This window comes from Phyllostomus hastatus, unplaced genomic scaffold (assembly GCF_019186645.2).
Source record: "Phyllostomus hastatus isolate PE091 unplaced genomic scaffold, TTU_PhHast_1.1 phas_scaffold_755, whole genome shotgun sequence".
NCBI lineage: Eukaryota > Metazoa > Chordata > Mammalia > Chiroptera > Phyllostomidae > Phyllostomus > Phyllostomus hastatus.
The window spans coordinates 3,550,879-3,616,900 of record NW_025334039.1 but is presented as its reverse complement, the minus strand read 5'-3'; the positions used below and the strand labels follow the sequence as shown (position 1 = coordinate 3,616,900).

The 66,022-nt window shown below is 46.9% G+C and overlaps 1 protein-coding gene across 2 annotated transcripts; it reads left to right on the top strand.

The window, feature by feature from the left end:
• The first annotated feature begins 21,073 nt into the window (after window positions 1-21,073).
• Window positions 21,074-61,159, top strand: TCP11L2 (t-complex 11 like 2). 2 transcript variants are annotated; one of them, XM_045826372.1, is made up of 10 exons: window positions 21,074-21,214; window positions 29,664-29,855; window positions 32,439-32,571; window positions 36,043-36,163; window positions 37,209-37,432; window positions 39,520-39,656; window positions 49,589-49,776; window positions 49,989-50,170; window positions 54,087-54,259; window positions 58,722-61,159. In XM_045826372.1, the coding sequence occupies exons 2-10, from the start codon at window positions 29,699-29,701 to the stop codon at window positions 58,967-58,969; spliced, it is 1,563 nt and encodes a 520-aa protein (XP_045682328.1). In that variant the 5' UTR covers window positions 21,074-21,214; window positions 29,664-29,698; the 3' UTR covers window positions 58,970-61,159. The 2 variants fall into 2 exon arrangements, with proteins under 2 accessions (XP_045682328.1, XP_045682327.1); XM_045826371.1 differs by lacking the exon at window positions 21,074-21,214 and adding an exon at window positions 21,377-21,518.
• Window positions 61,160-66,022: the final 4,863 nt, after the last annotated feature.

Here is a 66,022-nt window from a genome sequence, read left to right as displayed (position 1 = left end):
AAAGGTTTTATTAAAAGTGAAAAGTCTATCAGATTTAACTACATGAAAATATAAAGCAACTGTTTTGAGGGATAAGGAAAGAACATAGAAAAATACGTGTTGTAATAGGAGAAGCAAATATTAGTGTATTATTATCTGAATAGACCGTACGAAGGAGAGGAGCACTCTGAACCCCGACAGCGACACCGTATCTCGTTTGCTATTATGAGTCCTGTGTCCACAGTCACTTGACCTGCAACAACAGGTCAGTAACTATTCGTTGAATGGAGAGATATTTTTTTAAACTTTAAAACCCCAGGAGATAAGAGAGCAAAAGGCATGAAAACAATTCACGAAAGAGGAAATACAGTTATTCGATACACAGAAACTTTTTGCCAACTTTACATGTGGTAGAAGAAGTAGAAACAATTAAAATGCTGGTCAGTTATTCTTTTGATCTGTGAAATTAGCTCAGATTAAAAAAAAATCTGTAAAACACCATGCTAAGTGGGTAGGATAAAATAGCTCCTTCATTCTGTCACCTATTCGGCTGCTTTGGGGACAAGAAGAAACGGGAACCAGGTTCTGATGGTATTGGGGTTGGTCACTGCAATGGGAACTACTGGGTTTGTCTCCCCAGCAGCTCTCCCTCCCCGTGTCTGACAGCCCCCATGATCCTCCGCAGGCCGCGAGTGCGCCGGCCCTCTGATCCAAGGAAAGCATGCAAGCAAAGGCTGGTCCGCCCTTCACTGGGATTTCTCAAACCAGCACTGCCTGGAGGAGAAGTCCTTCTCCTTTTTTATGAATCCATAAGGATGTGACTCTGGAAACTGCTAGCAGTCAGTCGTCTCTCTTGAAATCTGGAGAGAGTGTATCTGTGGTGGGGGAAAAATAGGTTAGTTTGCAGAGAGAGTCCTGTTGACATCAGATTCTTTGCTTCCTGTCCTTCCTGAGGTCATGTTGTGTGTCCCTGCTCTTCCCACATGCGGGTGACGTGAGTCACTCACCCCCTTCTCTGGGTGTACCCCAGAGTGGGCTCCTCCTGGGTGGCAAGAGTCTACCGTTAAGTTTTCAGGAGCTTTGCGAACTGGTTGTTAAGCAGTTGAAGCTTGCTACCAGCCCAGGTAGAAGTATTGATTCTACAGCCAGGGGGAGTTTCCAGCCAGGGAAACTACAAACAGTGCAAATCAGAGCTTTTCGCCCCCTGTGGTGAAGCATTTACTAGCACACCACTTTCCTTAAGGTACCTGGCCTGGGTTTCTGTCACCAGCCAGCCCAAGAATGTTGGGCAATGCGGCCAGAGATGCTGAGAGCACCCAAATCCCACCTAAGATTTTATTACCCCTGAGTTTACCAATACATCTCCCCAGGTAGTCCCCCCAGGGAAGCAAAACCCTAAGTGGGGGTGGGCATCATTTCTAGGTGGGCTTTAGGCTGCTGCTCCTCAAAACGGAGCTCTGAGGCGTGAAACTCTTCAACAAGGTCACAGCTACACACCTAAGGGGGTAGCCTTCTCTGACCTAAAATAAACATTGGGTCACCCATTTTGCAGGGGAACCTGTCCATGCAGATCCATCCATGCTGGATGAGATGGAACCACAGAAAGATCACAAGAGAAAGATCTCAAGAGATCTTGCATCGTCCTAGCAAGCAGCCCTGGCAGGGGCCAGGGAGGGTCCCAGGGCTGCTCACCTCATGGGAGAAAAGAGAGCAAAGCGGGTATTGGGGGTCCTCCAGAAGTTCCCACTCTGGGTCGGCTCCTCTCTCACCCTGCACTCAACAGAGTGGATGAGAAAAGAGAATCCATACCCATCTCCAGCCCGCTTTCTGCCTGTCGACTCTGCCCACCGGCCAAGGTGACCCACTGAATCCCTGGGTCTCTGGCTCATCGCTTTCCTCCTCTTCCCCCTAATCTTGGGTAAGAAGCAAAAAAAAAGAGGGTGCGAGGGAAGGGGGTGGGAATAGCAGCCCTCCCTCCAGCTGCCTTCAGAATTCTTTTGACAATGAATAGGAACATTAAAACTGTTGGTACTTGCTACATCAGTGATTTCATTTCTGGGAATGGTTTCTGAAGGCACGCTACGAAATAAAGGAAGAGGTTTACGTACAGACTTGTTTAGTGCTGAGTTATGTAGAACAGGAAAAAGAAAACCCTGGAGCCCACACAAACGTCTAACAATAGGAGAATGATTAAGTAAATCACTATATATGGATTCAATTTAATGTATCCCAGGCATTAAAGAATGTTTTGAAGAGATTAGACTGAGATGGGGGAAAAAATCCTATGTTGACTAGGTATTAATTAGGATTTAAGATTTGTCTTCAGAATGACTGGCAATGCAAAAAGAAAAAAAAGGCAAACTAAATTACGCCTTGACGGGAAACTGGAAAGGTATATTCCAAAGTGTTAACTGTGGTTTTCTCCTCGGAGTGATGAAACTACTGGTGGTTTTTAGTTTTACTTTTCTCTGTATTTTCCAAATTGCATTCAATAAACTTACATAAAAAATGGACACCCCTCTATGATCACTCGGTATTTATCTTGTGCCAGGCCCTATGCTAAGCACTTTTCATAGATTATATTATTTAAACCTCCCAGCAATCCTGTGGGGTGGGTCCTTTTATTATCGCCAGTCTACAGATGAAGACATCGAGGCTCCGATTGCTCATACATATAGCATGCCCACAGCCAGGATTTGGAGCCTGGTCTGTTTCATTTCAAAGCCAAAAACACATTAGCCCACTCACCCTCCCCAATAAAAGAAGAAAATAGACAAGTAATTAACATATAGCTATATATATACCTATATACCTACATGTGTAGATAATAAACTTATAAACAGTAGATCCATTCTTCAAGGCTAGTTCCAGGCTCACCTCTTTCATGGCCAACTTCTGCTTTCTGTCCCTGAACTCTTGACACTGACATTTGCTCCTTCATTGAGGGCTGTCTTTTTATATATATACAGGACTTACCCTCTCAAACAGACCGGGAAGCCTGGGGGTAGGAAGGCCATCTTCTCCTCACTCTGTTTCTTTCCTCCCTCGCTCCCTCTCCTTCCCTTTGCACCCTAGAAGTCAGCTCCCGCCTCTCTGCACCATAAGATAAAATGAGCTAGAAACTCCCCAAGTTATGTCCTAAGGGAAGTTTAAAAAGCCTTATCCCTGACTTCTGCTTACTTTCTTAGGTTTGCTTTCTTGTGGCTGCTTCTGCCTCCAAGTCCTGTTCCGCTGAATTCGTTTGGTCTGGAAACGGTCTCACATTTCTGTCCCTGACCCAGATGGAAGCTCGCCTCTTCCTCGGTTTCCACAGCAAACCCACACTACGAGGAGGCGATCGAAGGCACAGACTTTATCAAAGATGCCGGAGGGCAAGGAGAGGTTTGCCCTCTTGAAACTCAAAACAACTCTAACGTGAATGTTAAACAACCCTGTGAAAACAAAACAAAGCCCTTTGGCTACCAGAACCTGGGTTATGTATTATTTATATTTATAGGCTGCTTTGCTCTATGAGCTTCTCACTAGGTCCTCTCCCTCTCTCCCTCCCTCCCCTTGGCCTTCCTACCCCACCCTCGCCCCACCCTCACCCCAGACTCCCCTCTGTTCTGCACAGCTATTCAGCTCACTCAAGCTCCAACCTGCAGACTCCCTGGCCCTCGCAGGTGCCCAGCTGAGCTAAAGGAACTTGCACTGAAGCGGAATCCACTCTTGTGCTGGTGGATGGCAGATATTTTACCCTCCTCTATTACACTTACATCTACGAATTGAATTGAGAACTTGCTTTGTGCCAGATGATGAAGACATACACAATTTGAAAAATAAGCAACAACCCTTAAGACTTTAATCATTAAGTTCCTTAAGAACTCACAGCTTGTGGAACAACGAACCCCCACACCCAGTCATTGGAGCTGTAACACAGGTGCGGGGCCGAGGGCCATGGGGCTGGAGGGGATGAAGCAGCCTGTACATTTGGGCCCCTTCAAAGTTCAAGGTTCCGGCACACAGCAGTCTTGAGTTCTGAGCTCCTTTCTCCAGCCATGGGTTCAGCCGCTGTTCCTTCCATCTCCCTCCCCTCCAGAAGCTTCTCTTTGGCTGTGGCTGCCAGATTTGTCCATCGCCTTACACTATGCAGAGCATTTCTGACTGGCGCTAGCCCCAGTACCCCTGGCCTGACAATAACCCCGAGATGAACTTCGCAGAAGGTGAGCTCTGCACCACCCCGCAGGGCGACCGCAGCATCTGCAAGACCAGGTGGTGGGTTGAGCAACAGAGGATATTGAGTGTTCCCCAAAGGAAGCCCACACGTGCTACTGTGCTCGATAAAGTCCCTTTTCAACAACCAGTTTCCTGTTTCCTGTTTTGGTCACCTGCCCCTTCCCCTTCCCCTAATGTCCCCACCTCTTTCAAAACCAAAGGCAAACCAGAGCTCTTCATTGAAGAGTCTTTAAAAAAAGGGGCGGGGACGACTGGGGATCTCTGTTATCACAACGGATGTTGCCCGTCTTGACCTCGGTTTCGGCAGTTCCTTTACAGCACATGGCCACCGCGCTTTAGTGAGGCCCAGCTTGGACTGTGAGTCCGGGACGATTGGTTATCAGGACACTCAGACAAGTTCTAACATTGGCGGGACCCGTGCTACCTGCCGCTTATTGTGCTCAATATAATGTCAAGTTTTGTCCTCAAGGTGAACCTGTGAGGTAAATGATCCGTCAGATTTAAAAAAAAAGAAAAAGAAAATTAAAGCTCTGAGACGTTGCCCCAGATCCTCCAGCTGATAAGCGGAAGAGCTGGAGGTTGCTGTCAGGTTCCTTTGAGTTTAAACTCGTAGCATCTCCCAAAAGCAATAATCTCGGGAAATACCAATCGTAATGGTTTGAGGTTTTGGCCTAGTAATTTGAGGCTGGAAACCAGATATTTTATCTTTTAAGGATATAACCAGGATCTGCCTTCACCCTAGCACAATACACTACTATTACGTTTAAAGTTCAAATTGGAAACGTTGTTGTGTTCTGGGCCGAGATGTTTTAAATTATTTTTTTATTATAACAAAAGAGATACAGGGTCATCCTAACATTTAAAACTCAATGAAGTATACAGTGAAATGAAATGTGAATAGCCCACAAAAAGTTGAACAGACACTTCAGCATAGGAGATCTGCAGATGGTAAATAAGTATATGAAAAACCTACATCCTTAGTCATTAAAGCAATGAACATTTAAGCCACCCGTCTGAGGAGCTAAAATTAGAAAGTCCGATCATGCCAGATGCTGGCAAGGATTGAGAGACACTGGGACGCCCATATAGGGTTGGCAGGATGCGAGTGATACAATCGGTTTGGAAACCGATGTTGCAGTTTCTCAGAAGTTAAAACACACACCTCCCAGAGGACGCAGATGTTCGCTCCTGGGTATTTACACAGGAGACTGGCACACGAATGCGCCCGGCAGCTTTACCTGTCGTAGCCAAAAACCGTTAACAAATCCAAATGCCCGTCTGCAGATGAACGATAAGCAAATCATGATACATCCGCACAATGCAATGCTGTTAAGCAGTTACAAGGAATTGATAATGGATACACTTAACAACATGGATGAATCTCAGACTAATTTTGCTCAAGGAAGCAAGGCCAAAAATAAGATGTATTGTGTGATTCCAGTTATGTAAAGTTCTGGAAAATGCGAACTTTTAGTGACAGGAAGCAGATCAGCGGCTGCTGGGGGGACAGGACAGGGAAGGAGGGTGGACGAGATGACAGAGGATCGTGAGGAAACTGGTGAGGGCGATGGTACAGTCCCTGTTGTGACCGGACAACGTATTGAACCGTACAGTTTAAATCCGTGCAGCTCACTGTAGGCCAGTTACGCCTCAGAAAAGCTGTCACACACGCACACAAAGGCAGTAGCCCCCAATCCCTTTCTGCCCGCTCACGTCAATGTCATGACCATTTTTTCTAGACATTTGCAGAAGGGGGGTCAAATTGTACACTCTTCTACACCTTGCTTTTTTCACTTGAATTTTTTTTTTTCAGGTGGGTACACACAAAGCTACCTCATTCCCTTAACTGTCTTCCTGGGAATCCAGGATGCGCATGCTTCGTGGTATTTAATGCGTACTCTGTGGACATTTTGGTGACTTCTAGTTTTTACTGGAGAATTTTTTTTTTATAGCAATTACAGTTATTTCCAGAGTTGTGAGCGCTGGGCCTAGAAACGTCCTGCTCATGAACAGTCCCCTGCTGGTGCTTTTTCCTATTTTATCCTTTCTCTATGGCCTACCCCTCCTGCACAGCCCACCGCCCCCAGCCAGCAACCAAGCTGTTCTGGCCTACTTGCTCCACCTGCTGGGCAGTCTAGGAAACTGCCAAGCTTTATTATTTTTCCTATGGGAGTGGGGGGCCTTCTTGACTCCACTTTGCCCTTCTCAAACCCAATTTTGCCCCTGGATGCCAGAGTGACCTTTCTACATGCAAATACAATCTTCTCTCTCTCCTTATGAAAACCCATCACCTAAAATAAGCCCTGGCCCCCTTATGGAAGCACGCAAAGTATTAATACTCTGGCCTTTGCCCAGCTCTCCAGTCTCAATTTCAGTAATTCCCCTATGGGTACACGTACTCCAGAAATACGTAACTGATTATAGCTCTCTGAAAAGATAGCGCTGCTTCATACATCCATATATTTGTATCTTCCATTTGGTGTGTCACTCTGCCCTTTCCTCTTCCATGTTTGCCTGGTCAACTCCTATTCAGCCTTCAAAACCCTATGTAAGAGCTGCCTCCTTTGCAGTCTTATCTGTTCCCCCCACTCAGAGTTAACCATTCCTTTCTACCATGCCTGGCATGAACATCCAATACCACACCTACGACAGTTCATTATAATTACCCGTTTATATGTTAGTCTCTTGTACTACACCAGCTGCCTCACTAAACTAACCCTAACCCCCTCCCTGACTGACCTGGAGAGCTGTGGTCATCCTTACACTGGAGACCAGCACCTTCCATAGTGCCCAGAATGTGGAGAGGGAGGCTTCATAAACAGACCTGAAATAAAATCAGCCGGCCACATCTGCGGCCTCGATGGAAACAGTGCCAGCCGCTTCTAATTTTTCTCATGTGTGCGAGGCCTGCCAGAGTTAGGGTGCAGTCGGTCCAGACACAGAGTCCAGAGGAGGCTGGGAGCGGTCAGAGGGACCATGCATTTTTAAATCTTTACCAAGTACGTTGTCAAGGGTAGCCACCCCTCAGCCGAGTGTGAAGATCGTTTGAGCTATCTTGAACGTGGCATCCCTCATTCAGCGGTTGGGAAGCAAAGAAAGATGTGTTTGATGGATGAGTTTCAGGGTTGGCTTGTAGGTTACGGCCTGGTCCCTTTGGGGCCACACAGGGAATGTTCTGGCAAATGGAGAGTCTCCTGACTTTTCCTTACTCCCCCAGGAGAGAAAGTATGGGGTCATCACAGCCTCCCTTTTGCTTCATTGGGGATCCAAAGGAAAATATTTCACCCTTTTACCCAATCATTTAACAAATACGTATTCGGTGCCTACAGTGTTTCAGACACTGTTTTAGGCACTCAGGTCCGTAAGTGAATAAAATAATAATCCCTGCCTGCAGACAGCTTAATTCTAATGGAGGAAAGAAGACAGGACTAAGTATAAGTAAGTACATTTTGTTTTTATTTATTTTTAGAGAGAGGGGAAGTGAGGCAGAAAGAGAAGGAGAGAAACATCGACTCGTGGGCGCCCTGACTGGAGAATGAACCTGCAGCCTTCCACTTCACAGGACGATGCCCAGCTCACTGAGCCACACTGGTCAGGGCAGTAAGTACCTTTTGTAGCATCCTAGAAGGGACAAAAGAAAGTCGAGCAGGCCATAGACACCTGTAAAGACATACGTATCAGATGTGGGAGCAGAGAGAGGACCCCTGAACTCTCTATTGCGGGAGACAATTTCCTCGCTGTTTAAACCAGTCTGAACTGGTCTTTGTCCCTCAAAGCTAGAAGCATCCAGACTAAACTGAGGCAGTCTTCTTGGCTTGCCCTTCCCTCAGAGCAGCGTTTATCATCCTCTAGTTCCATCTGTTCCCTGGCAAGGAAAATTAATTATGAGGAGCTAGCGGAGTCTCAGGTTCCACTTGAGGATTTTCCTGAGGGCCTTTATGACACTGTGTTCCCACTCGTGTACCAGGCCACCCCATCCATGCCAGGTCAGCCCCTCCTTGCCGTCAGACTGGCGGTCTGAAGGCTGCACCTGGCCGCATAGCCCCAGGCCCAGATTTAAGAGGGACACGCCCAACCGCTGGGCCCAGGCCTGCTCTATCCACCGGGAGCAGCCCCCAGCACAACCCCAGGACACGCAGCACCGTCTCTAGCCTGGCTCCTGCCACAGCCTCCCAACTGGTCTCCGGCTTTCTTCTGCCCCTACTCTGTTATCCTCGCAGCAGCCAGGGTCATTGTTTTAAAACATCTGTCACATCCTGTCCCTTCGTTCCAATTGCTTCTCACCCCTTTCAGGGCCTGGGCCATCTGGCCCCGGGTTAGCTCCGACCTCACATCTACCCCCAAGTCCCTAATTCCCCAGGGCCTCCCCCATCCAGCCCCACTCCCCCATCACCTCCACCACCACACTTCAGCCACACCTGCTCCCTGACTAGCCCTTAAGTGTGCCGGTGTGCGTCTACCCGAGGCCTTTGCACTTACCATTCCCACTACCTAGAACTTCCTTTCCCCAGACACCTGCAGCTCATACCCTCACTTCCTCCAGACTCCTGCTCAGATATAACTTTCGGAAGAATCTAAAGGATTTCTTGCCTGACCAAACTGCCTAAAATAACACCCCAAGCCTGTCTATCTCCTTATCCTGCTTTGTTAGTCAGCATAGCACTTGCCATATATGAAATTATGTGGATCCGTTTATTTATTTCTGTGCTGCCTGCCTTCCATGACTAATGTGTGAGCTCCTTGAGGGCAAGGACTTTGCCTACTTTGTTCACAGCTTGGCCCTCCAGATACAGAGAGTCCCTGGCACATAGTAGCTGCTCAACAAATCTTTGCTGAATGAATGAATGGATGAATGAATGGTACCTTGCCTGACTTTACCTCACTCCACCACCAAGATAGGACATTCACACCAAGACATACATTCTTTTAAAGCCTCTTCTTCCTCTCCACTGTTCTTCTGACACTTACCGCATTTGTAGGTACGCATAAGATGTGCCTAAATTTTAAAGGAGAAAAACAGGGAAAAATTTGAAGCAAAAAATGTGGTAAAATATTTAATAACATAAATAACATAATATTTTACCAATGTAAATGTAAACAGAACTCAACATCAGCATTAACAACCATTATTCCTCCCAAATTGGGGGGGGGGTGTGAGTGTATCTTATAGTCCAAAAAATATGGTATATCTTTAGAAAAGCTTGGCTTCCATTTTCTCTTTACAGTCCATTAAAGAAAAAATATATAGTTCTTTTTTTTAAGTCATGCCTGATTAGTAATCTGATTAGTGCCAAAGTTCTTGGGCTGTGCACTGAAAGAACTGTCTGCAGGAAGCCACACTGTGTCAGAACTGGGGGAAGACCTTGGAGCTGGGGCTTCAGGCATGAGCACCCAAGGGTGTGAGCAGGGTCAGGGAGGGGGCTCAGCTCCCACCTCTGCATGGAACCCAGCACAGAGTTTGGAGGATCTGGAAGCATACAGAGGTTGTCTGTTTGTCATGGACCTGCGCTGTCCCATGGCTGACGGTGGCAGAGTTGTCCACGCATCTCCGTGAGCAGTAGACCCGGGCACAGGGGAACCCGAGGAGGAGGGGACAAGCAGGGCTGATGCCGTGCAGTGTTTACAGGCTCCGAGGCACACGTGACCGCTCGGGAGTAACTGGGAGATGCTTTAAAGGAGGCTCATTTCCAGCAACACAGCTGGTAGGCAGCCATGCTGTCGTAATTTGAGTGCAAAATGGAAATGCGACCTCTTTTTGGACGCATCCGCTTGTGAGGACAGGGACTATTGGGTTATACCTGGGGCGGGGGGAACCCGAGTTGGGAATCAGAGTTAGACATAAAAATGAACCAGGTAAATCAATCTTCAAAGTCACGGAGGGAGTCAGGATGTCCTTAGTAAACGCACCCCCAATTTTGTAACTTCTCTCTCATTTTCCTTTCCTCAGGTTAGCTCTACCCTCAAACACCAGCACGTGGGAGTTGTTCCAAAAACTATATTCACTTTTTTACAGTTGTGTTTCATTACTAGAATCGTGTCCTTTTTTTTTTTTTTCATTGCAACCAATGGGCATTGTGAAGATATTATTGCTGGAATCGCGTTCTGTGAGTCACCTGAGGAACTTCCAGTCCTTCGTATGCAGTCAGGTGTTCTTGCAAAGCATCCCCCGAACATTGCTGGAGCATCACCTGTTTATAAAGCAGAAACTTCTCAGCAGTGAGTTGCCTATTTTTTTTTTTAATTTGCTTTAGCACTAGTGTTTACGAGGAGCGGAATGATCTCGGTTCATCTGTTTGCTGTGACCTAGAAAATTCTGCCTTTGGAGAAGAGAAGGTTGGGGAAGGAAGGGGCTCGAAAGGATGGGCTGAAGGCTGACCCCGGTGTGCTTGGGACGACAGCATCCATCCATCTGCTGCAGGCAAGTGGGTGCTGGACGTGAGCCACGATAAAGACCATTAATTCTAACCCACGGTGCCCAGTGGATTAAGAGCATGTCCCGCCCTTTCAACATTTGATTCTCTCTTCCAACTGCTCCAGACTGGCTCACAACAACTTAATGGAAAAATAGCAAATTAGCAAACTATGCACACCAGTGTGTGTGTGTGTGTGTGTGTGTGTGTGTGTGTGTGTTGGGGGAGGCAGGCTTGATCATTTAACTAACACTGTTTTGAAAGCTTACTGTGGCCAAAGCTCTGCCGAAAGAGCTAGAAATAAAAGTGTGTGTGTGTTGGGGGGGGGGTAGTTAGAAAGGTAAGGTGAGTCAAACTTGGCCCCTACCTTCAAGACACTAAACATCCAGAGGGGAAAATGAATATCAACAGCAACTAATTCCAATCGGGTGTTCTTAGTAGCACCTGAGGTCACTTTCACACCTGAGGTTTTATTATTCTGTTTATCCATTCAACAAATATGCATTCGGGTCACCTAAGGGAAATTGAAAGAGGGCCACGAGCAGAACAGAGAAGGTTAATTACTTCCAAATGTGGGGCTGCCGAAGGTTACATTGCAGATGGCATCCAAGCTGAATCTTAAATGATGAGTAGAACTTTGGGAGGCAAGTCTGCGGGAACAATAGCAATGCAAAAAAGGGGTAGGGTGTAAGTAAAAGCATGACCACAAACTCAAGGACCAATGGGTGGTTTAGTGTCCCTAAAGCCCCTGTGTGGTTTGCGGGAGTTTTAAAACATGTCCAAAAACTCTCTGAAGCCCCTGCCACAAAGGGTGAGATCTGATTCCCCTCCCCTTGCATATAGTGGGGTTTTAACTAAAAGAATGTGGTGGAGGTGACGCTGTATGACTTCCAAAGCCAGGCTGGAAAAGGTGATACCATGGTGCAGTATCCACCTGGCTCTCTCAGGCCATGTGCTTGGGATACCCATATGTGAGAAGTGCAGCTACCCTAAAGCCACCAGTCTGAAGAGACCACGTGGAGAGGGCACACAGCGAGACTAAGAGATGGCCCAGAAGCCCCAGCTGTTTGAGTCTTCCCAGCATCCACCCCCAGAAACGCAAGTGTGCAGGTGTGCAAACTGGCCAGTGGTGCTTACCCTCCTCCTTCAAGTCTTCTAGCGGAGGGGCTGCTTGTTGTGGAGACAGATGAGCCTGCCCTACTGGGTCCTATTCAAATTCTGACACCCTAGAGTTGGCAAGTATAATGAAAGGCTGTTTTATGCCACTAAGTTTGGGGGTTAATTTGTTACACAGCCATGGTAACTGGAGAAAATGTGCTGAGAGAAAAGGCAGAAAGAGTCGGTTGCTGTCCAGTCAGCAAAGTCCTTAAAATCCACGTTAATTAGGAAGTTTGGATTTTACTTGGGGAGGGGGTACCGGGGAGCCACTAATAGGAGCTGAGCAGGGATGGGGCATAATGACATCTTATGACGTGCTTCCCCAACATTTCTTGTGCAGATAACTTCACATTTCCTTGAAGGCTTGTTGGCAGTGGAGAGGGAGGAGGAAGAAGAGTACAAGGCCTCAGGTCCCTGAGGAAGGTGGTGTGGAGGGAGGCAGAGGCACCACCTCTGTGGAGCTCTCTCGCCTCCTTGGGAAATGCCAGAAAACATGGAAAACAAACATGGCAGGCGGGACTAGCTGAGATCTGCCACTAGGTACAAAGCCATTGTTTCAGGACCTGAATGTAAGACCAAGGGCTAGTCCTCCCTCCTTCCTCCTTTTCCACAGGATTGAGAAAGTGTAGGTTGGTGAGCCTTAGGCAAAGGGAAAGCAACTAAATAAAATGTGGAATGCAGCCATTAGCTCTTGCTCTTTAAGTCTGGCTTTTCTCCACTAGGTATGCACTACTGTTTCTCACCTCTGCCTTTTGTCAGGCTAAGCCCTTACCTAGAACACTGAACTCCTTTTCTTCTTCTAGCCAACTCCTCCCTCAAGACTGAGCTTTAGGAGAGCTCATTCATTCATTCATTCATTCACACACACACTATTTATGAGGAACCAAGTCATGCAGCAGACACAACACCAGGCACTGAGGAGACAGATGGAAAAGACTGAAGCAGCCCCCACCTGTGTAGAGGCCAGTGGAAGGAACAGATGTGATAAGATACAGGCACCCCTCAGAGATATTGCAGGTTCGGTTCCAGGCCACCACCATAAACTACTGCAGTAAAGCATGTTGTAATCTTTTTTCTAGTGGAGGGTCTTGCCTTCAATTTGTAAAATTACACCACCTATGAAGCACAATAAATGAAATACAACAGAACAAGGTGTGCCTGCATATAAATGATGAGGCGGTGGTATCGCTTCCATCTGCAGCCCCAAGAAAATGGATGACAACTACCCCCAGGTTCTCGAGAAAGACAGATGTCAGACTCCTCAGGCAGGGCTTGCAAATGGGATGGTCAAAAGGAGCTGTGTGGCTCTTGGCTCCTCATCCACTCAAAGGTGGAAAGTGCTAGATTTAGAGAAGCTGGAAGGGACACAGCACATAAAGGGTTATGGAAGTCACGGAAGGGGGCGAGGGTATCTGCGGAGGAGATGTGGGCGGGGTGAGGACAAAAGAGTGACAAGTGCACCCTTCAGGGACACCATCACCCAAAGGGCTCATGGGGGAAGGACATCCTGCAAAGACCGAGATGGAATGGACAGAGAAGTGAGAGAGTGTGACACACAGGGACAGAGCAAAGAATGTGTTGGAAGATGGGCAGAGAGTTCAAACGATGCATACCATACAGAGATCTAGTAGGTCGAGGCCTCAGAATTCACTGTTGGATTTGGCAACATGGAGATTTTTCAGGAAGCTCCCTTCTAGTTCTCAAATTAGCCTAAATGCACCCCTTCTGTGTTCCCTTGGCATTCTGGGTGTTTTTAAACTAATAGTCTCTTGAAATGATCTCTCTCTGTGTTATTCTTTCCCATCAGACCATGGCTCTTTAAATGTAAATCAATTAAAATGAAATAAAACTCAACATTGTATTCCTAAATTGCAGGAACCACATTTTTAATGCTTTTTTAAAGATTATATTTATTTATTTTTAGAGAGGGGGAAGGGAGGGAGAGAGAGAGGGAGAGAAACATCGATGGTTGCCACTGGTACATGCCCCAAAAGGGTACTGAACTCACAACCCAGGCACATGCTCTGACTGGGAATCGAACCAGCAAACTTTTGCTTTGTGGGATGACACCCAACCCACTGAGCTACCCATTTCAGGGCACATTTTACATTCTTTTTTTTTTTAAAGATTTTATTTATTTATTTTTAGAGAGGGAAGGGAGGGAGATAGAGATAGAGAGAGAGAGGGAGAGAGGGAGAGAGAGAAACATCAATGTGAGGTTGCTGGGGGTTCTGGCCTGCAACCCAGGAATGTACCCTGGCTGGGAATCGAACCTGGGACACTTTGGTTCACAGCCTGCGCTCAATCCACTGAGCTACGCCAGCCAGGGCTTACATTTTACATTCTTAATAGCCACATGTGGCTTGAGTATATTGAGATGCTAGAATGCCTCTGAGGCAGGATAGTAAGACGCTAAGAAAAGTCCTTAGCAAGTGGAATGGGGAAACTGAGACAGATAGCTAAACAAACTGGTCGAGCAATTTACTGCCGCATACCGATCACCTCCCCAGCAATAACATCTAGGCCTCAGTTGTATTTCAGCTCTAGGCCCAGAAAAGCAGCAAAACAAAGCGGGCAACGCCAGGACCAGCTGCAATGACTAATGATCCTCCGCTCTGTCACTGACCAATCAGTGGAGACCACGACCCTGAAAGGCACACCTGGAAAACTAATGACTAGTCTGCTGAAATCCTCCCCTAAAACCTCCCCTAAGATTCCCGCCTGCAAGAGAGAGAAAAGGCCTGTAAGACAAAGGACCCAGCTCTTGCTCTCCCTGCCGGGAGCATGCCCATGCCTTTCCCTCCCCCATCTCCTTCCCCTACAGAGGGACCCCACCAGACTTGCAACCAGGGGAGCAATGGGCAGCAGCAGCTGGTCCTGGGCCAACCCCCTGAACCTGTCCCCCAGGCCCACTTCCTCTGAATTCCCAGTGAGCTGACAGCAGCCTGCCCTTGGCTCACTTCTTTCCCATAACATTTCTAGAGAGTCAAAGCAGCCCCACCTCGGTCTCTCCTGTCGCTTCTTCTATGCTAAGCCCTTTCTTGTTTCCCTGCCCCCAGCTTTAATAAATGCACCCTTAAAGTCACCTGGACTTGTGACATCTTTCCTGCATGATGTCAGGAACCCACACGCTACCAGCTGGCTTGAGGCAGACCCACTCAGGGCCCAGGCCCTGTCTGGCGACATCTCTGTCATTGCTGAACATTGTATCCGATGGCGCTGCTTGCATAGTAAACAGTAATAAAGGGACTACTAGTTGGGAAGCTGGATCACCAAAATGACAAATGCCCCCCCAACACCCCCATTTTACTCCTGTAAAGATAAAGGTGTATGTATATCGAGTGGTGGAACTTGGCTACGGGCCCTCTGGCTGGTTTGAATGGAGAGAACAGCATCTTCCCGCTGTACTGCATTTGCAGTTAGTTTGTACTGTGATGGATTTGCTCTTTGAAAACTTTGATCTGCATATACTTGTAAATTTAAAAAGAACTTTTTAAATGTGTAAGTATAATCAAGGTAGCCTTCCCTTAAATAAAGAACTCGGCTTAAGCGTTGACATTCACTTGCACACAAACACGTTGTGCCCAGCGTCTCGGGACTTGCCGATTAGGTGCGAGCAGTTGTCCTGTGACACGAACAAGGTCACGGCCGAGATCTCTCTTAGGAAACCTCCCAGAAATGCCTTCCCGTTGCTCTTCACTGCAAGCTTTCTTGTCGTCGGATTTACTTCTTTTTTTTTTTTTCCTTTGCTTTGTACGTACATGAGACACGCACACACAGAGGTTCATATTTTCACAGAGTTGGCAGCATCTCATTGTTCTCGCTCTCTGAAAGGCACAGCCACGCCAGTTCCGGGTCCAAGCACCCTTCCAGGGGAATGGAATGTGGAATGGGATTATAAATACTTCGGGCACTTAGTTGATAGCGTGCCTGTTGACATGTTGTTATGGAAATTAGATAGTTATGCCAATAGGTAATGCTTTGCCTGTGACACTGCGTGTGTGCGTGTGCAGAAGCCGTGAAATAAGTTCCGGTTTCTATTCCTGACCTGCCCATTCAGTGAGTCACTGAGTAGCCCTTTGGTTACCCAGACTCTCAGGGCCCTCATAAACCGTGGGGGCTAAAAAAAAAGGAAGCTTTTCCTCCCACCTTCTATGTTCTTTTAGATAGGCTAATGATCAAATGAACAGAGACAGGTTAACAGAAAAAAAACTCAAAATTTTAATACACGAGCATGGAAAATTCGCCTAAGCATGAAAATTCCCCAGACAGTGGGGCAACGTCGAGTATATAAGACTCTTTTGATAAAGGGGAAAAGGAGAGGAAGGGGCATTAGATCTCAGAAGTGAGAAAGGGAGGCTCACGGGTAGTATGGGGAGAGCAGCACACAGGTGGCAGGAGACTCCTGGCTGGACAGCTCAGAGACAGTGGGGCGCACAGGGCAGCGGGCTGACAGGCTCCTGCCCAAAGCCCTCCTATCTACCACATTTAATTCACGTTAGGCTAAGGTGAACATTCTAAGATGTCCTTCCTGAAGCAGGTTTTTCTGTCTGAATCTCTTGGATAGGAAAGGGGGGTGGTTTGAAGTTTCTTTCTGAGTCTTATTTCTTAAGAAACAGCTTAAAATCAATATCCCCAAAAAGGCAACTTCAGGGTGGAAAAACCTTTGTTCCCTCCTACTAGAGGGAACCTCCCCTAGACCTCCTCCTACCTCCTACTAGAACCCTCAGGAACTCAGCTAAATGCTACTGTGCCGCTAAAAACCCCAAATGTTCAGGGCTCTCAGTTTTTCACCCTCACAAGTTGTTCTAACTAAAGACACACACCACTTCGGGAGAGAATGCCTGTTCAGTGTGTCATCAAAGGAAGGAAACCCTCAGAAATAACAGGTAGGGGCAAAACCGTGTCTGAAAAATACAAGTAAATGCCATAGACTTTGACTTTCTAAGAATTGGGTTTGAAGGGAACTCCTTAAAAAAGTAAAGGTTTGTATTTTCCCACCCAGCATAAATAATGTTGACATGGCGTAGAATTTTAAATTAAATTATCTTTTGAAAATAATAAGGGCCTTTTGCAAATCTATCCCTTTCTGTAATTTATATGGAAAGCTTCATTTGTTTTCATGACTTTGAAAATATGAATAAAAGGGAGATGGGAGAGTTACGTATTGTGCAGTGTAATAGCCTACTGCCACTAAGGTGTATTTAGGGGGAAATGCAATGGTAAGAGTGGTATCATCGTACGGTACTGTGAAATTGTATTAGTGATGCCTGAATGAATACATTCTCACGGTAAAAGAAATAAGCCATTTGCATGTACATAGACTAAATCAGAAACATCTCCCAACTTGCCTCTTAAACAGTTTGGAGAGTAACTTTTTAGTCCGCTTCTATGCATTTCATTCATAAAGAATACATATATGTACTCTCAAGTGCAAGTTCTCTATCAGGCATAAGTGGTATCACCACATAATCATTGTTTTAACTCATGGTTTGTTTTTTTATGTTGAACCTGCTCTCTGAAGACGCATTTTTACATCTTTTCCTTTATGCCTCCTAAGTTTTGTCTCTTATTTCAGAAGCTCTTCCCTCACTGGTTTTCTAATGTACGTTTAAATTGGAGATCAAGCTATTCAAACACAATTGAGCTGTGAAGGCATTCAGGAAAGGGTTGCCTGATGGTCAGCGATGGGGTCAAGAGCTGACCCCTGTCTTGGCCAGGGCTCTGAATCATCACCTTTTTGGCTTCCTCTGGGTGCTTCTCCAAGCATCAGGTCTCCTGGGCCCCTCCCACTTCCTGCCCAGAGCTGCCTTCACAGCTGGCTCACTCGTTTTTTTTTTTTTTTGCTTTGTAGGGTACAGCAGTGGTTTCCAGGTAAGTGGAGGGGGCCCAGGAAGGGTGAAGGGAGGGTGTTAAGGATGTTAACTCTTTTAGTGTGTAAGGGTTCAGGGTCTGGGGCTATATTCAAGGTGTGAGGGTACAAACAATTGGAATGAGAGATAACCTCCAATTTTATGCTTAATTCAGTTCAGTGGAGTCAGAGGAAAAACTGGTTTTGGTGCTTTGGAAACTTGATCAAGCATTAACAGTTTGATTAACTGTCAAAAGTGGTCAATGATCTAAACCCACTTTCTATTCAAGATAGAAAGAAAAAAAATGACAAAATCTGCCAAGAAGTTGTGGTTGAATTTTGAACATACAGTGACCAATTTTCTAGTTTGTGTATCAGCAAAATTATTTTTATTCCTTTCACTTTATGTTGCCCTCCCCCACATTACTGAATTTTAGCCTTTTCTAGCAGCTTAAGATGAATGGGGGGGGGAGGAGAAAAAGAGAGATGAGGTTCCATTCAATCAACTTTTCTACTTACAATGCAGTCCTATCTTGTGTGAGAGGTTAGGTTCCAAAGGGCCACCTTAAGGTCATAGTTATGTACAGTCAAAGTTATCACTGAAAGTTCCTTCGATGGCTCCCAAGAACTGGGATACACCCACTTCTTTTTCTTTATATTTGGGGGCAGGTTAAGGGAAAATAAGTACCTTTAAACATTAGACTCAAAATCTGTGCGGTGAGATCAGGGCCAGCTAGGTAATTTTTGAGGTCCAGTGCAAAACGAAAATGTGGGGCTCCTTGTTAAAAAAATTATTACAAATGTCAAGATCGCAGCAGCAGAGCATTAAACCAACTGTGCGGCTCTTCCAGGTGGAGGGTCTTATGCAACAGGATGGGCTGTACATCCATAAAGCCAGGCTGGGTAAGAAGCTTGGAACAAAAGGAGAGGCTTGGAAACAGAGATCAACTCAGGAAGAGAAGCCTTAAAACTCCCATAGAGAGAATAGGGGCAAAATCACTGTCCATGTTTAAATTATTCTCTTGTGTCCCCTACACCTTTGTCCCATCTGAGTAGTATAGTTGAACTTGCATTATGCTAAATCAGCGCAAAATGCAGTTCCATTATGCAAGTTCAATGGTTGAAGAATTGCAAATCATATTAAAACAAAACTTTTGGATTTTCTGATTTTTTTCCCTCAAGGATTCATTGTAATTTAAAATTCAGGTGTGTAAAAAGAAAATTAGTATCTACATTTCTTTACTGAGCAGAATTTTTGACTTGCCCTTACTTACCAAAAGCAAAATAGCAAATTTAGTCTATTGTGTAGTTGGTAGGAAAAAAAACAAACTGCATTACCACAGTTCCCCAGTTAGTTCCCCAGGTGGGCTCCCCAAAAAGCTAGAAAAATTAGGTGTGATAACATCTTACTCAAATGAAAGCTTCTTCTTCATGTTTACTTCCTAAAGAGGTTGCCTTTTCAGACATTTTTCCCCCCAGCAGGTCTTGAACATAATATGAGCAAGGAGGATTTTATTCTAAGACTGCCTAAGCAATCTGAGCAAGAAATGAGACGCAAGGCTCATTTTGAAAAGGGACTGCATAATATTTTACAGCACTGTATTTTTTTTCAAAGTGTTTTTAATATCCAAGTTAGGCTAAGGGCAGTTGGTCAGATAATTGACCAAAAAGTTTTCAGATAGCAAGTTATTTAATGTCAAAGTAACAGAAGATTGTGTTTCCAGGCTATTTTCTCTCCCGGGCTTGAGTCTCTGATGCTACCCCACCTCTTCCACCTCAAGGTTCTCAACTCAGCACGTTGAAACTTGATTTACCTGCTTTGGTGAAAATTGTTTCCTTATGGTCTTGAGAGTTACCTAGTGGAGCTTTATGCCCGGGGTCAAGCAGTTGGTCACCCAGGTAGACTGGTCAACTCTTTTGACTCATGCTCATCTGCTCCAAGTTATGCAATAAAGCAAAACAATACTTAAGCTCCCACAAAGCTAAACAAAGGAAGCAAAGCTGCAATGTGTCATTGTCACAGTGTTCAGAAGTTTGAGGGGTAGTTTTGGTTAATCTTTCTATTGTGGAGACTTTAGGGTGTTGATGGCAGTTGTTGTGTGGTGGTTGTTATTTCACAAGAGTCGAAATTGGAGACATCTGTTATTCTGACTGCTGATTCCAACAAACTGTATAAACAAGGGCATGAAAGAATCTGGAAAGGAACTTGGGTGGCAACAGTATTTTGTCATCAATCTCTTGATTTGTATCAAGTTGTATATTTTTAGAGAAGGGAGGAGAGAATGGTATCAGGAGACACAAACACAAATTTATACTGATCGTCAGATGATTTGGCTCAGAGTGGTTTGCCAAAGAGTTTCAGTAACTAACACTAATTGACTGCCTAGTGTTTACAGCTCTAACCATTCACAGTCTATCTCATTTCATCCTCACCATAACCCAATGAGACAGTCGTCACCGCTATCCCCATTGACCAAGACCTCATGGGTAGTAAATGCCAGAGCCAGGGTTTGAACTCAAGATGAATCCCTATTATAACACTGAATTATTCCACTTAGGATAACTGCCTTTCTCCCCTCCTTTAAAATGTTGCCTATCTGGTTTTTTCCTAGAACCAATTTTGCCTCCGCAAGCCAGATTGATTTCAACACTAAATAAAAATACTCCAGTCTATATAAAATTTACTTACATTCCTTCATGAAACTATCTCCTAACACCAATTTACACCTGGCTGAGGATGGAGTGGTTTTCATGTGCGAGGTTGGGGGAAGGGTGTTTCTGTACACCCTGAAGCACGCCCACAAGAACGAAGCATTAGGCCCGACAGCACAGAGCCCATCCTGGCACTGTCTATTTACATTAACAAATGTCGCAACTTCTCCCGGGCAGAGAGTTAGGTGCTGCCAAGAACGCTTAGGGGAAGTGAGATGCTTTATCTTTTGCATGCACACAAGTTTACTCTTCAGAGAGCCTGAGTGGGTGTGACGCCCAGGAGTTAATCGTCTAGTCCAGCCGTATGCAAATCTGGACCCGTGTTTATGTGGAGGTGCAGACACAGACGTGGGCGACACGGCTGGTTGCTGACGTGCTTGGAAACGCACTTGCCACACTGTTGTTTGGGCTGTTTCTGTGTCAACGGTGTGACAGTGAATACCCAATTCGGATCGCCCCGTCTAGATGGGGGGGTTACTCGGGTAGTAGAAGTTCCACCTGCGGCCGGGGAGCTTGCAGCAATGGCCACACGCTAGGGCATCCACGGGGATCCCAAGAGGGTCAATCCAGTGCTTCCAGAAGCCGAGCATCCGGCTCCGCCACGCCGCCAGCGACCAGCTCAGCTCCCCTGCCTTGCCCCCAGTTTAGCTCCGCCCCCCAGCGCGGCCTGGCCCCGCCTCCAACGCCTGGCGCTCGCGGCTGCTCGGGTGCCCTAGTTCCGTAAACACTTCTCTCCCCGCCCCCAGGAGTCTCCGGACTGCACTACTCCCGGGCCGCGGGGGGAGCATTCCCGTTGGCACCCCGAACACCTTCAGCTGGCACCCCGAACACCTTCAGTCGGAGCTCCCTTCAGCTCCTGTCATCCTAACGTGCGGACACACATTCTGTAGTGAGTGAATCCCATCCGAGCTCCGCCAGCGGAGCCTGAAACGCCCTGGCTTCCCCGCGGCCCTGTGCTGTCTTCCCCCCACTCGCCCGCCACGTGATGGTCGCGCCGTGGCTGTCTCCGCAGAGTCCCTGTCGGCCCTTTAAATTCAGCGTGGGGCGGGGGTGGGGGGACAGGGAGGCTGGAGGTGGTGGGACGGGGTAGTGCTCCAGGTGCTTGTGCCGGCCTGGGTGAGGGACACGCGGAGACCCTTGCCCCGGCTGCACGCAGTCGCTTTCCTCCGCCGCCTGTCTCCGCGCGGGGCCCGGTGCGTATGCGTCCCGGGAGAGGGGTCGCCGGCTCCGGGGTGAAGGGCCCGGGTGGACGGAGGGGGACACGTTGGCTTGGGGCAGCCGGAGCCTCCCCGCTCCGCCGTAGAACGCAGTCCTGAGACGCCAGGCCAGGGGCGTTAAAGCCCGGCCCCTCGCTCCCGCCAGTCCTCTGGTTTGACCTCGCACTGCCGTCCCGCGTGGCCGCGGGGCGCGCGAGCAGCCGCGGCTGGGGTCGGGGTGGCCGCGGGGCTCGGGTCCCGGAGGCCGCCGGGTCGCTGCCGCTGGGCGGCTGTGTAACATCTCGCTGGGCCCGTGCCAGCGACCGCTCTGCGAGCGGCGGCGCACCATCTCTCCGGGAAGGGACACACTCTCGCCCGCGACCCCCGGCCTCGCAGGAGGGGGCGAACCGAGCGGTCGTGAGGGCCGGGCCGGGCCCGAAGCCTGTGTTTGGGGTTTGTTGCCGGGGTTTCCCCGGCGCTATGCTCTGCCTCCGCCGTCCCCTCCCCCAAGGGTTTGTTTTGACAGGAAACTGCTGCTGGAGTGGAGAGGCTAGGGGAGGACGTGGGTATGCGTGTCTGTGTTTGGGGGCGGGGGGCGTTAGTCTGAGCGGACTCCGGCGCGTCCCCTCGAGGGTGCCCTCGCTGGGGGAGTCAGCCAGGCCCGGGGTCCAACCCCCGGCCTCTCGGGGACTGCTGGTGCTTCCCAAAGCCTCTCCTCTTGGTGGCACCCCTGGGGTTAACAGGGATGATTTGAGGTGGCACGTGGACAAACGAACGTGGTTATGTGTTCTGTGTTTCGTGGGTATTACGAAAAACTGTTCCATTAACCGAGCGATTTCACAATGATACAAAGTTTCCTTTTCACTGCAGTGTATTTAAACGCATAATTCAGGTGAAGAGAAAGAGAAGTGATTGATAAATTAGTGTACCGGTGAGGAGGGCAACATGGAAACGGGCATGAGGAATGGTACTCAAATGACTAAAGCTTGGGAGATACTGCCTTGGGTGGCTGTCCTGTTACTTTTACCTTGAAGAAGCTAGACAAATTGTCCTTGTCCCCAGTACCCCACCGGTCCCCAAGATCCCCATGGTCTCATGATCTCCAGGGTAGAGGACCTGCTCTTTGCTACCAGCCACTGATGGTAAAGAGGTTACAGCAGTGTTTCCCACTTTAGGGGGCTCCCTGCCTGACTTTTCCCCTGGCCTGCAGGGTTCATACATCACCTTGGCAGCCCACAGAGGTGGCCTGACTTGAAGTGGCCCCGGGGCTGCAGATACCCGGTCATGTGTGGGAGCAGCTTCAGTGCCATTTTGGGCAGGGGGCGAGGGCTCCAGAGGGCACAGGTACTAAAGCAGGGCATCCGGGGTGGGAGGAGAAGTGTTTCCAAGAATGAGAAGTGCCTAGAAACCCTCCTCCCTGATGCTGTCATGTTAGATGTGCTGTGAACATCTGCTGTTTTAGACAATCACTGGCTTGTTGGCTTTATCTAGCTCTTTGTTGGCTCTCGTATGATGAAGACCACTGTTCTCTAGCTGAATGGAGCAAGCACCTATCTCTCTGCTCTGTGGTTTTTGCTTTGCTGGGAATGAATAACTTTTTAGCCCTGCTGTTTGGGCCTGGTTCTAAAGCAGCATTTTGCAGAAGACGGAGATGTTCCTCACCATCTGCAGTTTTTCTTCCAAGCCCAAACTTACTCCACTGACTCCTTGCCCTCTACTACACATATGTAAACGGTTGTCCTGGCGCCTGACACAGACTGGGTCTTCAAAGATGATCCCCACTACATGTTTCTTGAAATTTCTCTTTTCTGTGACAACCTTAACTGGATGGGTTCCATTCCTCGGGGCACTTCTGGGTAATCTGAGCAATTCACTTTGAAATCTTTTTGACTTAACACTAGTTGTGAGCAGTTAACCCTTTTGATATTTGAGTTTTAACTTGGGCTTTTGCAGTGCTTAAAGAATGGCTCCCTGATGGAGGATTTTCAGTCCCTCCAGTGGGGTAAGGTTGAGAGTTATTTTGGACAATAGACTCTTTCAGCGATGCCCTTCACGGTATAGCACTTGAGCAGCCACCCGGGGGTAAGGTCAGCTTGCTGACACATGTGCATATGTTCCCGCGGTGATAGGTAGATCGATTTGGCAGAGTGAGAATGGAAAGAATGAGCAGCATGCCAGATTTTCTCCAGCCATCCTGGAGTGACAGAAAGCCTGGGCTTTAGGGATCCACTGCCTGGATCCGAGTTGTGCTGCTGCTGCTGCTGCTGCTGCTGCAAGTTCTTGGGCAAGTAATTTAACCTCCCTCCCTGAGCCTCAGGTCCTTACCTATAAAATGGGGGTAATAGCGATACCTTAGGTAGCAAGGCTGTAATGAAGATTCAAGGAGAGAAAACTTTTAAAGCACTTTTCATGGGGGCTGAGTCATAATAAACACCTAATAACTATTAGCTTTACTTGCTATCATTTGCTCTCAGTGAGCATTGAGAGGGTGAAGGGACACAGTGTAACTGTGAGTCTTTGCTAGTTTGAACTACTGGTGCCTTAGAAATGTGTAGATTTTCTAAGGTACTGGGCATAGCTCCTTCCTTCAGGCTGCTTCAAATGTAGTGGGAGACAGATATGCAGAAACAACTATAGTACTTCAAGTGGCTGCATAGTGAGAATATGAGTAATATGAGCGAGGCAGACGGGAAGGGAAACCCAAGTTGTCTTATTCAGTAAGCGTGTGGCTTAATTTGTTCATCAGTGATACTCAGAGAGTCCCGCTCTGTCCCAGGAAGGGCTGTAAGCTCCTGGTGGCTAATTTATTTTTTTTTAAGATTTTATTTATTTATTTTTAGAGAGGGAAGGGAGGGAGAAAAAGAGAGAGAGAGAAACATCAATGTGCGGTTGCTGGGGGCCGTGGCCTGCAACCCAGGCATGTGCCCTGACTGGGAATCGAACCTGCGATGCTGTGGTTTGCAGCCCGCACTCAATCCACTGAGCTACGCCAGCCAGGGCTCAGGTGGCTAATTTAGATGGAATGAGTGGGGATGTCAGGGAAAGTGACTTTGAAGTTGTAAAATTCCATTTCAAGTCTCAATGACAACGAGGAGCCCGTCTTGTGTTCAGGGAGAAGAACATTCCAGGAGGAGAGAACAGCAGGTGCAAGTGCTCTAGAGTGGGAAGTAGGGCTTGTCTGAGGAGCTCAAAGAAGGCCGTGGTGTCTGGAGCAGGGGAGGGTGGCGGGAGAGGGGTACGGGATGAGGCCGGCAAGGCAGGTCATAGAAGGATTGCAAACCACCACCAGGAGACTTCTTAGGAAAAGGGAAACCTCCTGGAGGAGAACTCTTAAAAGGGATGATTTATTTTTCCTCTTTGGAAGGGCTCCAGCCTATTTCCTGTTTTATTCTGTAGGCAAACAGGACTTTGGGACAAGTCCGACTGTACAGAACTTTTGTAATAGAGTGGCATCTGAGCCGTCAGCAATGGGAACAAGCAAAGTCTGAAAACTGCAGGGGACGGAACTGTTTTGAATGAGACCTGACGTTTCAGTTTAATATTTTTCTTCTCTTTTAAGCTTTAGCTCAGAAATAATTTCAAGCTTACAGACAAAATTGCAAGAACGGTACAAAGAACTTCCTATTGTCTACCTTTTACTTATATTCACCTATTAACATTTTGCTCCGGATGCTTTATCATTTTCTCTTTTTACCCCTCACTTGAGTAATTTGAGAGAAAGTTGCATACATCATACTTTATTCCTGAATACATAATTGCAGTGCATTTATCAACTTGAGTAAGTTTAATGTTGCAATACAGAAGTAGATTCAAGTGTTGTAACAATGTTCTCAATTGACCCAATAATGTCCCTTTCCTCCCTCCGGTACAGGGCCCAGTCTAGAACCCTCTATTGCACTCACTGTCAAGTATCTTTTAATCTGGGACATATCCTAGCCTTTCTTTGTTTTTATGACATTGGTATTTTGGGAATTCATAACTTCTTTCAGTAAGAATAAAATAATAGTTGATAATCGATGACCAGGAGCTTAAATACTTGACACAGACTATTTAAATTAATCTTCATAACAGTTACAACCAATCTTCCTTCCATCTGTTATTAAACACAGGACTGGCCCCCTCAGGTCCCTGCACCCATTACCCCCTCTCTGAAGTATCCGTGGTCATTCTGCCATTCATTCACCCATTTATTCACTCAACAAGAACTATTTAAGTGTCTGCCTCAGCCCAATCTTTGACCTTGGAAGGAATGGTATAATAATTGCATTTATTATTATTAAACATGGAACACTGTGATGAAAAATGTGATTCTCTTTGAATTGTGACTTACTGTAGTATTGGAGGCTTTGCTTGGAGTTATCTTCTGTCTTCACCTTTGACTTTACCTTTGACCTGTGAGTGAATCCTCCAGGTTTGAGATGCTGTGTTCCTGAAAAGTTGAGTGGTTTTGCTTGTGAGTTACAGTGAAGATTAAGTAGATCTAAGTTTGTTGGTATGAGAAGCATGACTTTTCTTAAAGAACCAGCCGGGTTCCATTATCACTTTTTCTAAGAGAGAATCCAAAATCGTTTTAAAAGCAGCCTAATTACCCTCAATGTTTTTTGAGTCAAGTGGCATTGTCCCCAGATGACTTACACAGAAACCCGAGAACAAGAACAGAACAGATGGAAGGAACTTTCAGAAGACCATTTGTACTGGGATGGGCCACTTGCTTTTGGCTTTTGTATTTCAGACAAATGCAAGAATCCTGTCCTAGCCGACTACCAGTCTTGTTTATCTGTAGGGGAACATGTTTTTGTCATCATGGGATGACACTCTTCTTCCCTCTAGAGTTTTTAATGCCTAAAATGATGATAACAACAACAACAAGAGCAAATACTACTACTAATTACTAACATATGCAGCCTGTTTACACTGTGCCAGACATCGTCCCGAGCACTGCACACACACTAACTAAATGAAATGTCACCCCAGCCCTGTGAGTTAGGTAACATCAGCTTGCCTGTATGAGGAAATGGGCAATTTCCCAATGAAGTAGTAATGGACCTTTGGCTTCAAAGAAACGTTTCTGCCTGGATGCACTGAAGCCCAGCGTGGGAGAAACTTCTACCGACTAAACAAGTTTTTGAACATTTTGCAGCTTTTAAGTTTTCTGTTGCGTTCTCTGTGCTAGAAATTCTGCCTTCAGTGAATTGGAAAAAAGCGTAGTTGCATGTTATTAACTACGCCTGCAATGAGCATATTTAATTTCTTGGAACTTCTAGTGATGCCTCATGGAACTCTGGGCGTATCGCATTTTAGCAATTTCGAGCCGAAGGGAACTTACAGCTGGAAGGCCAGCATGCCGGGAAGAGTGAGGTGAGGAGGGCAGTTGGATGTGCAGAAAGCACATGAAACACAGGAAAGTAATGACAAATGCAGGCCTCACCTTCGACTTCTGCCTTCTAAGGTAGATCTTTTATTTTTTGAATCTTTGTACATGGTTGCCTTGTTAAACACAATTAAAAAAAACCTACAAAGTGTGCTGCTCAGCTGCAGTAGAAAAATGAAACGGACAGCTAGTAATTAGAATGGATGGATTTATGGTGAAATCAATCTGATGGATTAATGTATGAATTAACCTACTTCATAAATTCCAGTGGAGGAAAGCTTTTATGCACTTTTACTTGGAAAAACAGCCAAAGCAAAGAGAAAGAAGAGTAGGCCACACTTAGCACAATTGTTATCGTGGAACGACTGGAAAAAATAAAAAAGTGGAAACACAGTTTAGGATTTTCAAATAGGAATGTGATAAGGACCAGGGAATGTTAAGTCTTAAACCTAGTAAGGTAGGTTTCGGTGTGGGTTCTCTGCTCCGGTGCTGAACTCTGGCAGCACCAGGCCTGTGCGAATGGGTAGTGCTATCAGTTTGCAAATGTTCTGGTTGAGGCTGCACCAGATGGGATTCAATGATTCCAATTCCGCTGACGCCAAATGGATACTTGTCACGTAGCTGACACTGGTGGTGGACGAGACACAGCTCCTCCTGCCTTGCCAAGGAGAGTTGGACGTAGGCATGGGGGACAAATCACCGTGCAGGTGACTAAGCACTGTCATGAAGATACAGGAGATGTGCTTTGGGGGTACAAAGAAGAGTGCCCTTGGCCCTGGCCAGACCACAGAGGGAAGGCTTTCTGGAGGAGGTAGCGTCTTTAAGAAATGCCATCCATGAGAAGTAAAATACTGGCAAAGGGAGAAAGCCGGAGGGAGGGGCAAGCATTCATCCCATGCAGGATCTGGGGTTTGGTGGAAGTGAAAGGATTGGGGAACATGCTTTTTTTTGTCCTCCCCCTTCCTCCCCAAGCAGATGGGAGTTCAAGCTCAAGTGGAATCTAGGGCGCATGGCGTAAAGGAGGCTCAGGGCTATTTTATAGCCTGTGTTCATGGTGGGTGGCCAGCCTTGGGACTGTAGGGTAAGGTGAGTGCCTCTACCTGGTAGCTTCCTGGCAGCCACACTCGACTCCTTGCCCTTTGGTCTGCAGAGGCAACCTCCAAGTTAGTGGTTTTCCATCTGTGAAAGTGGCAGGCCCAGCAGAGGGGCATTTCTATGAGTGGCGGGTCTGAAGAAGTTGGTTTCGGTGAGGTCAGGTGCAAATGCCCTTGAGCTTCTGACCCTTAACCAGTCCCACTCAGGCCCGTTCTTGTCTACCACCCAAGAGATAAAGAGTGGCACTCTTTCTCTCACAAAGTCTAGATTCCCCCTCAATCCCAGCCCTGCCGGCCTCTCCTTTCTCACATTTCCTCAGCAATGTCTTATTTTGCCTTTTCTTGTGTTCTGGCATCTGGCACACACCGTCTTAGGTAACTGCACTTGAGAGCCATGAGAGCAGGGCCCTGTCTGTCTTGTTCACTGTTAGTTTCCCCAGGGACTGGTACACAGCAGGCACCCGGTAAATAAGGAGAGGAATCACGGCAGAAACTGTGCAGGTTCCCCAGGCACGCTAGGCGCAGCTGTGGTTTCGCATCCTGCCAGCTTTAAAAGCTCTGTGCACCTCATTGCATGAGCTGGTTCAGGTCTAAAGACACTCAGAGAGCCCTTACTGTCATTACTGTTCCTTTAGGATTTGACATGCCTTTTCTCCTCGGTGTCAGCCGACACCGCATGCACACGAAGGCCAGCTTTCTCACGGGCCTGGCTGAGGCTCCTGGGCTTAGGCCAGAGCACACACCCCGTGTGCCCAGGATCTCCTTTCGAGGGGGCGATGGGGCCTGACTGCTCTGCCCTGCGAGGCAGCCTGAGGTTCCAGAGGCGGCACTGAATGTAGAGTCAAGGGCTGGTTTTATGTCACAGTAAGTCCTCTTGTCCCCGGAGTCTGACCCCACGGCCTGTGAATCAAGATCTTCTGTGCCTATTTGTCCATTGGCCGGTAGCGAGTACTTCGTGAATTGTCAGGTGCAAACCAAGTGTCGGTCCTTACTCTTCGTATCGTGGCAGTCCGTGGGAGGATGGAGAAGAACCTAAGGACTGGCCTTTAATTAGCCATCTCCTTTCCTCGGGAGGCTCGCAGACAACTAATGAGGCTGATCTCAAAAATATTTTACCCAAAACAAAGACACAGGAACAGTAACGGTAGCTAACAGCTGAGTGCCGCACTACGCACTTTAATAAGATGAACCCGGGTTCGTCTCCAAGTACTCCTGTGGGATTAGTCTTTCAGTCCCGTTTTACTGATGAGGTAGGAAGGTCAGTGACTTCCTCAAGGTCACGTGGCAAAAGACTGCATGACCTTCTCACCTAGTCAGTCTGACAACAGAGCCCTGCACTTTTACTCTTCTTACCTTCCCACGTCGTAGCAGCCCAGGAGGAGAGACTGTGTTCTGCGCTTTGTTTTCTGAGGGCCCGTTATCACGGAGAGCCCGCATTCACATGGGGGATGTTCTGAGTTAAGCTCACACCTGTGGCTGCAGAACCCCTTCTCCGGAAGGCAGTCTTGAAGGCCTAGTGACAGCCTGGCTGGGACGCTGTGCGGAGCACTAGGTCACCTTCTGGGAGCCTTTCCCACTCTGCGACACACGCGACACGGGCATCTGCCCTGGAGGAAGCTCTGGCACCTCCGGTGAAGCATCGCAGAACGTTGACACGGGGTCTGTTTGTCTGTGCAGGGTCCAGCTCTTCACCCACACGCAAGTGACACAAGATGCCCTTCAATGACGAGAAGCAGTGTGTGGGTGAGGACCAGCTCAGCGACGCGGATTCCTCCAGGCTGTCCGAAAGCACGGCCTCGCTCAGCGACTGTGAGTGCTCCAGGCAGAGCTTCACCAGCGACTCCTCCAGCAAGTCCAGCTCTCCCGCCTGTAAGCTGACAGGGGGCACAGAGGCTGGGGGCAGTGGGCTGACTCTGGCCCGTGTGCTGCGTGTCAACACGGAGAGAGGGCCGCGCCCTCACTGCTGTGGCTCAGTGGGTGGGGCGCGGACCCAGGAACTGGAGGGTTGCGGGCACTGGGGCGTGCAGGGGTGGCGGAGCAGTGTTCCTCTTGCACGTCACTGTTTCTCCCCCTCCCTCCCCGCTCTCTAAAAATAAATAAATAAAATCCTTAAAAAAATAGAAAAGACTGATATCGGAGTACGGACCTCCCCTTCTTTCTAGATGCAGCGGAGCAGTACCGCAGAGGCCTTGCAACTGTCCTGTGCATGTTGTCAGGAGTAAATAGCCCCTAAAATTGACAGCCCACCCTTTTTTCCCCATCACTGTGTCTGATGTGCTTCGATTTGACTGTAAATCAACCCCACCTGTCTTTCTTAAGTAGTGGTAATCCAGCCCTTGACATCATGATGTCACTTCTTGGGCCGCATCCAAGGATAAATTCAAATTGGTATTTTCTGATAATTTCTGATTTACACAAAAGGAAAGTTGCTCCAATTCAAGGGTCAGGGAGGAAGTGAAATAATCTGAAGGATTTCCTGCTGATTTCGAAAAATGTTGTGCAAATCACGCCAGAAAAGTGCCCACAAGGAGAGTTACTGTGTGCACTTAGGAGGGCGAGAAAGGGTTCAAAGAGTGGCCCCGGTGAAGGGAGACATCTTTGTGTGTGTGTATGTGTGGGGAAGCTAGTGATGTATAAAGCAGGTGCATTTTGTCTTTGGTTTTTAAAAGCTTTTTAAATTGGCATTTTTGATAGAAAATAGAACACTTAAGCTGACAAAGCAAATGCAGAAAAAAGCAACTAACGTTTACTATGATCAAATGCCCACTTCCAAAAAGTTTGTCCGTTTGCATTTATTTTAATTTGTACATTCTCATTTTTAACTATCGGAAAGTCGCGAAGTGCAGAGAAAAGGAAAACCCCGCCTGTGCGATCACCCAGGTCGGACAGCTGGCCGTGCTCTGTCCCGCCTTTGGCCTTCACAGGGATGTGCGTGCGTGCATGCGTGTGTGTGTGGGGGCTCCTCTCACTCGGTGGCACCACTAGAACATTTACTTGTGAAAGATTGCTTTTAAAACATTGTTTTTTGTGACTACTGCTTCTTTAAGTGAACCTGTGATAAATTTATTTAACCATTGATTTATCATTGGACTTTTTTTTTTAAGATTTTTTTTTATTTATTTATTTTTAGGGAGGGAAGGGAGGGGGAGAGAGAGAGGGGTGGGGGGGGGGAGAGAGAGAGAGAGAGAGAGAGAGAAACATCAATGTGCAGTTGCTGGGGGTTATGGCCTGCAACCCAGGAATGTACCCTGGCTGGGAATCGAACCTGGGACACTTTGGTTCCCAGCCCGCGCTCAATCCACTGAGCTACGCCAGCCAGGGCTATCATTGGACTTTTCATTCACTTTTTTTTTCTGTTCTAAATAGTGTTTCATGAACATCTTGGCGCCTCGAGCCTCTCCAGGAGTTCCTTCGATATAATTGGGTTATTGGACCAAGGGGTACAGATATTTTTAAGGAGCTTCTCAATGGGATGGAGAATTGGCGAAAGAATTTGCTAGTAGCCACTCAGCTTTCTGTGCTTTTTCTTACTCTCTGTTACATACGAGGTTGATGTCTCTCAAAGGGAACCTAGGAATCCTGAGGAAGAGTTTTACTAGTTTTGTGTATTGCCATTTTCTCCTCCTCCTCCTCTTGAAGTTGTTTTAGGTAGCCAAGTATTGCCAGGCAGTACTGTTATTTGAGGTACTAGTTTTCAATCCATAGGCGCTATGAGTTCCAACAGTGATTTCAAAAGGACCTGATATATTAGAATATTTTTTTAGAATGATCTTTAGAAATAAATAGAATAATTATTTACTACTTCTTTCTGAGGTGTACATCATGAAGCTTACCAGAATTATTTTTAGTCATCTGCATTTATTGACTTATTACGCGGTTCCTCTTTACCCAAATTACCTTATTGAATCACCTCAGGACCACCCTGTAAGGAGGTCAGTCATGTCTCAGTGAGGTCAGATGACAGCCGCCACTTGGCAGAACTTAGAACCACATCTAAGCATTATGCTGTACAGCATATATTTTTAGAAATTGCATTAGTTTTAAAAAGTCAGTTATTTCATATTGTCTGCTTAAGTTAATGAGACTTATGAATTACCAATAAAAAGTAGTCATCCATTTCCCCTGTTATTACATGTAATAAAGGCAAATATAATAGGTACAAAAATGAGGTGATTTGATTTAAAAATTAACAGCCTATGTCCATGAGATTGCTTCAGAAATACTGAAACTTTATCAGTGCAGTAACTGCAGCCATCAGAGGAGTTCTTACATTTTTGAAGTCAAATGTTAAGCAGGGGAATCCACCTATTTCAGTATATGTTCCTCTTACTTGTAAAGCCCCAAAAATACATGTGGGGATAACTTACACTCCAGCTGCGTCAGTAGACTTCGCTGAATGACACCTTCTCTTCCGCCACATTAACTGACTGGTTTTTGCTTTTGTCCCAACAGCAAGCCCTCCCAGGGTTGTAACCCTTGACGAAGTGATGGCTACAGCGAAGAACCTAGTCAACTTGACTCTTGCTCATGAGATTGCCGTCAATGAGAACTTCCAGGTGAAGCACGCTGACCTCCCTGAGAACAGGTAACCCAGAGGCGTGTGTACTGCAGCCTGTGTGTGTGCACGTGTGTGTGTGTGTGTGTGTGTGTGTACATATCCACACTGGCTCCTGGAAGTTCTCGTGTAATAGTGAGTGGGAGTAGATCTTATCTGGCTCTCAAACATGGTCTTATCCTTGTTTTTAAAACCATTCATCTGGGTACTGTTTCCCATGATCTTTAAAACTCAGCTGTGTGTCACTTCCTGGGGGAAGCTTTTCCTGACACTCCTGAGCCCATTAGACATGACTTCCCCTCGCTAAAAACTCCTGTAGCTCCCTCTACCTCCCCTTTGTTAAGATGCCATGGTTTTATGTTCGGTGTCTGTCCTTCCTACCTGACCCAGAGCACCGTCAATGGAGGAAGTACTGTATGTCTATATTGTTTGCTCTATCCCCGTTACCTGGCAGAGTACCTGACATATAATACATGCTCAAGCAATATTTGCAGATTGACTTACTGAAAACCAGTATTTACGTTGTGAAAGATACATGCAGCTGGTTTGCCAGAGTGCTAAGGAAAGGCATTCTAGAAACCCCTGGATGTACAATAGAAACCACAGCTGCATACACTCCCCTATTTAATCTCACCACCAAGGTACCGTTAGTTACAGATACACCCTTATGTCCCATGGCACCCTCTCCAGCTTCAGTGGCTGGGACAAGGAAAAGCCTTGTGGCCGTTACTACAGATCTTCAGAGGCAAAGTTGGCTCATGGGTAATGACACTGAACCTTCAACCCTACAGCGCCATTTATAAACCCAGCGACATTCTCTCTGTCACTTAAGACTACAAGTAGTATTTGATTCCATTCAGAACTTTTTTACTCGTTTTAAAGCAGGACAATAGGAAACATAAAAGGTTTTAGAATATAAAATGTGGTTCATAGTCCTCCTGCTCCTGGGATGTTCCTAAGAATCCGTAACATTTTTTTCAGATTACTGGCCACAGTAGGTGTATCTGTTTGGTTTTCTGTGGTGACTGCGTTTCATCTCGATCCTTTAGACCAGCTCTACCACTGCCCCTCTGGGGCAGGTCACTCTTGTCTCTGGACTAGTTCCGTCCTAAGTAGTCGCCCCTCTCCATTCTTACGTAGTTCCTTCACATCCACGTGGTAGCCGTAGAGGCTTACTAAAGGGTAAAGCAGATTAGATCATTTCTCTGCTTAAAACCCTTCAGTGGTTTTCTAGTGCACTTGGAATAAAAACGCAAGCTCTTCAGTGTGGCCCGCAAGGCCCAGCCATGTCTCTCGATCCTTGACCTCCTGCCTGCCTGTCTGCAGCCACACTGGCTTCCTTGATGATCTCAGAGGCCGGGGAGGCGGGGGGCAGCTGCATTGTGTCCCAGGGATTTTGTCCTCCTTCTTTTTCCCAGCTCTTCTCCTAGATATTCACCGGCTACTCTCTTCTCCCCCTTTAAGCCCCAGTTCAAAGATCACTGTCTCAGAGAAGTTTTCTTCAGCCATTCAGCAAAATTATCACCCTCCTCATCACCATCTACCACCTTGTCTGACTTGGTCTTCCTCGGAGCTCTGAAATTGTCTTATTTTAATGTTTTTTTTTCCTTTTCCTGCTAACATGTACACGTTCTAAGGGCAGAGATTTCTTTTCACTATAGTCTCTCCAGCATCTAATACAACGCATACCACATAGTGAATGTTGAGCAAACATTTATTGACTGACTAATAAAAAATGTTCGAAGTGAAAACTAGCATGTTTTATGAAGTACAGCAAGACAACTAGGGGATATTGTACTTTAATTCAAAAGTTGCAAAAATATGCTGCAGTAGAGGTGCTTTAGGATCAGGTAGACCCTGGGGCTTGACCCCTCACTCTGCTGAGACCACGTCTGAGTCTTACGTTCCCCGAGAATGAGGTGGGGACTGCCGCACTCACTTCAGAGCCGTGCTCAGGGGCACGTGAGTGCCTTGCACATGCGTTTTCTTGATCCTGTGGGAAATATGAGTCCTCTTCCCTTCATTCTCTTCCAGAGCCACAATATGTGAGCGAGGGTGGAACAGCATGCAGAGTTAAGGCACATGGCCTGTGTTTAAAAATGACACAGCACGTCAGGAACCGTTGATTTTTTCAGATGACTCTCCACAATGGCCCAATTGTTACTTTTTGAAATATGGGTGACTCATATCTTACCAAATATTTTCTTTGGGGAAAAAACTTGGTCAAATAAGTCAGGTTTCTGATAGCCAGTAGGAATGCTTATAAATGATTTAGTTGATCTCATGCCCTCCTCCCCTTCCTTCCCGTCCCATCCCGGAAAATTAAAGACCTAAAAAGCATCTTCCAGCCTTCAGGGAAACAAACTAAACTCAGATGTCCCTGAGGGGGGCAGCCATAAAGTTGTTTTAGCTCATTCCCGGTGGTTCCGCTGAGGCCAAGTACTTGAGGCTTGTGACGTGAACAGCTGAAGTCCGTCCCGGTGGTGTTCGCCTCTGTAATTGTGCTGTGGTTGCTCAAGAATCTCAGACATTGGAAATGGCGTTCGTGTTGAGTTAAGCTTTAACATTTAAAGTGCCTGAGTGGAAGGTAGTATTTGTAGTTACAGAAGCAGTCTTAACACACTCCTCAAAAAGCTCGTTTTCATTTCTCCTAACATTATTATATATTTAGCTATTTGCAGTTTAAAGAGAGAATTAGGAGCTATGCCACACTATCCTGTCAAATTGCTAATTCACTCACTGTGCATTTATCGAACACTGAGTATACACCAGGTATCTAGGGGAAGCTGTGGCCTCTCCCTGGGAGAGGTGCGCACCCTGTGGGAGGGCGGAGCCTGGTAAGTAGTTCTAGGGCAGGGAAGCATGTGCTGTTCTCGGAGCTGTTGCAGAGCGGTGGAGCAGTTCAGTAGGGATGTGTATTTTAGTGTGCACCTATTTTAGGGCTTTGACATAAGGGGTGAAGCAAGATGACCCTCTATGCTATTGTGAGCTCTTCCTAGGAAGCTCCTATTTCAGCAGTTTGCTCTGGCTAACTTTAAATGGGACATCGAAGCTGAAATTGGCAGGCCTTCAAATGCATGTCTCCTTGGGGCCAGTCTGTTCTGTGCCACAAAACTTCAGCTGTTGAGGAAAGAGCAACTTTGTCACCACATCCCAAAAATCTAGAATGAGTCTAAGAATCTGTGTGAGAGAGTAGCTAGGTGAATTACAATATCTCCTTAGGACAGGATTGCATGTACTTATGAAAGGAAGGCTGGGGAAACATGACAATCCTAAGTGAAACAAGCAAGCGAGATAATGTTGTACTTACTGGGTACTCTATGTTAAAACTATACATTAAAAATGGAAATAATGGAATTATGGGCAATTTCGTTCTGTTTTTTTAAGATTTCTACTATGAACATATATCTCTCTTGTAAACAGGGAAAACAATGCCCACTTGAAAGAACAATCTGTATCGTTCCCATAGCATTAAAAGGACAATCTATGTCGTTCCCACAGCTTGGCCAGCCGAGTGAAGAGCATTGTCCACCAGGCCTACTGGGATGTCCTGGAATCTGAACTGAACGCTGAGCCTCCCGAGTACGACCACGCCATCAAACTGTTTGAAGAAATCAGAGAGGCAAGTTGACCTTGTCTGTATTAATTAATCATTGTTTCCCCCCAGACTCTTTTCATGTCCTCCAAAGAGCGCCAGAGACTCTTTTGGAAAAACTGAGCACGTTCAGTCCCTGGGAGGGGTTTTCCCTGCACCTCCTAGAGTGGGGCGGGGGAGGGGAAGTGGGGCAGTGGAGGGAACGCACGGGGGTGCTGCCGCGCTCCGAGGTGTGGTGGTTAAGACCACGGACTCTGGAGTTGGATAGTCCTGGTCTGGCGGTGGCCTCTCCCTCTTTAAGTCTTATTTCCCCGAGCACTTACATTGTAAGGATTAAATGGGGTGACCGTTACAGTTTTAGCTAACATTGACAAGACACTTGCTGTGTGCGAAGCATCAGACTGTCCCTTTATCCTTACCATCATCCTGTGAGGTGGTGACACCTGTTGTTCTATATTCAAGAGGCCAAGTTCCCTGCCTTGCCTGAGGTCGCACAGCTTTGAGGAGTGGGTGGAAGGGGGTTTGAAACCGAGTCTCTCTGACTCAGAGTGCTCCTGTCCGTGTGCTCTGTGTATAACTACCGCGTCTGCTGGGTACTGGGTATTCAGTAGAGGTTGCTTCTGTAATGTACATATTTTACATGTGAAATGTGATATGCTGTTCTAATGGAGCCCATGGGGGGAGGGGATTCTGTCTGCTCCTCTTCGATGCGTCCTTTTGGAGCCATGATCTGCAGCCTGTTCTTTCTTTGCAGAGTTCATCTGTAGACTGTTTGAAGTTCCTCAGTAATGTTGCTTCCTTACTCTGCTTTTGTTCCGAGAGAATCAGTAATTTCCCACGAAAGGGATGGGGGGCTTAAATTCAGAAGCTAGATCTTTCTTTTTGGGGTGGAGACGCTGGAGTGCTCTGATCTACCCACCCAGTCCGTGCAGACTTCTCCTGTGGCATCCACGGCACTAAAATGTGGACAAGGAGCTTGGTCGTCTAGACATTGAAATTAAAAAAAAAAAAAAAAGACAGCCTTTATTCATGTAATGATGCTGTTCATTTTCCCCTTCCTTTTCCTGTGTAGATTCTCCTGTCCTTCCTGACTCCCGGTGGCGGGAACCGGCTTCGCAACCAGATCTGCGAAGTTCTGGACACGGACCTCATCAGGCAGCAGGCCCAGCACAGCGCCGTCGACATCCCGGGCCTGGCCAGCTACATCATCAGCACGATGGGGAAGCTGTGCGCTCCCGTGAGGGACGATGACGTCAGGAAGCTGAAGGCCACGGGCAACATCGTGGAGGTGCTGAGGTTAGCACTTTCGCCGCTCGTTTTTTCCTAGAGTCCCTGCGAGTTCCTGCAGGAGGGAAGCGTGGGGACTGAGGAACACAGAGTCAAGAATGGCTGGTCTCTCAGGGGGATCCTTTGCCCCCAGGGGAAACAAACAAACAAGGGTGAAGTCACTCATTTGCTACGTAAGTTTTCAGATAGAAAGATCTGTCAGGGTTGTTATTTGGCATGTGCTGGGCATTAGGGACGCAGTGATGAAAAAGACAGAGACAGTCCCTGACCCCCAGGGAGTGTGCGGTCCAGTGGGGAGACGACAGACCCTGCACGAGGAATTACGGCTGGAGGGGTTACAGCTGCAGTAAGTGCTGCGGGAGGGGAAGTGGAGGGGTTAGTGGAGCCTCCAGCAGGGAGACCTAGTCACGAATCCAGACAGGCATCTTTATTAGGATAATGCCAGCGCTGTAACGCAGAACCCCGAGTTCTCAGTTCCCAACAAACCATCACAAATTTGTCTCTCATTCATGTCACAGTGCAAGCCAGGGGTTCTTGGTCAGGCGGCCTTCCATGTGCTATTCAGTGACTCAGGCTCCGTCTTGCCCAAGTCCTCAGAGTCCTTTACATTCAGCTGGTGCATGGGAAGGAGATCACGGGGCAGTTATAGCCCGTGTTTACCCACCTCGGTCCAGAAGGGACACCTTCCACTGACTGACTAGTACCGTGGTCCCGCCTAGAGTGTGAAGGGAGGGGGGTCTGGGAAGTGCGGTGGCTGTGTGGGAATGCATTTCCCAGCCACAGACCCATGCAGTGGAAAGGGGCGTGGATCTTGGGTGGTCAGCTGGCCATCTCTGCCTCAGCTTGCCTGAGGAAGTGAGAATCGAACCTGGCTGTGCAGACAGTAACTGCTTTGTGACCCTGGAGGAAGGAGGGGTCTGCCACAGTGTTCGCCATTGAGGGGAACTCTTCTTTGTGTGTGTGTGTGAATGTGGCCACAATGGTATGTAAGTTCTATGTAACAGTGTTGGGGAGGTAGGAAAAGGAAACTTCATGCAGCAGCAGGCAGCTTACTTTATGACCTCAGGCAAGTTGACAGCCTCTCACAGTCACTTTTCCCCACCTTTAAAATGGGCTTTCTGTATCCTTAGAGCCGAGCCCAGCTCTGGCAAGTTGCAGCTCTTCAGTTGCAGAATCTTTGCTTCTGGTCGTTTTATTACCCATGTGTGTGGTGTCAGGTCTGTGTGTTCATCTCGGTCAGTTATTGAGCACCTACTGGGTGACACTGTCGCCTACATTTTACATTTGTTACCTCATTCACTCTTCACAGCATCCCCCCAAGGTTGGTCTGTCCTCCCCTTTCAAAGGTGAGAACACCGAGGCTCAGGGACATCGAGTAACTCGTATCTGGCCACAGAGCTGGGTTTGAGCAGTGGGTTGCCCAGCTCTGAAAGGAGGTGTTTTTTCCCCTGTGCCTCACTGCCCCACCTTTTCTTTCCTTTTCTTTTTTCTAATTCCCTTAGGAAAAGAAACTACATACACTACGTTCAGACTCCTTAACATTTCAGGGGCGCTCAAGTGAAAATTTCTTATTGAACCTTTTTCATCTCATTGTCAAGACTCATTGTGTATGCTTCATAGTGTCTTTCCATCAGTTCAGAACTGGACGTAATGGCTCAGTTGGAGGTACCATGTTTGCTAAAGCAAGCACTCTTGAGAGCTACAGACAGATAGATTTGGGGTGTGTGTGTAATACCGCCTATGAAAGGTGACCTTGCCAAATGGTGATTGGAATTTAAAAATCATTTTGGGGATGTTTGTTTTTTTTTAAATATTTTATTTATTTACTTTTAGAGAGGGAAAGGAGGGAGATAGAGAGAGAGAGAGAGACATCAATGTATGGTTGCTGGGGGTCATGGCCTGCAACCCAGGCATGTACCCTGACTGGGAATCGAACCTGTGACACTTTGGTTCGCAGCCCGTGCTCAATCCACTGAGCTACGCCAGCCAGGGCTGATGTTTAGTTTTTTTTTCCAGCTGGAAAATAGGTAAACATCAGTGAATTTCAATTAATTTCTTAATCACCTCTCTAACTATTTTAACGCTCACATTTGTAGACAAATATTTCAAGTCCTGGAACTCATGAGTATGGACATGGCCAATTTTCTGATTCGGAGTTTCAGACCACATTTTCAGCGCCAGCTGGTGGACTATGAGAGAAGCAAGTTCCAGGAAATTTTAGAAGAAACTCCAAGTGAGTACCAGATATTGTCTATTTATTTTGAAATTAGGGGAAAATATGATACCTCGACATCTTAAGCATTTGTGAAGAATTTCATTCTTTCTGTTAAACATTATCTTTTTAACTTTTAAAATTGACATCACAAACTTGTAGCTGTTTACTGTGTCTTAGGAACTGTGCCAGCACTATTCATTTCTTTATGCCTGAAAACGATACTTATCGAGCATCAATATTTACTGAGCACCTGAAGTGCACCTACAAGCACTATTCATTTCTTTACGCTTAAAAACAATATTTACTGAGCACCTGCTGCGTCCCAGACACTGCTTAGGTGCTGTGGATACTCAGTGAACTCAATAGAACGTAGTTGTGACCCCCAAGGAGCTGACCTTCTAGTGGACAAGCAGACTTGTGTTATCAGCTGTGTTATTAAGTGCTATGAAGAAAATTGGATAAAGGGACAGGCAAGAGGGGTGCAGGAGTGAGAGTGGGGAGTGTTGTGTTGGTTTTGTTTTTGTTTTTGTTTAAGGTGAGGCAGACTGAGAAGGCCTGTCTCACAAGTAACACTCGAGCAGAGTTCGAGAAGGAAAGAGGGATGTGAATATGTGGGGGAAGACCTTTCCAGCTGGAAGTAGCTGCAAACACAAAGGCCTTGAAGCAGAAACTTGTCTGTGAGATTGCACAAACACAAGGCCAGAAAGAGTGGCTGGCGTCGAGTCGGCAAGGAGAGAGTGGCTGGAGATGAGGTCAAGGGGTAGACAGTTCATATAGAGCCTCGTTAGGACATGAGAGGAATTTAGATTCATGCCAAGTGTGATGGGGCGTCCTTGGAGAGTTCTGAGCAGGGAAGCAACATCTGATTTTCATTTGAAGGAATACTGCGGCTCTTGGGTAGAGAATAGATTATATGCAGCAAGGAGGGAAGCAGTTAGGTGGTGTGGCAGTTGCTCGAGCAAGAAATGATGGTCAGGTGGTAGTGGGGGAAGCGGTATGAAGAGGTCATGGTCTGGATGTGTTTTGAAAGTGGAATAGCTGTATTTCCTGGCAGTTGGATGAGGGGGAAAAAGAGGAGTCGAGGATGACTCTAAGGCTTTCACCTGAGCATCTAGGTGAACAGTGGCGCCCCTGAGTGGGGTGAGGAAGATGAGGGGAAGGAAGGTTGGGAGAAGCTGCGGAATCAAGTTCAGTTTTAGACAAATGATCTCTGAGGTCTGGTTCGACAACAACATGGGGATGTCAGGCAGGCTTTTAGATACAAGAGACTGGAGCACTGGAGAATGGAGACACGGCAGTGCACTCGGGGATCATCAGCATATTTGTGGTAGATAAAGTCATGGAACTAGATGACATGTATAAAATGTTTACCACATTCTAAGCTCTTTACCTGTATTAACTAATTTACTCTTTTTTTAAAGATTTTATTTTATTTATTTTTAGAGAGGAAGGGAGGGAGAGAGAGAGAGAGAAACATAAATGTGCGGTTGCTGGGGGGTCATGGCCTGCAACCCAGGCATGTACCCTGACTGGGAATCGAACCTGCGACACTTTGGTCTAATTTACTCTTTACAGTACCTTTAGGCAATCACTCCCCATTTTATGGATGAGGAAACTAAGGCCCAGGGAGGTTCAATCACTTGCCTCCATAATACAGCTTGTACGTTATAGAATGGGATTCACCCAGGTGGTCTGGCTCCTTGGCCCTTGCTTTTACCTACAGTGTTACACTGGGTGAGATTGCCTAGGCAGTGAGCACAGGTACTGAAGGGGCCTGAGCTGGGACTCCAGGGCATCTGAGGCTGAAGAGGAGGGCCCAGCAACTGAAACCACGGGAGTAGCCAGAGGTAAAGACAGCCAGGAGAGAGCGATGTCCCGTAAGATGAGAAGAAAGTGTTTGGAACAGGAAGACATTATCAGCTGTGGTAAGTGCTGCTAAATGGTCAAGAAAAATGAAAGCCAAGGCTTGGCCACGAGATATAACTACATGAGGATCCTTGGCAACCTTGATGGTAACCCCCCAGCCTATGAACTACTGGGCACTAGAGCTGGCCTGGGAGGGGTCAAGGAAGAGTGGGGGTAAGGGAGGTATTGCTTCATTGAATCCGCACAGTTACTCAGGGTGGGTAGGTAGATACCCTCATTTTGCAGGCGAGGAGCTGAGATTTCACAGCTGGCGAAAGACTGGCTAACTGGTTCTCTCGTTAGCAGACCCTGGACACAGACCTTATTTATTGTCTGGACTTGGATTGACCACAGTCTAAGGCTGAGTTAGGTGACCCACCCACCTCACTCCACCTCCAGAGGACCGACCTCTGTCAAGGTAGTCAATACAATAGCATTATGTAAACCAAACCAAACAGGAGCCGCTCACACCGGGGCTCCAGCGGGCTGGAGAGTGACCAGGAAAGAGCGTGGGTCACAGAGGGTCACATGAGGAACAGTCAGTGAAACTGGGTGCTTCTGCTTGGTCCCAGGGAGTCTAAGGTGGGCCATGGGCTCCACCCTGCTGACAGTGATTCAGGGACTTCGGTTAAGCTCTGCGGGGCTGAGGAGGACCCATGGACGGGAAGTAGCCGTCAGCCGGGTTTGGCCTTACTAGCAGCTGGAGTTGTTTAAACACTGGAATGGGCTGCCCTTTCATAATAGTAGTCAATCCTAGCTACATTTCATCTGAGCACTTAGTAAGTGCCAAGTTCTTACTGTATGTGAAACACTCCATTTATTAGCCCATTCAAGCCTCCCAATAGCCCTGTGAAGCCGGTATGATTATCACCCACTGTTCACAAATGAGGAAGTTGAAGTTAAGGCCCCTAGCCCCAGGTGACTGCTGGTAGGTAGTGAAGCCTGTGAACCCAGACGTGTCTCTGCCCCAAAGCGCGTGCGTTCGGCCACGGCGGCGGGACACCGCTCTCTTCCAGCGAGACAGCGCCTGTCTTCGGAGGGTTGGCCGAGGGTGCCCTGGCATGGGGGGAGGGGTGCATGAGACTGGATGCCATCTTGGGGTCCTTCTGCAGCAAAGAGGCTCCGACGTCAGGGCTCCCTTGTTTTAGTTCCAGAGAGAGAGAGAAGGGTTCAGGGAAGTGGAACCCCACACAGAGCCTGAATCTGAAACCTGAACTCAAATTTGTTCTCAGCAGTGTTTTCCTGAGACTTGGGGGCCGGTGTCATGTGCGTGCCTGTGTGTGTGTGTGTGTGTGTGTGTGTGTGTGTAAACACATGTGCAAATGTCTCTGTGTTTTGAATAAAGATAGCCTGGACTCTTGAGCAAATTCCTAGTATAGGATTGAATGACAGTTTTGTTTGTCTCGGATGATTTGTTTCTCCCCTTAAAACCTAGACTTAGTGACTTGTGGTTCATTTGCACCTTTCACATCGACTCGGATATTTCCGGAGATTTAAGAATAGAAAAAATCCAGCTGTGCATGTAGGGCATCACTGCCCAGCTCCAAATATGTCCCCAGAGAAGTCAAGTCCCGACGCAGAGTGTATGTCACTTGTTAATTATATCCTTAAGTGACTGCCAAAAGTCGGCCACGGAGCCCCAGTGTCAAAATAAGAGCCTCACAGCATCACACAGAAAGACAATTGGAATTTGTATATGGATGATTTTTGTAAAATAAGTATTGGAAAACTAATACAGAGATGTACTCTGAGTTTCTGAATTGACCCCAAGATTTTACTTTTCTGACCAATTTTATATGTGCATCTGCCTTATTTAAAATACACCCAAGAACCCTGGCTGGTGTGGCTCAGTTGATTGGAGCATCATCCCATAGATGGAAAGGTCATGGGTTCGATTCCTGGTCAGGGCCCATCCCCAGGTTGCAGGCTCAATCCCCGGTCGGGTATGCATGAGGAGGCAGCCCATCGATGTTTCTCTCTCTCTCACTGCTGGTTCTCTCCCTGCCCCTCCCTCTCCCTTTCTTTTTCTCTCTCTAACAAAGCAATGGAAAAATATCCTTGGGTGAGGACAAAAAAAATAAATAAATAGAATACACCCAAGAGATTTCATGTATATGTGGAATCTAAAGTAAAAACTACAAAAATAAAGGAACAAACAAAACAAACTCGTAGACACAGAGAACATTTTGATGGTTGCCACATGGGAGGGGCATCGGGGGGATGGGCGTAAAAAGGGAAGGGATTGAGAGGCACAGACTGGTGGTTACAAAATAGTCCTGGGCATGTAAAGCGTAGCACAGAGAATATAGTCAATAATGTTGTAATAACTACAGGGTGAGGCAAAAGCAGGCAGGTGTTCATATGGGAAATAATATAGTAACTACTAAGCAGTGATACAAGAATAAAACTCGGTGTTTCACGTACGCACAATTGTAAACCGACTTTTGCGCGACCCTGTATGTATGGGGTTACATGGGTACTCCACTTACCGGGGTGGTCCCTTCATAGGTTATGTAACTGTCTGATCATGGTGATGTAAGACAAAAGTTCACGCTGTATGATTTCATTTTTATAAAACCGTAGACAGAGCAAGCTGCTCCCCAGTGACAGAAGGCAGATCCGTGTGCTGGGGATGGTGAGGGGGGGGAGAGAGAGAAGTGGGGATGGCTACACAGCGCAGTAGGAGTCTTTGGGGGTGATGCGTATGTTCCTCGTCTTCCCCGTGGTGATGGCTGCATGTTTGTACACATGTATCAAAACTTCTCAAATTGTATGCTTTAAGTATGTACAGTTTGTTATATGTCAATTATACTTAAGTAAAGATATTTAACATAAAAGAAATGGGATAGGATAAAAATACACCTAAGAAAGCCTTTGGCAATGAGTGACTGGGTACATGTATGAAGCATCAAAAAGGTCACCACACGAGGTCCCAAAACTACATTACCTGTGGAAAAAGTAACAAATTACCCCTGAGGGAGCCATACCACAAGTAATTTTTAATAAACTCAGAGAGAAGAAGGGTTTATTTATTTGTTTCACATTTGATAAAATGTTCTCAGGAATGTTATGTAATTCTTTCAAAAATCCTATGAGACAGGTATTTTTTAAAAAAGTACATCACGCAGCGTTATGATTGTCTTTGCCTGGCGCGCATGGCATTCAGGGTGTCCCTGTGGAGCATTTTGAAGGTGAGCAGCCTGGTGCTCCGCCGTGACCCGCCCGAAGACAGAGCCACTCCGCCGCCGATGAGGAGCGGGGCTAGGGCTCGGAGCCAGGCCTCCCCTCGCCGAGCCGAGATGAGACCAAGCCGCTGCCGGGGCAGTATTCTCTGAATTTTCAGCTTTGGGTTAGGTCAGCTGGGTTGTACTGAAACCAGCGGAAACCGACTCGGGCTAACTTAGCAAAAAAGGAAGTGAGTGGCGGGATGGAGGCTGAAGCTGCACTACAGAAGAGCTGGAATACCCACTCCGAACGAGGCCCGGAGCCAGGAGAGTGTCGGGAGCCTGGACTGAAAACAATAACAAACAAAACAAGGGAAAGCTCCTGGCGTCTGTAGTCAGGGTGCTTCATATCCTTGCCTGCTGTCCTCGCCTTTCCGAGTTCAGGGAAGAGTCTGGCAGGCATGCGGGGTAGGCCAAGCCCTGGTCAGGGGCCTCTTAATTGATGTTCACGGAAGAAAGCGTGGAGCAAGGGAAGATGACTTCTCAGGGAAAACCAGCACCCAGAAGAAGGGGAGGCAGGGGTTGCTAGGTGTGAACGAGCAAGTGTCTTGGATACAGGAACTGCATTCTTCTGACTGGAAAGTGGGGCGCTTGGGGTACTTCCAGAATGTTGGAGATGGGGGGCCTCTGAAAGCTTGCTCGGCATCAGAGGCCCCCACTCCTGGTGCCCGGAGTTTGGCACCATTCTCCTGGTTTGTGTGGATGTTGCCTGGCCATTCCTCCAGTTCAGGGTGCAGACTCGCTGCCTGTGTGGGTGGGGGGCACGTTTTATGCTTAGGGTCCCATATTAGAAGTCGTCTTACTATCAAATTGAAGAGCTCTTTATACATTCTGGAAACAAATCCTTCATCAGATTCACGTGTTGTGACAGTGTCTACCCCTCTGCAGTTTGCCTTTTTTTGTTTTCTTAGCACTGTCCTTTGCAGAAGAGTTTTTAATTTTGATGAAGTCCAAATTATCGAATTTTTCCTTTATGGTTTGTGTATTTAGTAAACTGTCTACAAAATCTTTGCATATCTTAAGGTTCCAAAGACTTTTTTGGATGTTTTCTAGAAGTAATCACATAACTAGCACATTTTAAAACTGTATGCATAATACCTACCATACTTGACACATTACAGGGCTATTTATGGAAATTTTTCTCTGACGGGTTATTATTGGGTTGGCCAAAAAGTCTGTTTAGTTTTTTCTGTAAAATAAAAGACACATTTTTCATTTTCAGTAACTTTCAAATCAGTAACTTGATTGATCTGGATATTTTATAAAGCTATTTTCTAGTATATAGGAATATAATTGACTTTTAAATATTAATTTTGCATCCTGAAATCTTGCTAAATTAACTTATAAATTCTAGTAGCTTTCTGAAATATTTCTCAGGCTTTTCTATATATACAGTCATGTCTGTGAACAAAAGATAATCTTTCTTTTTTTACTTTACATGCCTTTTATTTATTTTTCTTGTCTTATTGCACTAACTAGGACCTCCAGTCACAATGTCGAATAGAAGTCATAAGAGAGGGCATCATTGCCCTTTTGGGGGAAGGATGTTCATTCTTTGATCACTAAGTATTATGTTAACTGCTGCTCCTCATTGATGTCCTTTTTCTGGGTTGAAGACGTTTTCGTCTAGTCCTGATTGACTAAGAGATTTTCTTTAAGTAGGTCACATGTTACATTTGGTCACGTGCTCTTTCGGCATATGCTGAAGTGGTCTTTTTTTTTTTTTTTCCTTTTTTTGTATTAACGTAGTGAATTACAATGATTCATTTTTTTCTAATGTTAAACCAACCTTGCAGTCTTTAGATGTTTCTCCCACCAGTTGGCCCTGGTGTATTATTTTTATTTTATCGCCCTGATAATGCTTTCTTAATGATTTTTTTAAAACTCCTCACTCGAGAATATGTTTTTTTTTTAATTTTAGAGAGAATAAGAAGGGAGGGAAGTGGGGTGGGAGAGAGGAGAGAGAGAAACATTATTGTGAGAGAGAAACATCGATCGGTTGTCAGTTGCCTCCCATACACGCCCCGACTGGGAACCAAACCAGTCACCTTTTGGCATACAGGACAGTGCTCCAGCCTACTGAGCCACCTGGCCAGGACGTAAGGACCTTTACATCTGTATTTATGAAAGATGTTACTCTGTAGTTTTTTTCCCTTATAATTAATGCCTGTGCCTGATTTTGGTATCAGGGCAAAGCTGGCATCATAAAATGATTTTGGGAAGTGTTCCCTCTTGCTTTCTGCAAGAGTTTGCAGAAAGCAAGAGGGAACCTGTGTCTTTTAGTTTGATTTGCGTACAGTGTGTACAATAGTAAACATTCTACTGGATGACAGTGGAAAAAGTAAGATAAATGCAGGCACATAGGACCAGATCATGAGGGAGACTATTTGAGCCAATCCTTAAACTCATTGTTGCCTCCGGAGATGGGGACCTGCCAGATCTTTCATGCCAAACAGAGAGCAAAGGCTTTTTTATTTTTTTTTTAAGCTTTTATTTATTTATTGTTAGAGGAGAAGGGAGGGAGAAAGAAAGGGAGAGAAACATGGACTGGACCGGTTGCTGCGTGCCCCATCCAGGGACCAAACCGACGACCCAGGCATGGGCCCTGACCGGGAGTTACACTGGCAATGCTTCTTTTTTTGGCATGACACCCAGCCAGGGTGGGAGAGCAGAGGCTTTTTGATAAGCCCCTACTGTGTGACAAATACCACCAGGAAACTGTCTGATTGTCTCAGCAGACCCATTGGCTTCGGAAATCCAGGCCGAACATTTCACGCACTTACCCAGTTATGCTGTGAGCTCAGTCAAAGGAAAGAGAAACAAAGGCCATAGTTGGGACCCTCGGTAACCTCACTAGTGAGATGACAGTGAGATGAAGGCCCGTGAAACGTTTAATGACAATTTAAAAAAAATAGAGTTGTTCAGTTCACCTGTTTAAGAGAAATGACAGCCAGGTAAAAAATTCAAAGGTGGGGAGATAAGGGTGGATCCATATAAACCAGAAAGGCTGGAAGGAAGAGGGAGTGGGGCTGGGCCACTACCGACCGGCAGGAGTTGGATTTAGAAAGTCAGAGAGAGTTGGGGGGAGGGCGGCTGGTTAGGCCAAGCCTCCCCGGCAGGAAATCAGGAGCCAGTACTGGTGTGGAGTAAAGTCCGGCTGGGTGCTCTTGGGCCTCCGCTGCTCCTGGGAAAGTCTCAGGTAAACAGGCCTGTAAAGTCACCACCTGTTCTTGTGTTTCTCTCTCCAAGTAGACTAGGAACTTCTCCAGTGCAGGGACTGTATTTACTCTCCTGTGATTCCCAGCACTTGGTGCAGTACCTGGTGTGGAGTAGGTGCTCAGTTGCCATTGAATAAATGAGTGAATACAGAGGCCTCTTATAACTGTCCCCGGGAAAGACCTATGGTGCAAGTGCCTCGTGGAGTTGACCTTGCCTTTAGAGCCATATAGAGCATTCCATGTACTGGCTTATGAAATAAATCTCAGCAGATCCTTCAGAGAAAACCTGATGTTTCTCTCTAAACTCATGCTCTTTTTGCTTTACCAGTTGTACTCAATTCTGGGTGCATATTAGGATCACCTGGGGCATTGGAATAGTGATGCCCAAGCGCCCTCACAGACTGATGAAATCAGAGTCTCCAGGAACTGTGCCCAGGATCTTTTTTTTTTTTTTCCCCTTTTTAAAGCTCCCCAAATGATTCTAAAATCAGCCGGGATTGAGAACCACTATGCTACATTCTTGCTTTTGTTTGAAATAACTAAATGGCTTTTTAAATGTGTGGGCTGCAAATGGTTACACTCGCAGTGTAAATGCTCATATCGCCACACTGTAATTTCATTCATGATGGTTTCTGCTCTCTGTTGCATATCTTTTAAATAAAAGACTGCAAGCCTTTTACATTTTTCTGAGCAGAACTAGAAAAACCAAGAACAACATTTGCCAGCTGAGGAGAAACAAAATTGTGAAATTCTAGGGGTGGTGTCTTTTTGGTGTGGCAAACAGCTACTTGTAAATTACCCCTGTGTGCGTGCTGGGTCTGAGGAAGAATTTCAGGGTGACTGTTCTTTCTTTCGTTCTTCATTTAAAAAAATCTGCACCTGTTTTTCAGTCTGCCTTTATTTTTAGCAATTGCTACCTTATAAATTCTACCAAATACATAATTTTGTAAGAAATGTAGTATTAAAAGCAACTCGTTTCTAACAGGCAACCTCAGTGCTGGGTCTAAAGTAATAAAGTGTGCACACCGGCATGCACACGCATTGTGGGAAAGACATGGCTCTAATCAGACACTCAGAAGGGCCCCGTGCCCAAAACTGTGTACTGATCAATTTGTCTGTGCTAAATACCTTCTCCACACAAAACTCAAGTGCGTGTGTGAGCTGGCCTGTCTACTCATCCAGCGCCACCTGCTACCACCCTCTTCCCCCTGGTTCTTTATGCACCAGCGATACGGAGTTGCTTGTAGCATCCAGAATGTGCCATATGTGCTCACTCTTTGGGTCTTTGTATGGGCTGGTCTCCTAGCCTGGGGTGACAGCCCTTTCTTCTGTCTGCCTTGTATCTTCAAGTGTCACAGCTCCTTCCCTTAGACTCTGCTCTGGTCATCCTCTGCTCCCTCCAGCCCTGTGCCTTCTAGTTTTCTTCGTGTGCTGCTGTGATCGCTAGTGTCCAGGTCTGTCGGCCCATCTGGACCGCAAGCTCCTTGCGGGCCACAGCTGCTTTTCCATGCGCGCCCAGCACCCAACATCATCTGTCACGAAGGATGCACAACTGCAGGGACCCATCAGCTGTAGGACAAACTTGTGGCCTTTTCGCTTGTAGGTGCTCTCGATAAAACTACCCAATGGATTGAAGAATCCATAAATGAAGAATTACTCTCTCTTTCTGAGATCACTTTAACTCCCGGGTCCGACAGCAGCTCCAAGCCAAGCCTGAGCCCCACGCTGGTGCTAAACAACAGTTATTTGAAACTGTTGCAGTGGGATCATCAGAAAAAAGTATTTCCAGAGGTGAGTGATTTTTTTTTTTCCCCTTCAAGTTTCCCGTTATGTTCATCCTTAAATCCTGACTATGAATCAGCCAGTCAGTCTGTGTTGCCTGTGGTTTACTGACTTGACTAAAACCCGATGAAAGTGGGAGGTTGGATGGAATACGGCTTATTTTACATTTTCACGGTATTGAGCTTCCCTTTCTATTTTTCCCCTTTGAATAAACACGCTAGACACTGATGACAGAAGAAGCGCGTCTCCAGGAACTGACGGAAAAGCTGAATCAATTGAAAATTATTGCCTGCCTGTCCCTCATTACCAGCAACACGGTGGGCGCCGTCACCGAAGGCCTCCCTGAGCTGGCGGGCAGGTTAAAGAGGATTTCGGCTGTCCTGCTGGAAGGCATGTGCGAGAAGTAAGTGCCAGGTGATTTCGTGTGCCCCCTCTCCGGTTCAGGCTCCGCGTGCATCGCAGAGAATGTGAATAACCTTGGATGTGTGGGGGATGTGCCATTCAGAACGGTGCTTCAGAGAGGTTTATCTCAGACCTCCTTTTTCTAGAATTTCTTTTAATATCTCCGAAGGCTTAGGTGTCCTTTCATAGGCAGGGAGAGGTCTTTTCCATGACAAGTGCCAGGGTGAGTGTCGGATTTCCACTGGGGATGGGTGTGCACAAAAACGCTCCTTTGACAATGCTGTGGAAAAAAACAAACAAGACCCAGAAGCCCGGCAAGCGCAGTGTTTAGAACGCCCTATCAGAGAGACTTTCCACGTTACCTAGTTCTGACACCATCACTCTTCTGTAATGAAATGTTTGCCGGCTTGACTGGTCCAGCGTGCCGTGGAGTCGTCAGAAGTGGTGGCCTCTGTCTGTCCTTTGAGACGTGCCACACGTTCATTGAGCGTTTTGTTTTTGTGAAATCCACTTCTCGGTATCACACCCTCACTGAATACTGGGATCCCATTGAGATTCTGCATCTAGGTCATCCTGTAGGGAATCCTGTCCAAGTCAGAAAATTCCAAATCTTAGTCAAAGACTGCATGCTTCCGTGGGTCTGAAATGGGTAAAGCGCCTCCTGCTGGTCCGTTCCCCTTTGAGGTGTTCTCAGGGACGGGACTCTGTCTGCTCCTCTCATTGAAGGGCGATGCGCCTGTTTTCTCACACTCCTGTGCCCTGCTCAGAGAGCACACAGATTGCTCTGTGAAATCCTAGGATATTAAGAGCCAAAGGGAGCCCAAGGGGTGACAACATCCAATGTTCTCATTTTGAACCAAAGCCCAAGGGTTTGCCTTCGGCGGCACAGCAAGGGAGGGGCACACCGAGGCCCGAGCCCTGGCCCCCCTGTGTCAAGGCCCTGCCTTTTCCCCTGATGCTTTTTTTTTTTAAATCGTTCTGAATATTTTTAATGTTATAAAACTATTATGAAAGGTACTTGAGAATCATTGGCGTAGTCACACTCTGTGAGAATAATCTCTGAACAAAGCCAATCTTCAAGTGATTATGAAGGTTAAAATACATTGTTATTTTTATCTTTTTGAGTTTTAATTCTTCAAGTAGAGTTTACTTTCAGTATGAGTTGCGGTGGTTTCAGGTGCACGGCGTAGTGGTTGGACAGTCCTGTGCTTCACAGAGCCCCCCGCCCCCCCTTTGATATTTCCTTTCTGCTGATTCTCACGCTAACCAGCCAGGCTCATGGATGTCACACTCGGGACTCAAGACGTGGGATGAAAAGAAACCTCTGTTTCTGCAGTGTTATTACCTTAGCCTTTTCCCCACACTGGATAATCATTACTTTCCAGAAGTTTTTTAAACCTTTAGCGAACCCCTAGAGCTGCTTAAATATTGATAATATAAAACATATAACAGAGTGGCTACTAAGAAGACAGGTGTTTGGATCTAAATCTAGATTTTTAAATCCCAGTTCTGCTGTCGATGTACATACATACGTACGTACCCTTGAACAAGTTCCCGAATCACCCTGAGCCTCACTTCCCCACTTGCAAAAAAGGAATAATATTTGTGCCTGTCTCGGCATTGTGAGAACTCAGGGAGAGTCACGTGAAACACCCCTACACTCTGGCACATAGCAAGTGCTTGATAAATGTGAGCTTTTCGTAATTCTGTGGTGGTTAAGTGGTTCTGTTTGTAGTTGTTCTGTCTGGTTTTTAAAATTATTTTGTTTAATCCCCTGCCCCAGGCCCCGAAACCTGTGTTAAGAGACGGTTTCCAGTCCACGGGTTCTGTCCTCAGGCACTGGGACACAGGTGGTGGGGGGAGGGAAAAAAAGCAAACAGATGACCCAGATGTCATTTATATTTGGTTTAATGATGCATTTTGAAAACTAGCAAGAATTGTGCCTTCTTTCTTATGAATCAGGAAGGTCATGGCTTATGCTGAAATTAATTTTTCCTTTAGCTACAAACTCATGCTTAAAAGCAGGAGGAAGTTGGGTAAGATTCAGAAGGTAGAAATTTTGCCATAAATGCCCTGGCTGGCATAGCTCAGTGGATTGAGCGCAGGCTGCAAACCAGGCATCGCAGGTTCGATTCCCAGTCAGGGCGCATGCCTAGGTTGCAGGCCATGGCCCCCAGCAACCGCACATTGATGTTTCTCTCTCTCTCTCTCTTTCTCCCTCCCTTCCCTCTCTAAAAATAAATAAATAAAATCTTTAAAAAAATTTTGCCATAAACTAACTTTGGGTTGTAGAACCCCAAAGGCAGATCCAGTGTAGATGTATAACAAATTCCAGTCAAGGCAGAATACCTAGGACTTACTTCTTGTTGTTAATGATGATAATAACCATAAAGCCTTCTTATTTTCTTCTTCTTCTTCTTCTTCTTATTATTGTTTACCACGTGCCTGACAATCTGCTGAGAGCTAACATGGTCAAGTAGCAGGTTTAGTGCTAGCGTCAGCACTTGAACCCAGGTCTGCGTGGCACCACAGCTCGCACCGTAATCGCCACGTTACGTCTCCTGTCACTGGGCCTCTCACCCCTCGATCCCCACCTTGCACGGAGTTGTCTTACAGGCCCCCTCCGGACAGGGAGATGCAGCCTCCAGTCGCCGTCCCCCAGCAGTGCAGGCCAGGGCTGTCAGACTCAGGTTCCCCGGGGGCCACGTCAGCCTCACGGTGGCCTTCGAAGGGGCGCATGTAATTTCAGCTCCTTAACAGCGAAGGAGTAGTTGCATGTGCACAGTCCTAAAATTATTCTGGCCCTTCGAAGGCAGCCGCGGGGCTGACGTGGCCCCCGGGGAAAATGAGTCTGACAGCCCTGTGTAGACCCAACAAAGGCACTGATTAACTCCTTTTCCTTATCTATTAAGTAACCAATTGCTCATTGCTGTTACAACTTTCTGAACTCTCTCTATATTTGCATTATCGATCAGTTGCTTCACAAGTAGCAATGAGAAGGAGCCTCTTATCTTGGGTCATGATAGGTCAAGAGTTTTAGGTAATGCCTTTGTGGTACTGACCTCTGAGTATCTTCATTTCTCGGTTTGATTGGTGTTAAAGATTTACTGCTCAGGCACAGATAAAGGAATTGATTTTACATTATCTCCCAAGCTAAAAAAAATCTGTGAATGAATCCACTCAGACCAAAGGGTTTATTTTAAGAACAGGTATTTTCTTTCCCTGTCTAATAGCCCTGCATGGAAATGGGATTGCAGACTTACTGTATTTCACCATGTATAATGCACACCCATGTTGTTGGCCCAAACTTTCAGGAAAAAAATCTCTCATTTTAACTTTTAAAATTCAATTATTTATTTATATTTAGATACTTGTTTTTATGTTAAAAAGGAATTTTAGCATTTATTTTTGAACACATTATGGCACAGGAAATTTTATGTAACAAATAATTACAAAACATAAGACCAGATGCAAGGTATTTCAGATACTCCCCATGTATAATGTGCATCTCTATTTTTCCCTCAAAAATTTGGACAAAAGAAGTGCACATTGTACATGGCAAAATACAGTATTTTCAGGGGCCACAACTTTCTGCCCGTACGTTCCTATATGAACACTATATACAGAGCTGAGTGGTTGTAATGATTTGAAAATCTGCTGCAAATAAGCGTTGGTAATTGGGAGGAGTTACTGTTTTTTAAGTTCATCTAATAGAGGTGATTATTGTCTATATAAGAAAAAATGGGTAGATAAAAATGGGGAGAAATATGTTGGTGTATCAAAAAAGAAAAACAAACTCTCCCTGATGGGGGGATTTTGTTTTCTGTTCTACAGGACCTTTTGGTATATTCAATAAAATACGGAGGAATTTAAAAAAATGAAACTTTCCCTGATGGGGTTTGTTCTCTGTTTTACAGGACCTTTAACTTGAAGGAAGTCCTGAATTCCATTGGTGTGAAGAGTTGTGTCGAGATTAACAAGACCCTGATGGAGAGAGGCTTACCCACCTTAAATGCCGAGGTTCAAGCTAATCTTATAGGTCAATTTTCAAGCGTTGAAAAGGAGGACAGTCCCATCCGGTCTTTGATTGGTGGGTCCCTGTGTTCTTACTGTTTTCTTCTTCAGTTTCAATTTGGTGTGACTTGCCGTTTTTGACTAATGTTCAGTGTCAGTCAAAATTTAGTCTTAAACATTTTACCCGCTTCTTTCAGAGCATAAACATCGAAAGTAGGAACAAAAGAGTAATAGTGTAAAAGGTTGGGGACTTGCTGCTGCTTCTGTGTGTGCGTATGTAGCGCAGGGAGAGGGTGTCGAGGCCTTCTGTTTTATTATGCAGCCAGTAGAGTTTTATGGAGAGGATAACAAAATGCCACCCGCAATGTTGAAACCCTAGATACAATGCAACAGGGCAGACCAGCTGACAGTGTGTTCACAGAGAGGAGACGCCAGCTCTGCTGTGAGCTAGCCTCGGCCGGCAGAGCCCCTTTCTTGGCCAGACTCGAGGAGACAAGGAGTGAAAGGGCCGTGGAACTGGGGCATGCAGTGGGTGGGCTTCTCTTTGTGCTCACTTGCTGAGAAAGCGAGTGAGGAGTATCTGGGTGTCGAGCCGTGTTGGTAAGTGGGGGAAATGGAGAGTGTGTCAGTTAGGACATTTTCTGTTGCCTGTGACCGGGAATCTAAACCCGTTCAAGCAAAAAGAGAATGTATTTGCACACGTAGCTGAAGAGACCAGAGGTAGGGCTGGTTGCAGGTGGGGCTTAACCAGAGCCCAGGCTGTGCCCCTGCCCTAGTGTCCCCACTGCCAGCCCTCAGCACTGCCTTCCTCGGGGCTGGCCGGCTCACAGACAGTGACACAGCTTCCGCTCAAGCCTGTGTCCTCCCCATGCTTCAAACTAGGAGTCGGCTCTGCTGTTAGGTCATGGCTCTGGTTGGCCTGATGGTAGGTTGTGTCCCGTTTTTGAATCAGTCTTGGTGGCCAGAGAGGAAGGGACTTGGGCTCCGAGACATGTGTTCGTTCAGTTCCTGGAGCCAGGGTGAGTCAGCTTTACCTGTAACTCCTGGCCTGAGGGATGGGACAGGTGGTTTCCCCTGAACAACATCAGGTGCTGTGGTCACACGAAGAGGGAGCGGGTGAAGTGGGGCACCAAGCAAGTGTCTCCTGTACAGAGTGGGCAGTAAAGGCTGGAAAGAAGAAAGGAGGGTAGACTTAGAGTATACTAACATTCCGGGACTGATCTGCAGATTTTTGAAGTACCACGTTGACGCGCCTAAGAGTGCAAATACTTGTTCCTCTTTCTTTGAGGCTCTCAGATAGTTTCTCTCATCCTTACCCCCCGGCACACAGAATGCTGGAGGTCTAGGCCACACCAGCCACTTGCAAGCCCAAGGCCTCAACCCCTCCCCTGGGAAAGTGCGGGCAGGTGTGCAGCCCTGCAGGCTGCTGAGCGGTGGCCGTTGATGACAGTCACACGCACTGCATAACCATAGCCGCCTGTGGCTGAGCCCTCCGCTGCATGACTTTCACAGGTGACAAGCCTGTCCTCACAGCCCATAGGCCGCAGCAGAAGAGCTAAGAGCTGGGAGGGAGATCTAGCCCTCCGAGCTAGACGGGCAGGCTGTCTGCAGTCTCTGCCACATACCGCTAGTGCCCCGCTGGTGTGCAGGCGTCACGAGGACGGGGTGCCTGTTCGTTCACTGCTGTAGCCTTGTACCGCGCTGGGCCCACAGATGACCTTTAGTAAAGATTTGTGGAAGGGGTGAATGCAGCAGGGACTTAGAGTGGTTAAGTGACTTTCCCTCAAGGTCACATAACTAGCTGGTTGCAGAGTAGGGAGCCTTACTGAGCCTGCCTGGCTCTGGAGCTCAGAGTCTTAACTGCTCTCATCACAGCTGGAGCCCTAGTGCTTGCTGGCAGCGTGGCCGGAGCACCCAGGTGTCCTCTGTGCCTTCCTTTAGACGGGGGAAGCATTGCCATGCCGCACGAAGAGGGCGACTGGGGGCCAGGGGCTGCCCCTGCCCTGAGGGGGCCTCTTAGAACCCGCTAAGACAGCTTTCTTCCAGCCCTCTCTCCCCAGTCCAACTCTCCTCTTATTTTGAAAATTTAAGCTTTTTTTTTTTAACCTCAAACTGTTGTTGCCTAGCAACGTTACTGACTCACTTGAGCTGCTCTCCACCTCGGGAAGCCAAGGGCACGCCTTTGGCAAGGACTCGGTTTGGCTGCTCCCCACTGGACAAACGCTGCTGTCGTTTCAGTCTTGGCCTAAAAACTGGCTTGTCCGCAGAGGAGACAAAACCACTTTTCGACATAATAGTAGTTCAGAAAGAGCTTTATCCTTCACCCAGTCTCGCTGGAAAGTTTTTTGGGACCATATCTGTGATAACAGTAGACCTGGCACTGGACGGGCAGGCGACCAGCCTACCGGGAAAGGAAAGCTGGTGCACAGGCGATCCTTCCTTTCCTGCTCACGGGTGGGGGCGGGGAGTAAACCAAGCGCTCAGAGGACATAGAACGGACTTGACTGGCGTCAGCCAGGGCTTTCCTCCCCCGTGCTCGGTGCCCACTGCCCGGTCCTCTTCCATTCCTACTGGGTGTGCTCTCTCTTCACAGTGTGGTTACACCTCCCGCTGTGTTCTCAGGCTTTTAAAGAGATAATTAGAAAAGTTTCCTTTCAAGCCACTTTTTTTCAAATGCATACCGAAACCAGGTAAATACTGTTTCTAGGATTACTTCTTGTGTAGATTATTGGCATGCTTAGAGCAACCTGCATGTTTAAAAAGGAATTTTCAGCTGTGCGGGTGATACATGCACGAGTGATTTCTTCTCGTTGACAAATGACAGATGAGGCCTGAGTTATCTGTGCCTCCCTGGCTCCCATCGTTTTCAGTTTGGCATGGGTCCTCATATACCTTTTCCATTCCATGCTCACTTCAGTTCAGTCCGCATGTGTCATGTGCCAGCCTCGTGCTGGATCACAGATACAAAGATGAGAAAGAGCAGCCTCACCCGCAGAGAGCTCACCGGAGCAAGGAGAGAGATACACTCCCAAGTAACAGTAATACGGTGCGATAGTCAGACGGGTGTCAGGGAACGCTGTGGCAGGAGGTGGCTGTAGGCTTGGCGCTGAAGGATGCTTTTGACCTGTGGCAGAGACGAGGTGAGATGGAAGAACCTTCTAGTGCAAGAAAGCAATTTCAGCTAAGCCATGGATGTGGGCTGTTGGGACTTGGAGTCCTAGGTCAGATCTGGCTGAAAGGTATGACTCTTGGGAGAAGTATTTGGTGATAAGGGTTTCATCAGTGTCAGTTGTCTTGAGTTTGATGGAGTCTGTCCTCCTTAGTCCACCTTCTTTCTTGTGAGGTTTCTGCGTCCAAGGCCAAAGAAAAGTCCTTGGAACAGCATGAGCTGTGGCAGGTCCAGTTTGCCCAGCACTGTTTTCCATGCCTCTGCAGCCTGGTGTGTGTGTGTGTGTGCGCATGTGCCTGCTCTGGCGGAGCTGCCTCAGACGCAGCCTCGTGGAAGCGGTGGCGCGGAGAGGGCGGAGGAGAGGGCGAGCTGGGAGTCCGGTCAGGGCAGCACTCGCCCCGCGCTTCCCGTCGTTGGCCGTGTGTGGGGTGAACGTGAATGTGGTTGTCCGACCGAGGCCACTTTCGAGAGTGCTCTTTTTAACGATGCCCACACAACAGGTGTTAACGTTACCTGTCCCAGGAAAACCTGCACGCCTCATCACCCTTGCTGTGTGGTGATTTGGGCCCCCAAGTTTGCCAGATCTGCAGATTTTTCAAGAGGAACCAGAACTTGGATTTCTATATGAAATCTCCTGATTTTAAGTGGTTTTATTTAAAAAACCAAACAACACCGTACGGACCAAACTAGCAGTGCCAGTTTACAAACTCAGCTTTCGTGTACATGACTAAAACTGTGGGCATTAAATGTCGAGTTTTTGTAAAAGATTCCCTGTCCTCCCCACAGAAGTGCTCTACATTTTTTATCAGGTAGTTCTTTGCTGCATAATAAGTCCCCTCAGACTCCATAGCTTAAAAACCAGGAAACATTTAGTATTTCTCACAAGCTTGTGGGGCAGCTGGGGAGTTGTTTCGGATTGCTGGACTCCTACGTGCATTTGTGGCCAGCTGGGGCTGGGGAGGTAGCCCTGCTGATCTTGGCCGGGCCCCCTCAAGTGTCTGGGAGTCGGCTGGCTCTCCAGGCTGGTCCAGGATGGCCTCAGAGAGAAGAATGGGGTGTCCCTCCATGTGGTCTCTCATCCAGGCCAGGCTTGTTCCCGCGGCAGGTGGGGAGGGCAGAGGCCTCTGCACGGCACTAACAGACCGGCACTCCTGCCGCGTTCTGTATTGGCCAGAGGGCGTCGTAAGGCCGGCCCCTGTTCAGACAGGGGAAACAAACTCCAGCCTTTGGTGGGAAGAGCTGCAGAGCTGCCTTGTAAAGGACACGGAAACAGGGATGGTTAAGAATCAGGAATGTTTACTGTTCTTACGTTTTTCAATTCTGTGCTTTAATAATGGGACAGATAAAGATATCACATTCTCTCCCCCAGATAAACGAATCCAGCTGTACCTGAAGAGCCTGCTTAGTCTTCCAAGCCCTAAAAAGTGCTTGCCTCCCATGCCGGGAGGCCTGGCTGTCATTCAGCAGGAGCTGGAGGTGCTGGGTTGTCAGTATGCAAACATCGTGAATCTCAACAAACAAGTGTACGGACCATTTTATGCCAACATACTCCGAAAGCTGCTCTTCGGCGAGGAAGCCGCGGGGAAGACAGACACCCCTCCGTCGTCCGCTAACTGACGGGGAACTGACCCCGGAGAAGAGACCGGACACCCAGCGCTCCCGCGTGGGGCCTGTTTCCAGCGACGGCATCTCAGACGTGGCACATTCTCAGTCCTGTCTGCAGTGCAGTGTGACCCGAGTCTGAGTAACCCAGAAACACCAGAACTGCAGAAGACACGCAGACCCTGTAGGCCCTATTCATACATAGTTTTCTCTTTTTTTTTTACTTGTCCGAAAGTGACTGGCAGCAATGGCGAAGTTGAGTCATGCTGCCAATTTGTAATTAATTATATAACCTATATAATACTTGTGAATGTTTTGTTAAACATTTATATTTGGCTTATCCATTCAACCCTTCGGGAGTTGTATTTCCTCATTTATCACGATCGAATCTGATGATTTTTGATTTTGGTACAACTCAGAGGGTTGAAAATTGTGAGAATAACCAAGGGGACTGATGTTTTAAATACAGGATGTGCAGTAAGCATAACTGTATCTGAAATGTACAGTTAAAAAAAATGTGCAATGAAATTGTCTTAATGTGTAATACAAACTTACATAGTAAGTCCTAAAATTCCACAAATGTACCAGTTCACATTTTATAATACCAACCGTCAGTATTTGTGTAGAATTTAAACTTGTTAAATATATTTTAAAGCGGTATGCACATTTTAGATAAAACCTCCCTTGTTCATGTAGTGAAAACGGAAACAAATCCCTTCTAAAATTTTAATCGGGAGGTTGGTTTTTATCCTCGCAATTTATCCTGCTCTCTGAGAGAAACATTTTTTGCACAAATCTCTTAGTGAATGTCTTTGCATTTCTCAGGCCATTGGTAAGGTTTATATAAAATTTTAATATTTTTACATAAGGCAGGAATGGTCTGAATTGGTTTACTTGTAAGAAGAGGGGAAGTTTAAGAATAAAACAAGATGCCCAGGAGATCCCCGTTCTCAGTCAAGTTCACAAAACAGTAGTTAAACTTTGGATTTTTTAACAATGTAACTTGCTAGCAAATGCCTCCTGTGCTGGTTAGATGCTTGTGCCCTGCTCTGACCATGGTGCTCCTCGAGGCGTCATTGTCTTTTGACATTCTGGAGCATGATGTCAAACTCTTGCTACGTTGGCTCTGGTTGTCCCTGGATGTCAGAGGAGCCTGCTGGTCCTGGGATTGGTGCGCACCGCTTCTGAAGTATTAAAGGAAGCATCCGTTTGGGCAGACTCAGTCTAGAAAGTGCTTTCTCTGCATAAAACATTTTTGATGGTCTTGTTTTCTGAGGGCGCCTTGAACCTTAGTAGGTTGCTGGGGGAGAGTGGGGAGGAGGGTAAAAAAGTTCTCCTTCCTCCTCCCCGTGGACCCCCACTGTGACGGCGCGCCTCCTTGGTGCGACACAGCTCTGAGTAACTAAGGTGTGACTAAATCGCCTCTGGTCTTCACATTTCGGAGGCATCTGCCAAAATTTGAGGAAATTTTGAAAGTCAGTTTTCTTTTTCTCACGACGACCAAACACGTGAACCAGCCGCTCTGGCCCTTGAAGCTGGGGTGTGTCAGTGGACACTGGCTGAGAGCAGGCGCGTCATGGGTCTGCCCCTCCCCGTGCTCCCCTTCTGCCCTGCCTCTCTGCGCTTAGAAACCACGCGGTGCTGTAGACTTTGTTTTCAATTTCTCTTGAGCTGAAGTCGCTTTCAACTTTGTTCACTTCGGGGCCCCGGGCAGCAAGGGAGGTCGAACACAGCCAAGTGATGCATTGTGTGAATTTTGTTGTTGCTTTCTGAGGTGAACCGTGTACTTCACAGGAAGACCAGGTGCACTTTTCAAGGATCAGATGGGAATCCAGCTGGTATTCTTATATACTTGACTACACTGCAGTTGCCAGCAGGAAAACAATGTGCAAACATTTTTAAAAAACGCATTTTAAATGAAGGGCATTCTGCTTTCTTTTTTTTTTAAGTGGCAAAGTAAATCTCAATGTCTCAAGTCTGGATTTAGGCAACTACATTGTTAGGATTTTTACATCGTGTCCCTTAGCATGTCGTCTAATTTGGTTTCTACCTAAATGTTTACTTCTACTTTTAAGGTTTTCTTAACATGGTCTTCTTTTGTAATGTCCATTTTATTAAACACCATACACACATTTTCATTCTTCTACTGCTAAAACATGTTGTGTGCACTGTTAAATTTTAAGCATTAAATATGATTTCAACATAGCTAATGTGTCTTTTTTAAAAATTGTATTTATTTTTAGAGATGGGGGAAGAAGGGAGAAAGAGAGGGCGAGAAACATTGACGGTTGCCTTTCACATGCCCCTAAGTGGGGACCTGGCCCTCAACCCAGGCCTGTGCCCTGACCGGGAATCGAACTGGTGACCTTTCTCTTTGCAGGATGACGCCCAAGCAACTGAGCCACGCCAGTCAGGGCACTGGTGGCTCTTTGTCTTCTAAACCACCTTTGGGCAACTCAGGGCTGGAATACTGCACAGTCTTTATTGTGGTGGTTCTAGAATGAGTCTTCTGGTCATCAGAGCCTTAATATCAGGTCATGTTTGTTCACTCATTCGGCAGTCCACAAATACCTATCAGCATCTTGTATGTGCCAGGAAGTATCCTAGGTATTGTGATAGATGGATGATGAGACGTTGTCCTCAAGAAGTTTATTACCAACTAAGGAGGATAAACTGGTGAATAATTTCAATAGAGTGTAAGACGGGCTATAAAATAAGTACACATCATGCCAGAGGAAAAATCATCAAACTCTGTTCCGGGGAGATCGTTCTTCAGCTAGAACGTGAAAGACAAGCAGGAACTTGCTGAGAGGCCAGGAGAGGGAAAGGCAGAGCAGGCCAAGTGCACAGGGAGTGCAGCGGTCTGGGGAGAGGGGGAGTCCAGGACCAGCGCTCGGCAGAAGAGGGGAAACGAGAAAGATAAACAGGTTCTGGGGTGTCCTGCTAAACCACGCGGGCTTCGTCCTGAGCTGAATCAGTGACTCTTGAAACAGGAGATTACAAACAAATCATTGTTTTGGAAAGAGTGCCCTGGCAGAGAACACTCATTGGTGCCAGAACACCCCTCTGTGTCGTGTGTGTGTGTGTATGCATACACGCACTTACACACGGACACGCAGAACGAGCAGCAGAAAGAGACCCTGCTAACTGAAGCAGAGAGGGAGTTGACTGCAGAGCTGCTAAGTGTCTCACGGAACCCACGCAACCTGAAGAATCGGGCTTGAAAAACGGGTGTGAACCAAAGCAATGCAAACTGCAGGACTCCCGCCAACCTGGATTCAGTGTGCTGCTTCAGAGACCGATTTCTTAACTGTCCTTGCTTCTGTGCCTCGTTTGCTCAAGATTTGGCCTCCTGGCTGTCAGCATTCAGTTGGAAGAATCTAGGTCAAGTGCCCAGACGAATTTGCAGGGGATGGAACGAGAGAGTAGCTAGCTGATCCTTAGACTCCTGAGGTCCCAACAAAATCACCCAACTAGGGGTTTCTCCCATATGGGAGGGGGGTGTTGAGGAGCAGAAAGAGAAAACAAACCTACTGTAGTGTGCATCCGTGAGGTCTTTCACATTTGGAAGTAGGAAACATGTGAGGAGACCACCATCTGACCCGGCATTGCCTGTGAGAATGACACCAAAAGATGGTTCGAGGAAGGGCATAACCACCAGCAGCCAACCTTCACTCCAGTGCGGAGATGAACTGCCGAAGCAAAGCTCCCAGGTCACAGTGGCCTTATTTCTCAAGTCATAGTTCAAAGCAGGGGGTAGGCTGCTTAGGGATGGGGGGCTACTCCAGCCATTCAGGGACCCAACTTCCATCCGTCTTGTGCCTCAGCTGTCCCCTACATCTTCAGAGACTTGCCAGTTCACTCGGTTATAGGGGAAAGGAAAGAATCACCCACTCCCATTGATGGTCCATTCCAGAACCCAATCCCGTGGCCTCGTCTGACTGCAAGGCAGGCAGGAAAACGTGCCCAGGAGAATGGGGCTGACATGAGTACTGGTAGGCGTTCAGCCTCCTTGGAGATGCCCCGTGAACCTTCCTTTCATCAAAATAAGTTTAAAATCATGTGTCTGCTCTGGTCTTTCAGCAGCGCCCCTGGGCGCTGTGTTGGGAGGGTTCCGAAGCCCGTGGCACATCAGCGGTGGAGATGTCTGGGTCTGACTGGCACAGCCGGCCACAGGCACAGGGGGCGGGGGGGGGGGGCGCCTCTCGTGCAACAGATGCTCATTTCTCACTTGACCGCCTTCTTGAAACCAACGTTAAGCTTTACCTCTGAGGATGTTAAGTTGCAAAAACTTCCACTCTTTTAGTAAAAGTAGCATGGGACCGAGAATCGCAAGGTCTGAGTTTGCATTCACTTCTACTAGTTAATAGCTATATGCGCTCAACCCAGTCTTCTATCCCCCTGAACCTCCCAAATGGGGTTTCCTACCTTACATCCACCTACTCTCCCACCTGCCTACCTCACAGAGATAACATGAGAATCATACGAGATAACGTCCCCAAAACGGTCTGCAAATCCTAAAGCATAATGCAGCCGGCATGCATTATAATAACTAATTTATTAGTCCTAAATCTCTTTCAAGCTTCAAGAGGTTTTAGCATTGTGAGATGTGATGATTAAATGCTTATGTACGTAAGAACAAAAATTGTCGTATCTCATCAGAACCATGGTTCATTAAGCCTACTATTGTCATTGGCAGCGAAACTCAAGGGTATGTGGAAGGCTGCAGTTATTGTCCTTGGTGTCAACTTCAAAGGACAGTGACGAAACCCAACACGTCCTGATTTCCTTTAGCAATCAATCTCGACTTTATTCTCTGTGACTTAATCTAACCTTTTAGAAAGTATGTTTCTATTATCAACTTGCACCCTCTTGTTCTCTGCGTTTGAAGTGAAGCTTTCTCTCTTCACTTCCAAGCTTACCACGTTAGCTTCTTTCCGACTTCAAAGGAAGGGACCCAGGGATTTAGTGTAAGGCTTTTATGAAAAAGAAAGGAAACCCAGGAATCTGTCCCAACAGCTGCACTGGCAGACTCTGTGGAGAACCTGAATATAGTATGTTTCCTTCAGGACATAAGAAAATAGTAGCAGCCACCCACCACTTGAGCATATGGCGAGGAATACCCTAAGCACTTGATATAAATGATCTCACGTAACTGTACAACAGGCCGTGAGGCAGGCTCTATTATTTCTTCCAAATGAGACTCAGAGAGGCTAAGGAAGTCACCCAAGGTCACCGAGATGGTAAGTGCATTTGAACCCAAGGAACTGAACCCTAGTATGTGTGCTCTTAACTATTTGCTACATTGGTTCCCTTGGGTCATCAAATAAATATTTACTGCTTATTGTCCTGTCATTGACTTGATATTTACTTCTCCGCTTCTGCTTCCTGCTGGCTCTCTCTTTTGGTTCATCTTAATTAGAAACATCCCAGGAGAGAGAATGATTGTGTCTATTTGCCACCACTCAGTATGGACAACCGCGCCCCCCCCCCCACACGAGCAAAACTGTCCCTCCTTGGGGAGGGGGTCTCCTGACAAGCCACTTGGACTCCCTTACATGGCTGTCTTTGGCAGGCTCCTGGCCCTACTGCTTCTGACGGGATGATTACATCACCAGATGCAAGGCAAGGCTTTTCAGAGAAAGGCCTGTGGGTATGGGGGGCAGCTGGAGGTTGCGAACCACTGTCTTCCTCAAAATGCAGAATGTCCTCTGATTACAGTAGAGACTTCTGGTCGCATTCCTCCTCCCCTTGCTGTCTGTGAAATGACAGACTTCAGGGACGTCCCCTTTGCCCTTTTCCCACTGAAGAGCCCTTCTTTCTGAACCAACATTTTTCTGGTCTTCTCTAGTTCTTTTATGAATTTATTCAAGTACAGAAATCAAGAGCATACATATTTTCCCCCAGGCTGAATGCCTGAAGGTTTTCAAGAGAGGATAATCTTTTTCTTTTGTTTCTTCATGTTGAAGCCTTTCATAAGGTCTAACTTGAACACGGCATAAAAGCCATTCCTGGGTCAGCCCCAGGGGATTGCTCTAGTGTCATCTATACACGCTTCCCTTGACAGCGCTACGGGAGAACCACGCTCACTCACCAGAATGGGGCATTCTGTCATCGAAAGCCTTCCTGCCATTGCTCAGGCTGTTTCTCCTCTGCTGGAGATGTCTCCCAGCAGCCTGTGGAAGACGCAGTACTACAATAGAGTGGTTAAAAGCATGGGCTCTGGTGTCAAGTGGTTATGAATTTAAATTCCAACTCTGACAAATTGTTAACCCCCGTGAACCTTGGTCTCCCCACTTGTCAAGAGGGGATAATCCTACCTATCCCCCAGGGATTCATCATGAAATCAGAGTCTGCACAGAAAGTGGAATTCTAATGTCTGGCGAAGAGTAAACGCTCAGGAAACCGACGCTGTAATATTTCAGGGCCCGGATTGGACAGTTCTGTTTTCCTCTTTCTTTTACTCTCCTTTAGCCAACGCCCTGTTCTTTCCCCCCAGGGCACTGGCCACTTTCTCACCTAGCGCCCCAAACACTTTACACCTAAGTGATGGGATAACAGTCTAAGATATCAACCATTCTCCCCTCTGCAATCAATTCCCTTTCCCAAACTGCCCAGCCTTCTATTCAAACTGCCACCGTTTTTGTAGCAAGACCTCAGGAACAGGGTGTGACAGCAGAAGACAGACCAGGAGACTATTCACCTGGGGGTACAAGTGCCAGTATTTTGGGGCCCAGGCCAATGCAATAAGGGCTTGTGGCAGTCGTGGACTGAGGGCTAGCACTGCTTAGGGCAGCCCACTGTTGCCATGTAGGACTCTGGCCCATGGCTGCTACATCCTCCTCTTTTCAAGAGAAACTGAAAAAAAATTTAAAGTTAGGATTAAAAAATGTGAAATATAATACTGAATTTATTATCACTCATTGCATGTTTTTCTTTCAAGTTGTTTTTTTATTTTCCCCACACAAATTCACTCAGGAACAAACAGGGTGTTTGTAGAACATGGGAATACAAAGACAGACAAGACAGTCTCAGCAGCTCGACATGAATAAAGGGTATGGGATGGAG

Bases quoted from the DNA above. Each gene is read 5' to 3' on its own strand.
- TCP11L2 (XM_045826372.1), top strand. From the start codon at position 29,699: ATGCCCTTCAATGACGAGAAGCAGTGTGTGGGTGAGGACCAGCTCAGC. The intron at 32,572-36,042 runs GTAACCCAGAGG...TCGTTCCCACAG, and splicing joins GCTGACCTCCCTGAGAACAG to CTTGGCCAGCCGAGTGAAGA. The intron at 54,260-58,721 runs GTGGGTCCCTGT...TCTCTCCCCCAG, and splicing joins TCCCATCCGGTCTTTGATTG to ATAAACGAATCCAGCTGTAC.